Genomic DNA, 72,089 nt, shown 5'->3' with positions numbered 1-72,089 from the left:
AACTCCATTAAAAAGCCAAAATACCTTATTTTCATATGGTACAGGTTTTCCAATGGCCGCTAAATCATAATAAATATTCTTGAATTTACATATATATTTTGAGAATATTGAATTTCCTTTCTTATATAGTTGAAGTTGTTGAGTAAGTTGGAACTCCCTAGCTTGAGAATTACCTACATAAGCATCCTTCAAAACTTTCGATACTTTTGTAGAAGTCTTAAGGCCAACCACAAGACTAAGACACTCTTTTGATAGTGTCCCTGTGATCCAGGCTTTAAGAAACATATTGAACTTTAGCCATAATTTGTAATCTGGGTTTTTTATTTCACTTTTACCACCAGGAGAGGAAATATTTTGACTTGATGTAGGGTAATCACCTGTAATAAATCCAAAAAGTTGCTGACTCTCAATCAATGATAGTATTTGGGTTTCCCATAATAGATAGTTCTTCTGTGTTAATTTAATTGACACCAAATTTCCTATGTTAAGGGTCGAGGGATAGAGATAGTTTGCTATTGAGGATATAGTTTTCTATTGAGGATAGAGTACCCATTCGATCGCTAAGATCAAATACGGATCTCTAGCCTTATGGATTTAGAGAGAGAAAGATAAAGGGTGGCCTTAGAGATTTTATGAGGGGAAGAGATAGTGGGTTTCGATGGATATAAAGAATGTGAGAGTGGTGAGTACTTTTAGATGGATATTGGGGATGTGAAAAAGTAGTGGGGAAACTAAAATAAAATAAAAACAATTGTGAATGGCTTTGACAAATATGAGAAAGATAGAAAACCTAAGATGGACATATGAAGTATTGGACAAGAATAGATGGGTTTCTTTATCTTCAAGTTTTATGAAATGCTATTAACGATCTCTTGTTGTTGCAAAATCCAGTAACGTTGGATATTATGGAGCTCCTTTAATGTTGTAACGCCAACCATCTAGAAATAAAAAAATAAAAAAAATAAAAAATAAAAAAGGAGGAGGTTTCTACCTGCGTCGGATTGAGAGAAACTATTTCAAGATAGAAGACCGAGAAGATCGGTGATGCTTTGATACCATGAAGAATTTTAGAGAGAGAAAAGAATTTTTGAAAAGATAATTGTACCCTACACTAATTTGTGGTGGTTCTTTTCATTGTATATATAATAGTGATACAATGGTATAATCCACACATTCTTATGTTGTTACAAGCAATATACATTTTCTTATCTTGTTTTATTCTCCTCTTAAAATGAAAGAACAACTAGCAATACACTTTTCTATTTTTTTTTAATTTTATTTTTATTAATCCCAACCCAACCCACCCCACCCCCACCCCCTCCCCCTCCCCCTCATGCCCTCATTTAAAGCCCCCTCTCTCTCTTTACCCATGCCCCCTGTCCTTCTCTGATGCTCTTTCTCTCATGCAAACACTACATACCTCTCTCTTAAATTCTCTCCATAACTTATCAGACTTTCTTGCTATATTTTTTTATTCAAAAAAATTGGGAAACTTATCGTTGACTGAGAGTATGACCCTTGTTAAAGTAGAATGATGAAACATAATTTGTGTAGCACACCCAAAATAGTTTAGATAAAACTAGGATGATGATGATATATTCAATTTCTAAAAATCGGAATTTATCTTTTCTAAAAGATGCATTAGATTATGATAACCAGATCCATCCATATAAAGTTTCTAAAATAGCCCTCAATTTCTAGGACATGTACCTTACTTTACCTCTATTTATAGGGTCTGATTTTATTTTGCGACACATGGCCAACCCTAAAGTTCAGCTTGGTAATTTAGTGTGTGTATGTGTGTGCGTCTGTATATGATTTGTTAAGGTACTTTCCTCACCATACTCAACAAATATTGATTTAAAACCCAATTTAAATTTAATCAAATACAATAGATAAAATTGTGATAGGACTTTTTGTCCTTTAAAAAATTAGATTTGAGAAAGGGTTCCCTATCTTGCCTCATATCTGAGTTGTGCAAAAACACAATATCTCCATCACCTAATTTGGTCTTCCACCACTGGAAGATCTCCACACTCCCCCCAAAAGCTTCCAATCTGGTCTGCTACGTACGAGATTTCTCTTTCTCTATTAGTAAATTCTAGATCTCTCTTCTATTGCTTTTCTTTTACCCCATCCATCTCTTTCTCTTACCCTTGGACCTGTTCTTCAAAGTTACCATCCCTTTCTCTCACCCTTGGACCTATTGATTAAAGCTCTTTCTCTGGTTTCAGGACTCAAACAATGATTGATTCGTGATGTTGGTGTTAATCTGTTTGAGTAATAAACTCCATTTGTCATCCTTTGTAGCAATGTGTAGTGGTTGTTTCTTGTACATATATCAATATTCTCTCAACATTTCTCTTGAATTTGTGTGCATTTTTACTATTTCTTCTTTACTTCATCCCAATGGTTTAAAAACCGGATCGGTGACCCGGATCGGACTTTCAAAAAACCAATCCGGATGGACGAATCGGCGATCCGAATCGGGAATCGGGTGAATCGGTCAGAATAAAGCTTCAAAAAAATCCGAAAAAATTATTAAAATTCATTATAAATATTGTTTTTTAGGAATTCAATAAAAAATGAGGGTACTCCATTAAGAATTTTCATGTTTTTGAATGAATATGCGAATATTGATATGTTCTTTCCCTGCATGAACCGCCATTCAACATTTAATTTACATCACACAAAAGGATAAACATAGAATTATTATGGAATAAGTATATCAACATACATGGACTACAATAAAACATAAAATTAGTAACATACGATCTAAAAATAAAATGATAGACGACGTTGTTGTTCTTCTTGGTCACGCTGGTGCCATTGATTGAATTCGTTTGACAATTCATTGATTCGATCTAAAAACGAATCATCGATATTAGCCGGCGTCTGACTATTCCCAAATCCCTGAGTGTTAGTGTTTTGTTGTGTTTCCAATCCAAAATCCCCGAAGCTTGTCCATCCTTCATGCTCACCTGCACTGTCGTGCTCATCCCTACACTGTTACTGTTGGGACTCGATATGTGAATAATATGGCTGGGATAGGGTGGCCTCAGAATCATCATCTCTCTCATTTTCTCTTAGATCCCCTTCCCACTCTCCCTCATTAGGTGCAATATCACCGACATATTGTGGATACATTGGCTGGCTGCTTCCTCTTTCATGCTGCTCATCACTTTCTTCAATATCTTCATCACCGATAGCCTCAAGGAACGCTCTCTTGTGCAACACTGGCTCCTCCTCTTCTACTACCCATTGGTCTGCTGTGTCTGTGACAAATATTGTGTCTAAGTCTATCGGCTCATAGTCTTCAAGCTTCCTTCTTATTTGTCGCTCTCTGAGGTTTAAATTATAATGAACGCAGACTAGTTTATGAAGCTTCTCAAAAGCGAGTCGATTCCTCCTAGTAGTGTGCAACCATTGGAACGTACTCCAGTTGCGCTCACAGCCAGTAGCAGAACATGTCTGGGAGAGCACCTTGATTGCTATCCTCTTTAGGTGAGGTGCATCAGTACCATATATCTCCCACCATTCAGCTGGATTAAAATGTAAAAAGCATTGTAAGGGCAAGAACAATTCATAAGATTACATATATGAATAAACAAAATATTAGCGAGGGGATAACCTGGATCCATCATAGTTCGAGAATTTCTGGCAAGTCTAGTTCCGAAGGATCCTATAGCATCCCTATACATAGCAAGCTAAAACAAATATATTACGTTTTAGTGCATTATTCCTCACAAATATAACAACTCAATGAAGTTCTTACCCAAACAATAAATAATACCTCTTGTATTGCTGCTACTTGGTTTCGATGGCTTCTCTCCAACCTTGCAATAATGTATCTGACCCCTTCCATAATCTTGTGGGGTTGTTCAGGTGTCAAATAGAAAAATTTTGGGTTGAAGTAGTAACCTAAAAAATATATAGGTAGAAAAATATCATTTACAATTTCATAAAAAAATGATTTAAACTGAAACATTGTAATGATGTAAATATATATTTACCAGCATAATGAATTGGACGTCCAAATTTGGTGTTCCACCTCTTTTCTATAATCTCGATCACTTTGCTAGCAAAATTACAGTTCTCCCCAATAGCTGATTTCGCCCTCTCAATACCTTCATAAAGGATACCCATGGTAGCTTTCTTATCAGCATCCACAATTCTTAACACCGTGACCAAAGGGGCATTGACCTCTACAACACTGGAACATCGAGACCGGAACAGCCTATTTGAGATTATGTTATCCACTTTTATACCGGTACTGGACTTCGAGAGGCGGTCATTTAACCACTCTTCACAAGTAAACAATCTCTTTAATGCACCTTCAGATTGTCGAATGGAGTCCACAGCTAAGTAATCGGTCGCAAAGCGGGTTATGGCAGGCCTGATTATCTCTTTTTTCTTAGAGTGTTCTCTAAACAGAAATAATATTTTAGAGTGGTTGTATATAAATCTCGACACCAACCTTGCTTCATCTAGAGTCTCCTTCACAATTTTGATCTCACCGATTTCCTCTAACATAAGATCGATGCTGTGTGCAGCACACGGGGTCCATACTAGATGCTTCCTCTTATCCATCAACTTGCTGCCCGCAGAAACACATGCACGCGCATTGTCCGTAATAAACTGGACTACATGCTTATCTCCCACCTCCTCCACTATCTGATCATATAGTCGTACGTAGAAGTTTGCATCCTTCTTCGTCCCTGATACGTCTTTGCTAGACAAAAAAACTGTACCTTTTGGGGAATAGGCCAAGAAGTTTAAAAACTCCTTTTTGCTAACTTTATTCAACCAACCATCACTCATGAGAGTAATTCCTGTCCTTGGCCAACTCTGTTTATATTCTTCAATCCACTTTTTAACTTCCTCTACCTCTTCATCTAATATTGGCCCACTGAGCTCATATGCCGTTGGGGGTTTTACCCCGGGCCCGGCTCTCTGGATTGCACTAACCATAGGTGGAAAATATGGGCTATTGGCTGCATCAAAGGGAATCCCTTTATCGTAGAACCATTTACTAACATATCTCCCTAACATGTTTCTTGTACCTTTAACCATGCCTTTTAGGGTCATCTGTTGTGACTTAGGCTTTGAGAGAAATGGGTCTTTACGACCATGACCTACAATATTGGCACTCGTACGTAACTTAGAAACAACTTCTTCAACAACTGATTCTCCTTGATACATATTGCCACCAACCCCTCCATACATATTTGAGCTGGGCCCGCCATACATGCTCGAGCTGGACCCGCCATGCATATCTGAACTAGGCCCACCATGCATATCGGAGCTAGACCCACCATGCATGTCTGAGCTAAACCCACCAGGCATTCTAAACCCACATTCCTCTAATATTGTTCATGTAAACTCAATCTTGTGGCTATGTCCAGCTCATTATTATATTGCTCTTCTAGGTCATAATTATATTGCTTTTCTGTATCATTCCTGTTTGATGGTGTATATAAATTAGCTATCTCTTCATTCATCCTATGTTTGACAATTTTTTTACCTTTGCTAGCATTAAGAATTGCCACCATCTGTTTTTTTACATTACTAGGGACACTAGTGCATGCAGAAACTTCTCCCTTAACCCCTGCCAAGTGTTGCTTGAACCTATGTACCCCACTACTTATCACTCTTTGACAGTAATTACAAATAATTTTGTCTTTCTTGTTGGGATCACGTCTGACCCCATGTTGCCATGCAGGGTCTTCCGTAGATCTTGACATGATTCAACTGTTTTAAGATGTAAAAAGTTTAAATTAACCTGATAGTTCAAAAAGAAAAATAATCACCATATGTAGTGATAATATGTTGCGGTAGTTCATGTAGTCATATTCGTTGTTATTTGTTATTGCAAAATACCTTTTTTGACAATAATATTTTCGTACATATCAATTACAAACATTTAGAATAATACAAAATGCAAGCTCCAAACATGGCTACAACTCAATTATCAAGAACATACATTTTTTGCATTAAAAAATTAATAATAAAAACAATTCTTCAAAGAGCCGGCTAACATCAGTCATTCCAACTAAAAAATCCATGAACAATAGATAAAAAAAATACAGTTTTGTATTGAAAATATAATAACATGCATTTTTTTGCATAAATAATCCATCAACATACAATTTTTTCAACAAAAACTTTAACAATAAAAATTTAAAATATGGTCTAATACCTCATGATAATTAAAACCTTGTCACGTTTTTCACATCTTTTCGGAAAATCATCATTTTTCAAAACATTCGATCATGGAAAAAAAAAAAAAAAATCACAGCAAACTCAAACAATAAAAATTAAAAATTGGGTTTAATACATCATGATAATCAAAACTTTATCACGATTTTCACATCTTTTCGAAAAATCATCATTTTTCAAAAAATTCGATCATGAATAAAAAGAAATAAAAAAAAAAAAGTACAGCAAATTTTCAAAAAATTCGATCATGGATTTAAAAAAAAAATTAACAAATTTTCAAAAAGTTCGATCATGGATTAAAAAAAAAAATCACAAATTTTCTAAAAATTCGATCATGGATTACAAAAAATTCGATCATGGATTACAAAAAATTCGATCATGGATTACATAAAATTCGATCATGGATTACATAAAATTCGATCATGGATTACATAAAATTCGATCATGGATTACAAAAAATTCTATCATGGGTTACAAAAATAAAAAATAAAAAATAAAATTCGATCATGGATTACAAGAAAAAAAAACAAACATTTCGATCATGGATTACAAAAAATTCGATCATGGATTACAAAAAATTCTATCATAGGCTACAAAAAAAAAAAAAAAAAAAAATTGTTTTTCACAGAGTCGTTTTACATAAGCGATTTTAACTAAAAAATTCACCTCTAAGTGAATAAATTACATCCAATTGAGTATATTTTCTGATAAACAACAATATAAGGAATCAAAACCCTAAACTTTTAACACATTATTTCTAATATATCATGAAAACAAAATCAAAAGGCGGAAAAAAAAAAAAAAAACAGCGGAATTTGGTTCCGCAGATATCTCACTGTTCATATCAAATTTCTTGCTGTAATTGACCAGATTACGTAAAATTGAAAATTTTAAATCATACTAGACACAATAAAGATTAAAAACCCTAATTATTGAACTCATTATGTTCAAAATATGCCTTGAAATAAATCAAATGGCGGAAAAAAAAAAAAACCCAAAGTTCTTACCTGTTTTTGTGAACCGAAGCCTTCAATCTCCAAAAAACTCTGTTTTTCTCAACGATTATCACAAATTAGTAACAAAAGGTTTTGATTCATAGCTTTAAGATCAAAATGCCTACAAATTTTGAAAGATTCATGCCCTATTTGGCATGAAATTTCAGAAAAGGCGGAAACCCTAAACACCGAATTTTTCGTGATCCAAAAACAACCATTTTTTCCACCATTTAATCCTTGAAAAAACTGAATAAAGCTGTTTACAGCCTGCAAATCAGATCACATGCCAAAAAAAACAAGAAAAATGATCAAAAAATGACAAATTTCAAAGAATCCAGTGAAGAACACTGTGCAACCCGTGTTCTTCACGGACTCGCCGATTCCGCACAGTGAATCGGCAAGTCACTGTGCGGAATCGTCCGGTTCTCTCTAGAACCGGACGATTTCCGATTTTTAAACCGATCCGGTCCCTTTTCTCAAATTCTGAGTCGAACCGGGCGAGTCCGGTTCGACTCGGCGTTTTTTAAAACGCTGCTTCATCCTTTTGGTTACAAGGGGCCTCATTTAGTGTGATGGTAAAAGGCTCGGGTAGCCAGTGCAAGAACATACATTCGAGTCTTGAGAGTGGCCATTTTTGTGTATAAAAAGCCAAAAGTTAGGACCATTTCTAGCCCACCCCTACTAAAACCCTGAGTAGGCGGAACCAACTTTCGGTCATGGTCCTATTTTTTATATTATCATGCTTCTTTTAAAAAAGAACTACCAATACACCTCAATTCAATAGATCAGACTTTCACCCCTTTCTCAAGTTCCTTTTCATGAGAATGCCGGAGAAGTTTCTTCTCCTTCGGCTTGCCACTAAGAAGAAGAGTTCCCCCTGACGAGCAAGGGCCATCGATTTTTTTCTTGGACCCAAAAAATCAGCAAAACAGTGATATGTTAGTGCATGGAGTTTGAGATAACTCTTTGGCAGAGCCTAATCAAGCCCTAGAGGAGGCTACATTGGAGGACATACAAGGTTTACATCTCTTGAGTGTTACTCAGGTAGACATAGTTGATGCCAATACTAATTTGGAAGTGCAGCAAGAGGTGGTGCAGAAGATACTGAAAAGGAATATGAACCCCTAGTTAAAGTCCTAGAGGGTATCAAAGCTAATATTGTCAAGGCCAAAAGTGATGCTCAAGGGTCGAAAAAGAATAAAGCGAAAGGTAAAAAGGAGCAGAGAAGTCATAGCATAAGGGCAAAGAGAAGCTTGTGCAACTTACCACTCGCATCTCATCCAGGGTGGCTGCTTGTGGTCCAATAACGGAGGCAGCATTGTTATCATAAGTGATGACAATAAAGGGATTTTGGGTGAAGAAGACAATAGCTCTACATCTGCAAGTGAGGAGGAGACAACAATATATGGTTTTTTTTCTGATTTTTATGAAAGATCGTTAGTTGTAATGCGCGCAGCTTGGAAGATGTCACAAGAAAAGGTGAAATTTTGATGATTGTGAAGAAAGTAAAACCCAATGTATTAATTTTGCAAGGAACTAAACTCTCAAACCCTATTGGTTAGTTTGCTAGAGCCATTTGGGGTGGTGGCTCTTTGCAATTTTTTGATTCTCTACCATAGAAGGCATTTTTGAATGAAATTTCAGAAGCGGTTAAGTAGTTTAGTTTGTCTTGGTGTGTGGATAGGGATTCAACTTGATTTAATGGCCTAATGTACCATCCACTATTTCATCATTGAACTCTAATATAAGAGAAATTCACATTTTTATTGTTCAACATGAGTTAATACACATACTAATAAGTGAATCACAATTTACTTGGTCCAATAATTGTGTTAGTAATATAATTATGTCAAAATTGGATCGGTTTTAGTGTGTCTTTCTTATCTCCCGTATGTGTTAAAGCATTACCAACACTCTCATGAGACGATACACCCATTTTGTTTCAAATAGAGAAGAAAGTAATAGATCTTGAGCCATTCAGATTTGAGGTGGGATGGTTGGAGGAGAATGAGGTTGTCAAGATGATTAACAAACATGGTTTATACTGTTGTCATTGATTGGTATGGATATCAAATATCTAATTTTTTTTGGAAAATACAAAATCAGATTGATGAAACACTTCAAAGAATCTAGGCCTTGGACTAGGAGGTACAAGAGCATTTGGTCATTAATATAAAATAAGAAGTAGAGAGCAACAATGAATACCTTGCATGAATATTTTAGAATAAAGGAGATTTATTGGAGCCAAAGATCAATGATAAAATGGTTGAAGGAAGGTGACTCTAATACTAAGTTCTTCCAAGCTATTATAAGTGTGAGAAGGAGAATAATGATATTTCGGTGTTGATTTTGAAGGTATTGGAGATGAGGATCAGGATGGGTGGGAGAGTGTGATTATTGAATAGTTTGAATATGTTTTTTTTAGTGACAAGAAATTTAAGGGGGACTTCTCCAATTCTCCTTTCAAATCATTACCAGAGTATCTAGCGACATAGTTGGAAGTTGATGTCTCTAAGGAAGAACTTAGGCTAGTAGTTTTCAGCTCTTTGAAGACAAGACCTTGGGGCCCGATGATTATCCTCATGGTTTTTTCTCAGAGATTCTAGTATTTGGTTAAGTGCAATTTGCTCTTAATGTTGGAAGAATTTTTCAAGAGAGGTATTATCAAATGGTACTTAAATTTTAATATTTTTTGTTTGGAATTTGAGGTGTGTGCACTTCTAATAAACTCATACCAAAATAAAATATAAAAAAAAGTAATTACTAAACATAACAAAAATACCTTTGAAATAAAAAATTGGTATAAATATCTCTTACTTTTCTTTGTTATATCATTTTTTCTATTAAAGGTAGAAAAAAAGCAGTTGGAATATGCGATTCATTGCCGAGAAGACATTTCCTACTCAAATTGTTTGACGATCCGAAATTCTAAAACCCGGTATTTTTAGACCTTGCCCCATATGATCAGAAGCCATGTCACTTGGTGTCCTCGCTTTTTGTTTTGACTTTACTTATGCCAGGAACAAATGAGAGAATATATCCTATGCTCCCTCAAGAGCATAGTCGAGAAGAGGTTGTCTAGAAAGTCATCTTTAAAAGATATTTGTAAGTACTTTCTCTCTCTATCTTTTTAAGGAGTCTCTTTCCCTCTGTCACCTTCCCTCTAAAGTCTCTCTCTCAAATGCCGTTGCCAGTTGCCTGGAGTAAATCCATCCCAGCCATTCCACCAGCTGTAAAGGCATTCATTGACTACACACAACTATGATCAATATAAAGGGGGACCATATTGCATATGCGCGTTCACATCATTTGGACCCACATCAACACCGTCCATGTCATTTATGGAGGCCTAAAACCCAGCCAAGCTTCTTTGTTAACCATTGGATGAGCTTTCACACGGGGGATGTATCTTCTCAGACTATTAAAGGTAGCAAGAGGACATTTGAAGAAGAGGAATCATAGATTTTACACCATCGATCTCAGTTTAAAGCCACAGAGATGGCAAGGTTCTTACAGGATCTGAGCGGCTGCTGCAATGTCTGCTTCAATGGTTTCTTCGGTATTTTCATGGTAGGATTCGCCCTTGCCATGATATCCATCGCTGTTTTTACATGTGCCGATGGTATGGAAAAAGGCGATCAAAACCCCCGTCAGCATGGTGGTGGTTGTGGCGGTGGTGGTTGGGGCGGCGGCGGTGGTGGCTGCGGCGGTGGTGGCGACGGCGGTGGTGGCTGCGGCGGTGGTGGAGGAGGTGGTGGCTGCGGATGAATTTGTTAAAGTTGGAAAATCTCCGTCTGTATTCGTGTGCATGTGTGAGGGAACATGATCAGGGATGGAGAAAATCCGCTCTTCAAGGGCTGAGAAAAAGAAAAACATAAAAAAAGGATCGTGAGCACCGTGAGCAACCATTGTATATCATTCAGTTGGAGGGCATAAACTGCCAAAGATACCTTTGTTTTTTCTTGACAATATGTACCTTCTGGTTTTTATGTGTATCTAATGTTATTTATTTCTGTATATATTGAATTTGATATATTATTTAAGGAGAACCTTTCTATACTTTCCCTAATTTATAGTAGTCATATCCTTCTGCTTATTCAGCCATTATATCTGAATGAACGGCTGAAATGAATCCAATTACAATATCATGTCTCTATGTTTACTTTTAATTTTTTTACAAAACATTTTGACACTTTATTTTGGACGTCTACTCTTTTTTTAAATTCCGATAATATACAAAAAAATATTTTCAATAAAATAAAAATAACCACAATAGCCCTAAAAATTTTAGGGGTATTTTGGTCATTTATTTTATTAGAAATATTTTTTTTAGGTGCACCCCATTGAGATGATGACACGTATCAAATTTCATATTCATATAATTTGTGGAATTTTAAAAATAAAATACTTTGAAACGTCGGATCTAGATCAACGGTCAATAGCTTATTTGATCTAAATTGGACGACTGAATGGGGGAAATATAAAACTTCTATATAGTAGGAAAAGTATAGAAACTTTTCCCATTATTTAAAAGGCCCTTATTGAGAGAAATCGCAAGAAATTTAATAAATCTTCATGAATTACATCTCTCGATATTTTTGTTATTGTTGTGAAATCATAATGTAAACTAAAATTGAAACAAACGAATGAAACCTTCCCACGAAATTGGCTAGGCAATTGAAATGCCTAGAACAAAAATTGAAAGCAGTCCAAGCATGGCAAGAAAATATGTGACACTTAAAGGGGCAAATAAAGTTACTTAATGATTTTGGAAGAAAGGAGCACTAACGTATTGTTTGATATGGTGATATCTAAAATAAGAAAATCCCATATTATGTGGGATTGGGATTCATATTGATAAGTTTTTTTAAAGCTAATAGAAATTTAAAAAGGTTAGGACTCTTAGGTTTATCTCTACGTTCTAGAGATCTATGTAATAAATAAGAAAGAATATGTGTGCTCTATTTGTGTCACCATATGAGAAATGTGGTTTCCTCTAGAGAGAAAGGCAGTGGTGTCCTATGCATGAGAGGCCAGGCTAGGTGGCTTCCTTTAGAGAGAGAGGTAGGGGCATCATGTGCATGAGAAGCAAGACATCTCCTTAAAGAGAAGAAAGCTCATTTAAAGAGAAGAGAGCTTCATGTGGAGAGAAACACTGTGATGGTGCATCCTGTAGCTTGAGAGACTGGTTTCTTGTAAAGATGGTGCTTCCTGTAGGTTGAGAGACTAGTTTCTTGTAAAGAATATGTGTGCCCTATTTGGGTTACCATATGAGAAAGAGGGGCTTCCTCTAGAGATGAGAGATCGGCGGTAGTGTCAATCAAGAGAGCAAGTTTAAAAAGGTTTGCTTGACTGGGTTTTGTCAAGGATTAAAAAAGATAACTCTACGTCCCAAAATCTATAATGTAACTTTCATTGGTATAAGTGGATTTTAGTTTATCGTACCCTTGGATGTAACCCTTTTTGAATGAACCACGTAAATCTTTGTGCTATTTGTGGTGTGTGTGTTTTATGATTTATTTATCGTATTACAGCTCATACTCTTGCTTATTTTATTTCTAACTGGATAAGTATATAATCTTGGTGGAATCCAACTTTTAGGATTCTTGTTTCTGTATCTAAAGGGGCCATTAAATCCTAACAAGTGGTATCAGAGCATATAGTTTACTACAAGGCTAGTGGTTGTATATTTGGTTGAAGAAAAGTACATGACAAAGTATGCTAGTGTTTATTTGAGGTGGAGCAATATGATGGAAATCATTATTTTTTCTACAAGAATGATAAATGAATATATTTAGCAAAATATGAAGAATTTAAAAAGCTATCCAATGGATGTTGGTATGGTGAGCATATGATTTTTATATCAAGGTGGAATTGTTGGATGGTGATATCCAAAATCATACACATAAAGAAATCCTATATTATGTAAGATTGAGATTGATATTGATATTTTCCTAAAGAAAATAGAAACCCTTAATTGTGAACCATGTTTATCTGAAAAAATGAGTAGAAAACCCTTTGGTAAGGTAGCTAGATCTTATGATTAATTGTCTATTATTCATTCTGATATTTGTGAGATCCAAGTGAAACTTATACCTTAATTATCTTAAGTGCAACTAATTAGGATTATCAAGTTCTCACCAAATAGGAGATTATATGTACTGAGCTGAGCTAAACCTGTCACTAGTCCACTAATGACTCACGTGATAGGATGTCATCGAAGCATTCCTATAATTTGATAAAAGATATTTTGAAATTAAATAAACTTTGTATATCTATACTATAGAAAAACAATTCTGACAAGGAATCCAAAACATACCACTGGGTTTTACCTCTAGTGTCACTAGGCTTTCTCTCAACTTCAATATCCTATTAAAGCTTAAAAATGGATCAATGTATATGGCATCGTCTCATGTTAATCACATGTGTTTTATAGGGGCAGAGAAATACGATGCTGAGCAATTCTTCTTCAATAAGGACGACAAAGGGTTTTATTGACAAAAATGAAGAAGTCATAAAGCTACTCGATGGATGTTGGCATGACAAACAAATAATTTAAATATCAAGATGAAGATTGGTGGGGTCCATGTTATACATCATTTTTGATGTACTTGTATCCCCAGGGCGCATATGGAGAGAGCCAGTAGCAAACTGGTCCTGCCGGTGTCATAAAACGCCACTAAAACCGTGGGAGCACTGAAGAAATAAGCATATTTTGGGTAACATCAAAACAAGTGTCAGATCAGACTCAAAATGCATGAGTGGGTAGTTTTGAATTCCCAATGGACACCCGTAAAGTTTTGTCGTGTTCCGACAAGTTTTGAGTCAATCAGGATGAAACTCAGTTTTACAAATCTAGTTCCTATCATGCTGAAAATGGACCATATAACTACATCCATATTTTTAGAGTCTCAGATGAACACCAGACCACCGCCATCAGATCCAAAACGTCGAAAAATCCCCAAATACCAATTTTTGGCCCAATGGGACCCTTTATGACCATTCTTGGCCTAACTACCCAAAAAAAATGGTGTATTGTACACTATTGCAGTGCAGCCTCGATGAACAATGGAGACTGTGTTTTCTCATTTCCGGATGAATTTAAAATGCTCATAACTTGCTTATTTTGAATCCAATTACTCTCAAATTCAGGCACGAGCTAGATCTCGTTAAGACGCTCGTTTTGGCATATGACATGCATCATAGAGTGATCTGAAACGAGAGTATTCTTAGAGAGAAGATGGCTCGAAACTTAAAATTTCAGATTTAAAAAAGTGAAATCATCCTTCTAGAGGCTATAGCTTGACATCCCGATGTCGGATCGTCACAACTATGAGTTTGTTGGGACCGTGCTTCGAAAGGCTTCAGTTTGATATAATTTTTGTGCGTGATCAGAGGCCGAATGACACTGAATTTTGAGGCTAAATAAGGCACATTTTCTGGTTGCCAAAATCTCATTTTTCGGTGACCTCCCTAATTTGGAATGCAGTCAAACGGAAACCAAAATGGATGAATTTTATCACAAAATGATCATGATATAGTTCTCTTTAATTTGTGATAAAAAAGATCTCTCGAAACAGCTTCCCACCACCAAGAGGGATCCACTTACCGACTCCTCTCGCAGTTTGTGCTAAATCGGTGGTTGAAAATTGAAAGTTTATGAATTTGGTCAGATTTTAGGATCAAAACTCCGATTCAGGTTGATTAATGAGTATCAAAACGTGCATAATAATGCAAGCAAGAATTCTACGACGTTTGATCGTCCGAATTGTCATCGAAAGTGTCCGAAAAAGCTCCCGAGACCTAGCAATGGTAAAAGGCCCCTCAATAAAGGATGATTTTGTCATTTCATAAAAAGTGCTTAGGGGCAAATTTGTTATTATTTCTAGAAACGGAATTATTATTTTATTCTATTAAATGTGTAATTTCTAACACTTTTAGTGGTTTTTGAGCATCCACTCATGTTAGGGGATGTTGTATATAAACAAGTTAAGTCATTTGTAATAGGGGCTTCTTGAGAATTTTGGAACGTATTAGAAAAGCTTGAGAATTTAAAGAGATTTTGGGCTTCTTCTCTTGCTTCTAACTCATATTCTAACTCAAGAAAGGACGAGAGAGAAACAATTATTAGAAAAAAACTATCCTTGGTACCCCTCACTTCTTAGAACCCCAAACTTCCCATTTCCTAGAACCTTTAGCTCCCCACTCCCTAGAATACCCTACTCCCTAGAACTTCCTACTCCCATACCATACACCCTAGCCTACCACACCCTAGCCTACCATACTCCTTAGCATACCATACACCCTAGACTACCTAACACCCTACGCCATCCAAACCCACCTAGGTCATCCAATTAGAACCTAGACCTTAACCCCTAGCCTAAAGGCCAAGCCCTCTCTTTAAGGAGCGCTCAAAGGGACCGTTAAAGGCACTAAACCCGAGCCGCTTTGATCCACTCTCTCTCCTCTCCCCTTTCTCTCTCCCACTCAGACCCACAGCAGGTCCGAGCCATCTCCCTTTCTTTCTCTCTCTCTCTCTCTCCCACTCGGACCCATAGCGGGTCCGAGCCCTCCCTCCCTTTCTCTCTCTCTCTCTCTCTCTCTCTCTCTCTCTCTCTTTGCCCCCTCACTCTCCATCATGGACCTGCACCAAGGGGGGATCCGTCTCTCTTTCTCTCTCGTTCTCTCTCTCCCCCTCTCACTCTCTGTCACAGACCCGCACCAAGGGCGGGTTCGTCTCTCTCTTTCTATTTCGCTCTCTCTCTCTCCCCTCTCACTCTACGTCACGGACCCACACCAAGGCGGGTCTCTCTCTCTCTCCAACCCCTCGTCACATACCCGTGCCAGGGCAGGTCCATCTTCTGCTCTTCTCTCTCCCTCTCTCTCTCACCACCATGGACCCTTGCTAAGGGCAGGTTCGTCTCCCTCATTCTCTCTAGCTCTCTCTCTCTTCTGCTCCTCCCCTCTCTCATCTACTCTCACTCCTTATTCCCTCTCTCTCTCTCTCTCTTTCATCTCATTATTTTTTTTCTTATTCTCTCTATTCACTCCCTCTTCTCTTGCACTCAATCATTCGAGCTAGGGTCTTCCTGATATAGTTTCCTTAAAGAGTTTTTACTCTCGGACTACTCCAAACGCCAGTTTACATAGTGATTGGATTGTGAGAGTGTTTGAGTTGTAAGAGAGATTTCTATCTCTCTCATTTTCTCTTCTCTTCTCTTCTCTCTCTCTCTCTCTCTCTCTCTCTCTTTGAGTTACTTTAAGGAGGCTCTTTGGGCTAGTGACATAGTCACAGGCTAAGTCCCGTGACTTCACTTCCCGAACCCTCCGGTTATCAAGGCTATGAGCCTAGTACCTTGCCTTTGTCTCCGGTAATACCTCTTGAGAGAGGTTACATTGGGTGGCTACCTAATTCTTGGGTCATTCTCGTTCTTATTCTATCTCATCTTTTTTTTCTTTTTAAACTAAACTTACATCAATTCATCCTCATTTTTATCTTCTTTCTCTTTATTTTTCTATCTTTTCTTCTTCTCTATCACTCTAACCCTCAAAACTAGCATCCCTATTGCACGTATCAACTAGGAGGAGGTTACCATAAGCGAGAACTCTATAAAGCCATTTTTAGTGAGAGTCTGAGTGAGATATCGATTTCTGAGGGGGCTGAATTCAAATGGCGCTGCTGGACAGCCGGTGGGTTTTCGAAATGATCTAAGAGGGCTAAGGCCCGGACGCGTCCCACGAACTCAACCGGTGAGGTAGGTATTCGAGTCCACCTTTTTACCGCTTTAAAATCCCCGCCTTAATATCCTTTTACTGTTCGAGAGGGGGTTCATTGAACCCGGATCTCCGAGGGAGCCAGAGCGACGATAAATCCAGGCCCGACAATTCATGATAGTAATTATGCGGTCCAAAGAAATCACAATACAAATAAGTTTTGTTAACATAAAATTCAATAAGCAAAATCCAACAAGATTAGTACTCTTAGCCTTATCATTTGTCTCTTAGATTTTGAGGTAGCAAAATCCAACAAGATTAGTACTCTTAGCCTTATCATTTGTCTCTTAGATTTTGAGGTAGATGTGACTTCGATGGGATGTTTTCCTAGAGTGGGGTATGCCCATCGGCTGCAACATAAATAAGAGAAGGGACAGAAACACAATGTATGGTGGTTCACTAAATGGCAAAGGTGGGCTTCCTCTAGAGAGAGGCCGTGGCGAGGCCCCAAAAAAGAGAGAAGTGAGCTTTTAAGGGAGAGAAACAATGCAACAGTGCCTCCTCAAGCAATTACCAAGGAGATTTTAGAAAGCATCCCCTTTTAGAGAAACCCTTGCATTTCTTTATGGGAATGTAGCTATTGCATCTCTATTTCGTTCTGACGAGTAGTGATTACCAGATGGAAAAGAAGGAAGATCAATGGTGATGTAGGCAAGGAGAGGATGGTTGTTAGGGTATCATAGACGGTTAGAGAGGTTGACTCACATCCCAAAATCTATGACTCTCATTAGTATTGTGTATTTTACTTTGTCATGCCCATAGACAATAACTATGAATACTGTGTTCTTATGAGGTGTTGCTCTTTTAGGCTTAGTATATCATGCTTGTATTATGATTTGAATTCTTTTGTTTCAAGTATGGGTGTGGCTTCCAGCAACCTTAAATAATTAAAGTATGTACCTCCAAGCTTTGTCATAAGATGCAATTTTGGCGTAAAAAATTCTTAGGATGGTGAGAGAATCTAGTTTCATCTATGGTTATAAAATTTTAAATTTGAAAAATGGTTCATATCAATCAGATCTACAAACTCATGAAAAATCTTGAAAATCGACAATTTCAGATAATGTATTGCAAGATGTATTATTTTTAGGACTTCATTTCTCATTATCCATGCATCTCGATGTTAAGATGATCAATCACATATATTTCCAACCTTAAAATATCGTTTTTCAAGGGAGTTTTTTAGGTGCACGTTAATTCTACATTTTAAGGTGTTAACTTATATAAACCTTTTCCCCATATATGTGGTTCCTGTATCTTCTTCTTAAGTGGTTGTTGCTCCTCCAAAATTCAAAGCCCATGGCTTTGAACCTGGCTCGAATTGGACATAGCGTTAACTTCTACTACGCATAGTTTCTTATCATTTTTTGAAACAATGACATGAGCATCCAATTTCTTGAAGCATATGACAAAACATCATTAATTTGGCGAGTAAATATGTGATCCCGCAGGAGCAAAATTTACATTTATTGAGGAAGACTCTTTTATTTTCATTGACTGGGGTGAGGTGAGTTGGTTTCGGACAATAAACTATATGTATGTAGGGTGGGTTACTGCAATTCCTTCTTATTTGGGAAAGCAGAGGAACCAACATATCAAGCTATGTCAAATAGTGAGATAAAACCATTAATGTATAAATATTTGTTTTGGGAATAAAGGTTAACTTTTTAATATATATAGAGCGTATATATTATGCTCAATCTGGAGCATATTATGCATTTACTCCCTCGGACAAAACACTAACGTGGGAGTTTTTTTTTTTATTGTTATTTGAAGTTTTAAGATCCATCTAATTACAACTAGATGATTATTTTCAAAGAGAAAAAATGTAGATTTTGAGTTCATAAACATCTACATCATTCCCTTCAGAAATTGGATTATTCCGGTGTGATATATTTTTTTTAGGCACGTCAAGAGAGATTATTTTTTATTTTTTGAGGTTGTTTGCAGGATTCTAGAGATCACGTCTCCACAATTTGAGATTAAAAAAATAGGAAAAATATCTCCATACCCCTTATTTTTAGGTTTTTATCTTCATAGACCCAAGGTCTCATAACATATCTTGGGGCATACATATTCTAGATTTTATATCTTCTAACCCTCTAGATTAAATTTACCCACTTAAATCTTATTTTTTTAATACAAACAAATTATAAATAGACAACTATTTCTAAACCCCATCCACTATTTCTTTTCATGAGAAAGTTATTGGGGAGAGCGTGAGAGATATGGGGAGAGAGAGAGAGAAAGAGAGAGAGAAGGGGTTGGGTTGGGGAAAATATAGTGAACAGAGAAGGGGTTTGGGGAGAGTCACGTGGGTGAGAAAAATTAGGGGAATATCATGTGAAGAGAGTGGATGGGGTTTAGAAATGGCTGTCTTTCTACAATTTGTTTGGGTTAAAAAGTAGAATTAATGTAGGTAAAGTTATTATGGGGTTAGAAGATATAAATCCCATGTTTATGGAGATATTTTCCCTAGGGTAAATTTCGTCTATAGGAGTAAATGAATATATACTCCCACTAAATACTAATAAAAGGGATTATCTCAAAACAAAGTTTGGCATTTTCTAACTTCTGGAAATGTAGTAAAGACCCATGCAAATGCAAAACTATAAAAGGAAGAGAAATAAAATGGCATGAATGTTCTTGAAGAGGCCCAATGCTCAACCAACATGACAGCAAGTGCTGTAATGCAATGGAATCCCTAACGGTAAGTTGTTGGTAACATGACAACACAATGAAGCTCTTCTCTCATGGTAAGTTGTTGATAACATAACACAAGAAAGGCTAAAAAATGATAATAGTTGAATAGAAAGAAAGAACAACGTTATACTTGGCAACTTAAAAGGGAGTGGATTTGGATTCTCTTGTGATCTCTATAATGTAGATTCCCTCATGTAAGTTGTATCTATCCCTAGTACATGTAAAAAAAAAAAAAAAAGAGAGGGAAAGTTTAATAGAAAGATACCTAAGCCAAAAAGATAGTAATAGAATAGTTCCAATAAACTAGGAATTGCATTTGTACAGTTTCAAGAGAAATAGTAATGACAGCGAGGGTGAGGAAAGTGCCCTTATAATTTTCTCAAATATGCTCGATGGCCCAGTGGATGAATTGAAGATATGAAAGGTAGGTGCTACATGTGAGTTGAATTTCATCCATAGAGAGATCACCAATAGGATAGTGGTTCATCAAGCATCATCCATAGAGAGATGGCTGGGCTCTTAGAAGGACTCGACCATTGCTTCTCTGGAGGCTCTTTCAGTATTTTCATGGCGGCAGTAATCCTTTCCATTATGTGCATTGCTATCTTTGCATGTGCAGAAGGCTCGAAAAATGGCAATCGAAAAGAAAATGCCTCAAAAAAGAGCGATGCCAGAAGTAGCGGCGGTAGCTGAGACTATGTTGGTGGTAGTGGTTCTAGCAGCCATGGAATCTATCAGGCTATTCCTATTTATGAAATTGTTGCTAGTGGTGCTGGTGATGGTATTGGAAACAGCGATGGTGGAGGCGGCAGTGGCGGTGGCCATGGAGGAGGCGGAGACGGTGGCGGTGGTGGTGGCCATGGAGGAGGCGGTGGCCATGGAGGATGCGGTGGCTGCGGAGGAGGCGGGAGCTATTAGAGAGAGAGGTGTATTGCTCGGTTTTGTTCATATCTTTTTCCCTTAAAAGTGCCTCTCCATAGACCTTGATGTAGATATAGTTCTATTTGAATGGATGAATGAAAGAAATTAGCAGTTGCCTTTCAAATTTTGACTGTAATTTTCCCTTTCTTTTATAGGTAAAGGTAATGTCTCACCTCAAAACTTGACCAGAAACCACAAAAAATCTCTTGAGGGCAAAAAATCCATTTCTGCACGTTACTGTAGAATATGAAGTTCCAAAACATGATGCTTATATTCAGATATATAAAATTTGAAATGGATGATCCAAAGAACATCTAAAGACCATTTCTTTATTTTTCTTCTGCTTTTTCGCCTTGTACAAGACTCGACCGAGTCCACCCGGGCTTAGCCGAATAACTCGCATCTTGGCCAAGGTGATCTTCTAAACAATGTTTTAACTTTAGGTGTTTTTTCTAGAATGACACCATCCATATGGTGTGTGACCTGCTAATAGAATACCATTATCTTTTTATAAAAAAATATCCATTCTTCCATTCTAAATGATAAAAAATGTTTTTATTTGAAAAATTTTGTATTACAATTCAAGGGTATTTAATTGTCTAAAAATATTGAGTACTTTAAAGGTCTACACCATCAAGTGGTGTAGCCTAACAAAACCCAATATTAAAATATAATATATTGTAAGCCTTCGAGATAAACATTAGACAATCTAAATCAAACAAATAAAAACAATTTGTTTACTTTAAAATGCAAAAAAATTTCAAAAACATTAGGTCCTAAATGAGACCCTAGTGGTGTTTGCTTAAGAAATCATATGTACTGCAGAATTTTTTATTTTTTAATTTTTAAAAAGGGCTTGTTATTAAAGTAAGGGACCTCACCTCGACTTCTTAATAATCCATGAAAACCATGCATTTATCCTTCTAATGGTCTACTTGTCCAAGGGATTAGTTACTTCAAGTTTAAAGTTGTGAGGCAACCATGTAGCCAAGTATATAAAACTTACGATGGTTATACCAATATGGTTTTTATAGAGCCGAGACTATAAACAATAAAAGCAAAGTTCACCTTCAAATAGTGTCGAGAAATGTGGTTTCAATACTAGAAATCTATGTGATAGCTTTAAAATATATTTTTATCATTAATTATAAATTTTAAAGCTTAAAAAATAGTGTAGATCGAGCGAAAACTTGAAAATTGACAATTTAAAAGTACATAACAAAATGCACTATTTTCACAACTTGAAATCCATTTTTTTCTTATGTCCATGCATCTTGAGGTCGAGATATCAATTTGAAGATATTTGGGCATCAAAACAAAACCTCTTCTAGTGAAATTTGTTAGATGCGCTTTAATTTGATTGTTTAAAGCCTTGTACTTATAGAGAAAGAAGCAACTATATTACCATCAAGAAATTACCTTAAAATCATAATTGTTCCATGGACTTAACAAATTATGTATGAAAGTTCTTTAAAATCTTGCAAGTAGTCCAGCTTAGATATCGACAGTGGTTTAAAAAAACGGATCAATGCGTTGGATTAGGCACTCCAAAAACTCATTCGGATCGGTGAATCGACGTTTCGGATCGGGAATCGGTCGAATTTGCCCTTAAAAAAAATTTAAAAAATTAAAAAAAAATTATAAAAAATTATTATAAATATTTTTTTTTAGAAATCCAATAAGAAATGAGAGTACTACATTAATAACTTTTAGTTTTTTGCATTAATATGTGAATATTGAGATGTTCTTTCCCTGTATGAAGATTCTCATCAAACATTTATTAAAACCTAACTAAATACAATATTATACATTGAAATTAGAATTATTGGTTTGTATATTATTATTTTATCATCATTTTACTATACAAATAAGAATAAACTTGAAATTTATCTTATAATATCATTTAATTTAAAAAATCTAATTTATAACTACAATAAACAATAAGACATTTCATAATTTATAATGTAAATAAATTAATAAATAAAATAGAAGACTTGGTTATCATTATAATCAGTATAATTATTAATTACAATATTATAATAAACGTGATCTAAAAAACAAGAGTATGACTCTCACAAATAAATAAATCGAATATATAAGAATTAGTTTGGATAGAAATATAAAATTTAAAAAATATAAATTTACTATCATATTTTAATAAAATTAAAAAATAAATAAATAAATTCATACTTGCTATGTGGAGTAATTGATAAAGTAACTTTAAAATAAATTCTTAAGTGGTATAAGTTAGTGTTATTTTTTTCTCTTAAAATATTGCATAAACTAATAATTTTTTTAACATTCAATAAACTAATATTAGTATTATTGTTTGTTTTTATTAATATCCTATGAACTAGTACTATTTTTTTAAAAAAATTCTAATTAGCTAATAGTCTAATATTAATTATATAATGAAATAATCTTATGAGATAATAGCCTAATAGTATTATCTCTTTATTTTGATTTTTTGGCAAGTAAATTTAAATTTTTTGGTAAAAGATAGAGGTGATGGGCCCTATCACCCAATTATTATTTTTAATAATTTTATTTCTACTTTTTATCATGTAATTTAATACCGGGCACATACCCCTCTTATTGATGGCACAACCATCCCTACCTTATTAATCGATATGCTAATTCAATGCAAGAATTGAGTTATGAGAATTGTTCCACATCGAAGAGATGTGGGACACAAAAGCTATATAAAATGAGCTGCAACAACGTTAATGCCAACTAGCTGTTGGGGAGTGGGGTCAACTAGCTGTTGGGGAGTGGGGTGAAGTGCAAGGTCCATGCAGGCAAACTCTGTGATGTGGGGTGAAATGCAAGGTCCACTCAAACAAATTCTGGGGTGAAGTGCAAGTTTCACTCAAGCAAATTCGCAACGTCCACTCAAGACAATTCTGGGTGAAGTGCAGGGTCCAAATTATGCGACATCAGTATGCGACAATTCTGGGGTGAAGTGCAGGGTCCAAATTATGCGACATCAGTCTCGCGATTTTAAAGGTTTTTTAATAATAAAATGGGAATCCCTTTTTTTTTTGGATTCGGAACGGTTTGAACGATACCCTATCCGAATCATCCGATTCCGGATCAGATAGCCGATTTTTCAAAGGACAAACTTGCCCAGTTGGACATCTTCTCATGAACCTTGTGAATATACAAAACTTAAAATATTGCATGTCCTACAAGGTGGCTTTTTTTTTGGTAGCTTTACAAAAAACCAATGGTTTAAAAATCGGATCGGTGACCCGGATCGGGCTTTCCAAAAATCGATCCGGATCGGCGAATCGGCGATCCGGATCGGTGAATCGGCGATCCGGATCGGTATCGGGTGAATCGGTCAAAATAAAGCTTCAAAAAAATCCGAAAAAATTATTAAAATTCATTATAAATATTGTTTTTTAGGAATTCAATAAAAAATGAGGATACTCCATTAAGAATTTTCATGTTTTTGAATGAATATGCGAATATTGATATGTTCTTCCTCTGCATGTTGCCATGCAGGGTCTTCTGTAGATCTTGACATGATTCAACTGTTTTAAGATGTAAAAAGTTTAAATTAACCTGACAGTTCAAAAAGAAAAATAATCACCATATGTAGTGATAATATGTTGCGGTAGTTCATGTAGTCATATTCGTTGTTATTTGTTATTGCAAAAGGACAATAATATTTTCGTACATATCAATTACAAACATTTAGAATAATACAAAATGCAAGCTCCAAACATGGCTACAACTCAATTATCAAGAACATACATTTTTTGCATTAAAAAATTAATAATAAAAACAATTCTTCAAAGAGCCGGCTAACATCAGTCATTCCAACTAAAAAATCCATGAACAACAGATAAAAAAAATACAGTTTTATATTGAAAATATAATAACATGCATTTTTTTGCATAAATAATCCATCAACATACAATTTTTTCAACAAAAACTTTAACAATAAAAATTTAAAATATGGTTTAATACCTCATGATAATTAAAACCTTGTCACGATTTTCACATCTTTTTGGAAAATCATCATTTTTCAAAAAATTCGATCATGGAAAAAAAAAAAAAAAATTTACAGCAAACTCAAACAATAAAAATTAAAAATTGGATTTAAATGTTTAATACATCATGATAATCAAAACTTTATCACGATTTTCACATCTTTTCGAAAAATCATCATTTTTCAAAAAATTCGATCATGGATAAAAAGAAATAAAAAAAAAAAGTACAGCAAATTTTCAAAAAATTCGATCATGGATTAAAAAAAAAAATTAACAAATTTTCAAAAAGTTCGATCATGGATTAAAAAAAAAAAATCATAAATTTTCTAAAAAATCGATCATGGATTACAAAAAATTCGATCATGGATTACAAAAAATTCGATCATGGATTACAAAAAATTCAATCATGGATTACAAAAAATTCGATCATAGATTACAAAAAATTCAATCATGGATTACATAAAATTCGATCATGGATTACAAAAAAAAAAAAAAAACATAAAAAAACATAAAATTCGATCGTGGATTACAAGAACAGAAAAAAACAATTCGATCATGGATTACAAAAAATTCAATCATGGGTTACAAAACAAAAAAAAACAAAAAATTCGATCATGGATTACAAGTAAAAAAAACAAACATTTCGATCATGGATTACAAAAAAGTCAATCATGGATTACAGAAAATTCTATCATGGATTACAAAAAATTCAATCATGGATTACATAAAATTCGATCATGGATTACAAAAAACAAAAAAAACAAAAAATTCGATCGTGGATTACAAAAAAAGAAAAAAACATTTACATCATGGATAACAAAAAATTCAATCATAGATTACAAAAAACTCTATCATGGGTTACAAAAAAAACAAAAAACAAAAAATTCAATCATGGATTACAAAAAAAAAAAAACATTTCGATCATGGATTACAAAACATTCGATCATGGATTACAAAAAATTCTATCATGGGTTACAAAAATAAAAAATAAAAAATAAAATTCGATCATGGATTACAAGAAAAAAAAACAAACATTTCGATCATGGATTACAAAAAATTCGATCATGGATTACAAAAAATTCTATCATGGGCTACAATAAAAAAAAAATAAAAAAAATAAAAATTGTTCTTCACAGAGTTCGTTTTACATAAGCGATTTTAACTGTAAAATTCACCTCTAAGTGAATAAATTACATCCAATTGAGTATATTTTCTGATAAAAAACAATATAAGGAATCAAAAACCTAAATTTCTAACATATTATTTCTAATATATCATGAAAACAAAATCAAAAGGCGGAAAAAAAAAAAAAAAAAAACAGCGGAATTTGGTTCCGCAGACATCTCACTGTTCATATCAAATTTCTTCCTGTAATTGACTATATTACGTAAAATTGAAAATTTTAAATCATACTAGACACAATAAAGATTAAAAACCCTAATTATTGAACTCATTTTGTTCAAAATATGCCGTGAAATAAATCAAATGGCGGAAAAAAAAAAAAACCCAAAGTTCTTACCTGTTTTTGTGAACCGAAGCCTTCAATCTCCAAAAAACTCAGTTTTTCTCAACGATTATCACAAATTAGTAACAAAAGGTTTTGATTCAGAGCTTTAAGATCGAAATGCCTACAAATTTTGAAAGATTCATGCCCTATTTGGCATGAAATTTCAGAAAAGGCGGAAACCCTAAACTCCGAAATTTTTGTGATAAAAAAACAACCAATTTTTCCACCATTTAATTCTTGAAAAAGCTGAATAAAGCTGTTTACAGCCTGAAAATCAGATCACATGCCAAAAAAAACAAAAAAAATGATCAAAAAATGACAAATTTGAAAGAATCCGTGAAGAACACTGTGCAACCCGTGTTCTTCACGGACTCGCCGATTCCGCACAGTGAATCGGCGAGTCACTGTGCGGAATCGTCCGGTTCTCTCTAGAACCGGACGATTCCCGATTCTTGAAACGATCCGGTCCATTTTCGTGAAATCCGAGTCGAACCGGGCGAGTCCGGTTCGACTCGGCGATTTTTTAAACGCTGCAAAAAACTAAAGAGGTAGGGTAATTGCAGGAAAAAAAAAAAAAAAAAGAAGTAAAGTTGGTAGCTTTACAAAAACTGAAGAGGCAGGGTAATTGCGGGAAAAAACAAAAAAAAGAAGAGAAATTGAAGGAAATTCATGGGTTTTTTTTTTGGGAAAATTACATACATATTCGTTATAGTTTCCGTTATTACGACTCTACCGAATAGTTTATGTTATTACCACTGTGTCCTTTTTTATATCAAAATGAAAATTTAAAAAAAAAACGACTTTACCTTTTTTCTGTTGTTGAACAACCGGATTCAAAGTATTTTCAGTTGTTCAACTACCGAAAATGGGATAATTTCGGTTTTTGAACAACTGAAAATTTAAAATTTTCGGTTCTTTAAGAATCGAAATTTTTTTTCTCTCTTTTGGGTCTACGTATCCTCTCTCTACTTCTGTCTCTACATTACATGGGTAAAAATGGTTTTTTTTAAAAAAAACTCTCTCGCCCCTTCACCCAGTTTTTTTTTTTTGTTTTTTGGGTAAGTTCACGATCCTTGAGATTTTTCTTAAATTTAGGGGCTCAAACTTGTTGTTCCCCCTTGATTTTATCAGATAACCATGGCTTCAAGGAGGTAGAGAGAGAGAATATGCCACAAGATTTCTTCTAATCTTCTAATCTCATAATCCCTAATATTTCTCTTAAATTTAGGGGCTCAAACTAGTTGTTCCTCTTTGACTTTATCCGATAACTATGGCTTCAGAAAGGTAGAGAAAATACGTCACAAGAGAGAGAAAACATTTTTGGGTTCTTGAATAACAGAAAAAGGGTAAAGTCATCTTTTTTTAACATTTTCGTTTTGATATGAAAAAACAGACATGTGGTAATAACGGAAACTATTCGGTAGAGCCGTAATAACGGAAACTATAATGGATATGTATGTAATTTTTCCTTTTTTCTTGGTAGCTTTACAAAAAGTGAAGAGAAGGGAAAATAAGAAAAAAGGAATAAAAGAAGAAAAACGGAAGGAAATTCATGAGTTCGATTCATCGGGGTATTAATATTGAATATATAGAAAGTAGAAAAGAGAGAGAGAGAGAGGGTAGCGACAAACCTAGATTCTCTTTACCTTTAACAACTTATTAGATTACAAGAACTTCATATTTAATTATAATACATTCGTAACCATGACATAATGCTCATATTAAAAGCGTTTGTCAAACTTTTTACAATTTTATTAGTACACAAGAATTTAAATAAAAAATAACGCTATGAATCTCTCTTTGACAATAATTTTTAACAATATATTATCTTTACCTGAAAAAATAATACAACAGCTAAAAATGCATGTTATATTGCTAGTAATTTCCAATTTGTAAAGCCCTAGTATGCATAGCAATTACTTTAAAGACACTTCCTTGCCCCAAATTTTGCAAATTGAGACTCATCTATAGTCCCGCACACATTTTAATCAAATTTTGCAAAATCAAAAACATCATCATTATTATCATCCAAGCCTTATCCTAACTATTTCGGGTCATTTACGGAAATCTTGTTCAGTCATCCGCTCTATCAAAGGCCATATCCTCAATCAGATGATCAGTTACCATATCTCTTCTCAATAATTCCATCTATGTCCTATTAGAGCCTTCTACTACAAATAAATCACTCTTCCTAACCGGTCTTTTAGGTCAACGCTACACATACACATGGTCAGCTCATTTAAGTCTACTTTCTCTCATCTTATTGCCTATTAAAGCTACCCTTAAGTTCTCTTAGATATATTCAGTCCAAATTCTATCCATTAATGTCTAGCTATTCGTCAATCTCAATGTTCTTATCTCAGCTACACTCATTTTATGAATATGTTGTTTCTTGACCACCCAACATTCCGTCTCATAAGCTTGCTAGTCTTATAGCCGTTTTATAAAACTTCCCTTCAATTCCATTGGTGTGCAGCAATCACATAACACTCCAGATACACACATAAAACTCACTTTAATTTACACTCCAGATACACACATAAAACTCACTTTAATTTAACAGTTATTGTTCAGCTCCCTCCCTCCCTCTTTCTCTCTCCGAGTGGTTATTTCAAAAGGACCTCTATGTGTGACCACATTTATATATTGTGGGTAATTAAGAGGTGTTAATCCTAACTCTGATTCTTTTTTCTTTTTCCTTTTTTAAAGTGAGGTTCATATAGGTGCTCACCGTATATATTATACAAGTAAAACATGTTGGGGTGATTACCTTATGGGGTCCAGCCCCATAATAAGTGAAAGAACAAAAAAAAATTCAACAAAAAAAGGTTAGAGAGAAAGATAGGTTTTTAGAGAGAGAACATAGAGGGTGTTTTAAAAGACAAAACAAAATGGGTTTTTTTTTTTTAAGACACCATTTGCAAGCAAAAATAGGGTTCTTTGAAGGCTTTTGGAGAAAAGAAAGTGCATGTTTGTAGCAAGGTTTTCATCACCATTTTAGGCCATTCCATAGGCCAATTTTTCTCTCTCATGCTCAACACTCAGCTAGAAAATCGAAACAGTTGGTGTGCTCTTCGGTTGTATCTCCAAGCCATTGGAAGACCATTTTTTTGGGGCTTTTTGAAGTGGGAAAGAGATAATCTTGTTGGTGCTTGTGAGCTAATTTTGTATCTTCTCCATGTTGTTGTTGTTCTCTCATTTGAGTGTAAGCCTCAAGTTTTTGGCAAAAACTTGGTAAGAAACTATATTGTAACCCTCATTTGATTTTAGTGGATTCTTCTCTCGGATTTGCCCTATGGTTTTTCCTTTCACATTAAAGAGTTTTCCATGCTAAACCTTGTGTTGTAATTGCGCTTGGTGGAACTTTTCTTTTTATGATTTCTATTTTCTTAGCACTTAGCAGATTGCCCATTTTCAGTATTTATAAAACATACACTATGGGATATGTTTTTACTTTTGATTCACACATAGAAGGGAAAGACAGCAATTCCCAACAATAGGTATCAGAGCATTTGCACATCAGATGTTTGTTTTTATTCGTGTGTGAATCAAAGCTGGATGCAAATACCTCTACACAGATGTTTAGTTTGAATGGGGGTAATTGGTCAATTTGGAAGGCCAAGATGGAATACCTTCTCTATTCTAAAGACCTCTATTTGCTAATTGAGGGGACTGAGAAGAAGCCAGAAACCATCATCGATGATGATTGGAAAAAGTTAGACAGGAAAGCAATTGCTAGCAATCAACAATGGTTGGATGATACCGTGTTCCACCGTGTATCAACAGAAACTAGTGCAATTTCCTTGTGGAAGAAATTGCATGATTTGTATGAGAGAAAGACGCTCGGAAATAAGACATTTTTAATTAGAAAACTTGTAAACTTGAAGTTTAAGGAGAACGGGTCGGTTGCAGAGCACTTGAATGAAATGTAAAGCATTGTAAATCAGTTGGCGGCTATGAAGATGGGGCTAGATGATGAGCTGCAAGCATTGTTGTTGTTGAGCTCATTGCTTGACACTTGGAGACCCTTGTTGCATTCCTGAGCAACTCGGCACCCAATGAGATTGTTACCATGACCAAATTACAAGTAGTTTGTTGAATGAAGAAATGAGAAGAAATTTTTCATACTCCTCCTAGTCACACGCATTAGTAACTGAAGAATGGGGGAGACCAAAGAATAGAGAAAATCATAACCGAAGCAAATCAAAAGGGAAATCCAAGTCGAAAAAGGAAGTGACTTGTTAATATTGCAAGAAGTCCGAACATATGAAGAAGGAGTATCGAAAGTTCAAAAGAGATCAATAAGAAGGAAAAGGTGGTGATGGAAACAAAAAACATCAAGAAACCACTACAGTTGCATCCGGTGACATTATAATCTTTTCGACGTATGGTGAATGTTGTGTTAGTGCAGCATGTGATGATTCAAATTGGGTGATTAATTCAGGAGCATCCTTCCATGCTACTCTACACAGAGATTTCTTTACCATGTACAAGTCGAGAGACTTTGGCTCTGTAAGGATGGGAAATAATGGAGTATCTAAAATTGTTGGAATGCGTGATGTTTGCATTACTACCAATATTAGGTACAAGTTGGTTCTCAAGGATGTGAGACATGTTCTAGACCTTAGATTGAATCTCATCTCAACAGGAATACGTGATGATGAAGGGTATGAGTCACAATTTTACAATGGAGTGTAGAAGTTGAAAAATGGCTCTCTTGTTGTGGTAAGAAGCAATAAATGCTACTCTCTCTACAAGACCAAAGCTCTGCTATCCAAAGGTGAGGTGAACACTGCCTTTGAAGAATCTCTATCTGATTTGTGGCATCAGCGACTTGGTCACATGAGTGAGAAAGATTTGGAGATTTTGGTGAACAGAAATTCTATTCCAAGTCTCAGTCCTTAACCCCTTGTGATCATTGTTTAGTAGGAAAATATCATAGAGTTTCCTTTTCACATGCTAAAACTAAACGGGATACTGAAATACTTGATTTAGTTTACTCTGATGTATGTGGCCCTATGACTGTGAAAACTATTGGTGGTGCTTTGTATTTTGTCACTTTCATTAATGACGCATCTATGAAAATTTGAAGTTTTGCCAGAAAGAAAAAAGATCAAGTATTTGAAATTTTTCAAAAGTTCCATGTAATGGTTGAAAGACAAACATCAAAGTCCTTGAAATGCCTTCGCTCAGATAATGGTAGAGAGTACACCTCAAGGAAGTTTGAAGACTATTGGGCCAAGCATGGCATACAACATGAGAAGACTGTTTCCTTCACATCGCAACATAATGTTGTTGCAGAAATAATGAATCGTACCATAATAGAAAGGGTTAGAAGCATGTTTTCCTTAGCTAAGTTACCAAATGAGTTTTAGAGTGAAGCTATGAATACGGCGTGCTAGTTGATAAATCTATCTCATTCAGTTCCATTGGAAGAGGATGTGCCAGAAAGAGTGTGGACCAGCAAGGATGTATTCTACTCACACTTGAGAGTTTTTGGATATAAGACTTTCATACATATACCTAAAGAGCATCGAAGCAAGTTGATGACAAAACAACCTAATGTGTATTTCTGGGTTATGGAGATGATGAATTTGGATATAGGTTGTGGGATCCCAAGGCCTAGAAGTTGCATAGAAGCCGAGATGTGATCTTTCTTGAAAATGAAATGCTTTCTGATTTTGATAAGGATGAAGCACCAAATAGACTTGTAGATGAGCTACCAGAAGCACAATCCCCTTTACCCATACATAATGATGATGGGTAGCAAGTTCAAGATGAAGATGACCAAGTTTGGGGTGGTGAGACTCCTCAAAATGATGATGTACATGGTGATGTTGAGCAGGTAGAGTAGCCTCCTTAAAGAAGAAACACCTATGGTGAGAAGGTCACAAAGGGAACGAAAAGCCTCAACAAAATATTCATCATCAGAGTATGTCACACTCACTGAAAGTGGTGAACCAAAAAGTTTTAAAGAAGCTATGGTATATGAGAAAAATGAACAATGGAAGAAAGTCATGCAAGAAGAACTTGAATCCTTGCAAAAGAATAAAACTTATAAGCTTGTTGAGCTACCAAAAGAATGAAAAGCTTTGAAAATCAAGTTGGTATTTAGGTTGAAAAATGAAGATGACAAGAAGAAAATGAGGTATATGGCAAGACTGATTGTTAAGGGATTCGGGCTGAAAAAATGTGTTGATTTTGATGAAATCTTTTCTCCCGTTATGAAATGACTTTTATTCACACCATCCTAGGTCTAACTATAAGTCAAGACTTGGAGATTGAGCAGTTAGATGTCAAGACAACTTTATTGTATGGAGATCTAAAGGAAGAAATATATATGGAACAACCAACAAGTTTCTTAATGAAGGGCAATGAGCACATGATGTGCAAGTTGAAGAAGAGCTTGTATGGATTGAAGCAAGCTCCACGACAATGGTACAAAAAGTACAACTCTTTTATGATGAGTCATGGTTTTGCTAGAACCACTGTAGACCACTGTGTTTATCTTAGAAAGTATTTTGTGTCTTCCTTTATTATTCTCATGGTAATTGTTGATGATATGTTTATCGTTGGTCAAGATGCTAATTTGATTGACAGGTTGAAGAAAGAACTGAACAAGGTTTTTGACATGAAGGACTTATGGGCTACAAAACAAATTTTGGGCATGACAATCAAGCGTGATAGGAAGAACAAAAAGTGTGGCTATCATAAAAAAGTGCATTGAGAACGTACTTGAAAGATTCAGCATGAAGAATGCTAAGCCAGTCAGTACACCATTAGCTAGACACTTCAAGTTGAGTGCCAAGTTATCTCCAACTAGCAGTGAAGAGAAGAAGAAAATGGAGAAGATCCCCTATGCATCAGCTGTAGGGAGTTTGATGTATGTTATGGTGTGCACAAGGCCTGACATAGTACATGCCACCGGTGTAATTAACAGATACTTGGCAAATCAAAACAAACAACATTGGGAAGCTGTAAAATGGATTTTAAGGTATTTAAGAGGCACATCTAAAGTTTGTCTATATTTTGGAAACTCATCACCTTGGTGGAAGGTTATATAGATGCATATATGGTAGGAGATCTTAATAAAAGAAAGTCTACTTCGAGTTACTTGTTTACTTTTGTAGGAGCCATTTCTTGGCAATCAAAGTTGCAAAAATGTGTCGCACTTTCGCCTACAAAGGCAGAATATATTGCTGCCACAGAAGCCCTTACGGAGGGGCTATAGTTGAATCATTTTCTTATGGAGTTGGATTTGAAGCAAAATGAGTATCTAGTTATATGTGACAGTCAAATCACCATTGATCTAAGCAAGAATGCTACATTCCACTCTAGAACCAAGCACATTGAGGTGCGGTACCATTAGATTCGAGTTGTTTTAGTTAATGGGTTGATGAAGATTTGTAAAATCCATACCGATCAGAATTTGTCAGACATGATGACGAAGACAGTGCCAAAAGAGAAGTATGAGTTATGCAGAGCTTTGGCAGACATAGGTGCCATGTGAGCATCTAATATGGGGGAGCCCTCCTCATGGGTATGGAGGAGGAGTTGGTTTGGGTGATTACCTTGTGGGGTCCAGCCCCATAAGAAGTGAAAGACAAAAAAAAAACCAACAAAAAAAGGGTTAGAGAGGGAGAGAGAGAGGCTTTTAGAGAGAGAACATAGATGGTGTTTTCAAAGACAAAACAAATGGGTTTTTCTTTGGAGACACATTTGCAAGCAAAGATAGGGTTCTTTGAAGGATCTTTGACAGAAGAAATTGCAGGTTTTGTAGCAAAGTTTTTATCACCATTTTAGGCCATTCCATAGGCTATTTTTGCTATCTCTCACGCTCAACACTCAGCTGAAAAACAAGGAACAGTTGGTGTGCTCTCGAGTTGTATCTACAAGGCATTGGAAGACCATTTTTTTGGCGTTTTTTGAGGTAAGAAAGAGATGATTTTTTTTTAGGCTTTTTGAGGTGGGAAAGAGATGATCTTGTTGGTGCTTTTGATGTAACTTTGTATCTTCTCCAAGTTATTGTTGTTCTATCATTTGATTATAAACCTCATTTGATTTTAGTGGATTCCTCTCTTGGATTTGCCCCATGGTTTTTTTCAATGCTAAACCTAATTTTAGTAGATTCCTCTCTTTTTTCCCTTCACAATGAAGGTTTCCACGCTATTCCTTCCTCTCTTTTTTCCCTTCACAATGAAGGTTTTCCACGCTATCCCTTCATGGTCTTCCACGCTATCCCTTCATACCTATTTTCAGTATTTGTAAAACATACAGCAAATTGCCTATTTTTCAGTATTTGTAAAACATACAGCAAATTGCCTATTTTCAGTATTTGTAAAACATACATAGTGGGATATGTTTTTACCTTTGATTCACACATAACTTTGATTCACACATAGAAGGGAATAGAAGGGAAAGGCATTGCTTCCCAACAAAACACACCTATAAATTTTACTAAAAGATGTAGTTCTAGTATCGGATTGTTTGGAAACGATGTTCAACCCTAATTATGAAACTTAAAATTTCAAAAATGAAAACACACCTATAAATTTTGGCAAAAGATGTAGTTCTAGTATTGGATTGTTTGGAAGCGATGTTCAACCCTAATCATGAAACTTAAAATTTAAAAAATGGTGCAAATTGAGCATATTTATAAAAACTTCAAAATCTTAAAATTAGACGGCTAGATAACTTGTTGAACTATTATTAGGATTTAAGATTTTTTCTTTCTTTTTTTCTCTACAGCATTTATCTCGAGATCGAGATAATCAATTAGAACTTTTTCCAACTTGGGACTCACTCTTTTCGACAGGATTTTTCTTACTTATGTAGTATAAGATTGCAAAATTATACCATCCTTTTTCCTTTTCTTGGCAATTGATACGTGTTTTAATGATAGGCTAAACAAAAAAACCGACAAAACCGATGTGAGCAAGAGAGGTGAAATCCCAACTATACATTGCTTGGAGTAATCCCAACTATACATTCCCAAAAACTCCCTTTCCCCCGAAAGGAGAACTTCTCTATTCTGGATTGACACTCACTCTATTCTCTCTCTCTCTCTCTCGAACTTGTACATGATCTTTTAGCAAGTTGTTCTCCTCTTCCAGCTCCTTAGCCCTCTTCTTAAGCGACCTTAGTTCATGTACCATCTTTTTAAACTCCTCTTGCACCATTATTTTCCCTTGTGAAACCTCCCTCTCTTTCTCCACACTTACAAGCTTTGTTGCTAACCTTTGATTTTGCTGCCTTAGGTCTTCCAGGACTTCTTCAGCTCCTTGAAGTTGGCTTGTCTTTCGAGATAATTCAGCTGCCATGGCTTCTTTCTCTTTCCCCAAGCTTCGAAACAGCTTCTCAAGATCGCTGCGGGATTTCGATTTTGCGGAGAGCTCATTCTTGAGCCTTTGGTTTTCACATCTGAGATTATACATGTTTTCTTCTAATCCCATGGCTGTCCTGTGGAACCCAATGAAAATAATCATTTATTGCAATCCTTAAATTTTTCAGTTTTTTTTTTTAATGCGTGTATTTTGTGTGTGAGAGAAAGAGAGCTCCTCAGGAAAACCAAATAATCATTTCTTTTGATAGTATTTCACTCAATGCTTAACTACTCGGCCGAGTCCACTCGTATTCAGCCCTGGCCGAGACGAGTACTTAATATAACTTGGGTATATTAAAAAATAAAAAATAGAAAAAAGTTTATAAATCTGTGGATCAATGTACTAAAAACTTTAACTTTTAAACTTCGCTTATGATATCTTTCAAAATTTTTTATTATTTATGTCATTGCTTTGTTTATTTTGTTCATTATTTTCTCAGTGACTACCTCTTATACAGGATCACAATCTTCAGAAATAATACTTTTTCAATTGAATATCCCTGTTCTTGTGGCAATTAGTGAATTTCTATGTTTTGGTGCCCATTAATTTTGAGATTTGGTGAACTTTTGGGCCAATCCCAGAAAAAAACCCACACAACCCATCAAAAATAGAAAAAAAGAAGAAAAAGGAACAAAAAGAGAGGAATATGAAATGATGAAACTGCACAAACAGCAAAAGAAAAACCACCATGGTATGGAATTTGAAAGATTAGCACCAGAAAATTACACAAGCAATAAGACTAAAAAACCATCCTAAAATGAGAAATAAAAGAAATGATTATTGGAACTCTAGTAAACTATTCATCTAAGAAGAAAAAGAAAGAAATTATCAGATGATGGTAATACCTTAATTGAAAATTCACCAAAAAAAAATGGCTAAGACGAAAGAAGAGCTCTTAAAGATGAGGACCTTGCTTCTTTAATGGAGATAAGGAATGCTGAGATTCCACATTTATATACTCAGCCCGTAAAAGAAAAATAATTCTTAAAGAATGAGATTTAATATACTTTAATCCATGTCATGTTTTTTTGATAACAACGAAATATATTTTTGTTTAATGTTGTAAAGCACACGTGCCATCAAGCAAGGAGTAAGATATAAAAAAACTACATCTTATCTTGGTCGGTGGCATCTGAAGTTTCAATGGGGGTTGAATGAATATTAAAATGCATTTTCATGAGCAACCCAAACGCTCCATGCCACTAACTTCGCCGCCCTCTTCGAATAAAAGTCATACAAGGAGAAGAGGGAGCCAAACATTTGAACCTTTTTTTTTTTTTTTTTTTTTTTTTTTTAACAAAAAAATTACTGACTTTTATTAATCATGTGCCTTTTTTTTCTTCCAGTTGACAATAGATGATCTTAAAATTTATTTTTATATCTAATTATAAAGTTTAAAGCTTGAAAAATTATGTAGATCGTCTATAAACACTTAAAAATATTGAAAATTGAAGGTCTAAAAATGTATTACAAGATGTACGATTTTCAAGAATTAAAATCCATTTTTTTTATGTTCATACATCAAACTTCTTGAGGTAGACATCATACATTTTGAGGTAGCGATGATCAATTTGAGGATTTTTTAGCATTGAAATAAACTTCTTCTAATGAATTTTTGAGTTGTGCCCTGATTGTTTAATAATTAAACAACCCAAATATTTTGACGATGTGTCTTAATCTGATTGTTTAATAATAAAACAACCTAAATATTATGAAAAAATATCTATCTCACTTGAGCTTTCAAGTAAGATCAGATTGTATATTTATAACACCAGATATACATACTTTTCGATATACATGGATTGCTATGTGGGTTGTGTTGTTACCCAAAGTTTTAGATGATTACGAGTTATCCTTTTGCATTTAAGGCATCGCCCGTATATAAACTTTTTCCTTAAAAATTCAAACTTCCATTATTTTACTTTTTGAAAATGCCTGTTGGTGATTCTATAGTACATCTCAAATTTCTAAATTGAAAAAACCATTCTAACTATTACCTTTTGCCCAAGGGAGTATTGTGTGCCCGCGCAAGAGTACGCTTCATTAACTAGATGGTCGGTGTGAGTCGCTTCACCCGCATCTCGATTTAGCAGGATTGTTTCCTTGATATGTTTGCTTTTCTTGTTTTCCCATGAGAATAGGGGAAATTTGTTAAAATCCACAAAATTAGAGCAATGATCCAATGCAACTGTTGTATCTATTTAATAATTTTCCTATCTCTTTTGATTTAATTTCAAAATATCAATAAAAAACATAGGATTTTAAATGGAAATAATAGAAAAGGTAAATTGTTAAAAGATGTGTACTTTGATAAATTTCTCTGAGAAAATAGACGGACTTGTTTAATATTTTTCTAGCCTTTTGAGAATGATAAGATCTGTTCCCATTTCTTTTGATTTAATTTCAAAATACCAATCAAAACATATATGATTTTAAATCGAAATAATAGAAAAAGGGTAAATTGTTAAAATACTTAAAAGCGATGTGCACTTAGATAAATTTCGTTGGGAATGAGACCATTTGTTCAACATTTTTCTAGTCTTTTGAGAATGATAAGATCCGTTTCATTGGACTATCTAATATGGCATCCTTCAAAGTTTAAGAATAATAATGCTACCTGTATTATAATATGCCCTACAAGGACATAATAAATAAGTCCAAGAACCGTCTGATGTCGATGATAAAGAGTCGGGGCATCATTCCTACTTGCCCCAAAAAAAAAGGGGGCATCATTCCTCTACAATCAACATGTTTTAACACATTTTTTGGGTGCACGAAAGACAACTCACTCATGCACACACAGACGCAGTGCACACAGCACGTACCGATGCAGCATGCATGCATGTACACACACATAGGCACACAAAATTAGACTAACAAAAAAATTAAAAGCTATATATATGCTAAGAAAACAAAATTCCTAAAATCCCCTTGATATTTGGGTCTGGATTTAAGGGTACTTTTTAGCAAGTCTAAATTATTGAGAAATACCATTTCAAGCTTTCATTATCATGTTGGTAAGGCCACACATTAGATAAAACAACAAACAAAAATCCCTTTGCTTGGGGGAATCCATCGCAAGACAATGTCAATTCCTCCATAAATAGTTACTTTTGATACTCTCTTACAAATATAGCAACATTTTTCATGATCATTGGTACAAACATTACCCGCAAAGCAGGGGACAACGCTCAAACCTCTGCACAACAAAGAAAAACCAGGTCTCCACTAATCACCAGTATACATTGGAATTGGAATTGATGGTTATCCCATAATTAAACAAATTTATGCCTAGATAAGCTCAAAGAAATTAAGACAAATAAAAATAAGCAATATACAGGAAGACCAAGCTGAGAGAGGTCAATAATAAGCCAATGAAGCTTCTCCAACAATACCCTTTTTGGCATGCTCATATTCTATGTGCTTTTCGGTCATAGTATCAACACTGCAATTTTGCTGCATGGAAAGCCTTCCATATGTATGAATTCTTTGATGTCCAAAAGCGAAGAGACCCTTCCTTTTCCCCTAGAATCTGAACCGAACCACGACACAAGATATGTCATCCTTGCTATCTCTGTTCAGTGCTTCAGCTATCAATTCTTTGGCTGCCATTTGCGGGTCCTTGATCTTTAAAGTGAGATTTACAGCTTCTTGATTATCCATAACCTAGACAGTTCTCAAAGCCATCAGGAGTCCGTCCAACTCTTTCTCTCTCTCTCTGTTGTGGGTGGGGACACTCGTGCGTCACACAAACTTATACAAGATATTCTAACTTAAAATATTATGTTGAGTTGACATAGCCAACCACCAGTTGACAATCCTCAAGATTATCTGAAATGCCCCAGCCCTTCACTCTGCATATGTCCTTTTGATATATGCATATTCAGTCATTTCATAAGGAACGAAATGAAACTCGCACGAAATGACATGGGGATTCCTAGGTGGTAAAACACAGCAACTTCACCTTAGAAATTCTTTTCTCCCACCCATTGTAAAAGTGCCTAGAGAATTCCTGGTTTTATATGATACTCTCAACATCATCTGATAGACCCTTGTCACCAAATGTTTAAGTAAAAAAATCCATTGCCCACCTCTCAAATTATGAAAATTGTGTCCATTAAAACAAGACACCTGCAATGGGATAGGCACTTTTCCTCATTAAGGGAAAGTTGACTTTCTAAATTCAACCAAAATGAATTTTTTAGGTGTTAAATCAGATCCCCATGCTAGTGTGTGTTAGTGTGTGTGTATATGTATTTATATTGAGTTCATGAGGTGATTTGTGTGGCTGGGTTAAGGTGGGTGGGTGTTGAGGTTTTAGATGTTTCTACACCTCACCCTGGCATATAAAGACTTTCATCCGTACTCTTAAGGCCCTGATTGTGAGTCTAAATACATACATATGTGGGCGCGCACAAACCGAGCAGGGGGGACAACCTTCCAAGCACGCGCGCATGTCCACGCGTGCATCCGTGTGAGAGAGAGAGAGAGAGCAGTACAGAAGTAGAGAAACAACCTTCCATAGGCCATCGCTAGCAAGAATGAGGAGCTCAGTGTCAGCATCAATGTCCACTTGTCGAATATCAGGATCTGACCTTAAATGTGACTTAAGGCTCTTGTCTCCAAAAGCCCGGGAAACAGCTAGCTGTCCATTAACTCTAGGAACATCTCCTGATACAACAATAACAGAGACTTCTCAGTTGAATAATACAATTACAATATTAAAAAACATGCACTCATTATCAAAATAAAAAACACCAATAATCATGACAAATGTGTATAGCCAAAAGATGATTCACTTCAAAGTAGTCTGAAGAACCAAAAGAGAAACAAAGCAAACATAAGAAACCAAAAAACTAAATAACAAGAAAATTGGGTTACTTGAGACTGTCGATGAAAGAAAGAATGATGCTCTACCAACAGTGGGGAACCAGCCAATTAACCACGTAGGGGTAAGTACAAAATTACATCTAGGGAAGAACACCTCATGGCAAGTATAAAGAATACATAGTTCTCAAGAAAACTTGTATTCTTTCAATGTTTCAGATATATCGAAAGAAAAAACAAAATTAACTGATTCATTAAAATCTCGTCTATATATATACATTCAGTGTTTTAAAGTGTGGGATGCGGACACGATGTGGTTAGGGGCCGAAGCATCGATGCGGCTCGATGCAGTCCAATGTGGGCGCATCACCTCCGATGCAGTCATTAAATTTAAAAAATTCCAAAAAAATATAATAATGCATAAAAAAGCATAGGATGCAATTTATGTGAGAGTACGTATTTTAACTTATTTATTTCTCTAGTATATTAGTTGTCCAAGACCCTAAGTCCCCTGATAGTCTGATAAAGAGTAATAGAGTTTGTTGCTAATATTTAATACAATTGACATCATAACATGTAAACAAAGCAATATATTCCATCTCAATTAGCATTTCCAAAATTCCAAACTTCACATATACAATTAAAATTCCAAAGTTCAAACTCCAAATATTCATACAACCACCGGCAGTTTATGAAGACATAAGAAAACAAAAGATAATCAACTTAACTCTAGAGTCCCATCTCAAATCTCAATCAGACGAGTCATATGGTAATTCATTTTGTGAATGTGCATATCAAATGTTTATTACCAAATAATCGAAAGAAATTTTGATTTCTAGTTTCTACTCGGCACTTGAAAACCCTCGAATAGTTGGTAAATCTTCGCCCAAACACCTTCAAAACAAAGCCCCAAGATAATCTCAATCGATAACCAAAATAATCTATAAATGTTTCTAGGAATCTTTGGATTCAAGAAAAATCAAAATAGATTTTTTTTTTTTATTTGGCTTTTGATCATCAAAGAACCTACAAAAGTGGTTCTAATGGGGTTCTTTTTTGGGTGGGTGGGGGTGTTATACAAACACCCACCAAACCATTTACCCCCATTTTTGGGGGAGGGGAAATACCGCTATGCCCACGCTTGTAGGCCAAGTTTTCAACCACAAGCATGGGCTGCATATGTGGATGCATAGCCCATTGCGCTATGCGCCAGCATATACAGGTGACATCCTGCATATGCGTGCGCATCATCCCAAAGAGTATATGGGGTTCAATGCAATGCGCCTCAGGCCGCATAGCGCTTGATGCGGCCGCATACTGCATTACGCAGCTGCATTAAAAAACAATACACACACCACAATGAAATGATGTAGCATCATTATATCATGGCGACAATCCAGAAAAAACTTGATGCCTGCTATCCCCATGTTTGACTCCTTATGAATTTAGACTGAAGTAGCCCTGACAGCTGTCCATAAGGCCGGACTCAGCCACCAAAACTTACATGTCGAGGTTGTCCACAATGCCGGACAGTTGTCCATAATGCCCTGACAGTTTACCATCAGTGTCAAAACTTACACGTAGAGGTTACATCCGTTGCCTATTTTATACCTTTCGTGCCAACTAATTATTATGCTTTCTAATATATCCTTGTAACCAAGAACTGTTTTCAATTGCTTATATTCTTGAACCAAGAAAAAGTTTGAAGTGTACTCTGAAAACCTTATTTGTGAGGCTGGGAACTTATGGTCCCATAAAAATCCTTGGGTCCATGGAAAGCCCATAGGCCCCCTCTAGTTTTAAAAAGTCGAACCCTCACTCCATCCCTACCTTTTTTTCTATTTTAATTACGAAATCTTTCTTTTACAAAAAGTCAAATTCATCCAACAACTAAACCAAAGTCCTCCCCACATCCACTCCCCTCCTCCTCATCCAAGGACACCAGTCTCTTTCCAACCCATCGAGTGAAAAGGTCCATTCTCTCTCTACAATTCACTAACTCTCCTCAACCACCACCTCAACCACCACCACCACCATCACCAAGGGGTGGTCAACAAATTAGGGTTTATACGCCCCCACCAAGGCCACTATCACTGCAACTACCTGCTACTTCACTCTGTGAATGGCACGTCAAGAGAATTTGTATTTTAGCCAAAAAAATATTAACTCTGAATTATTTGGGATCTACTCATTAGCTCTTATCATTTTTTCTGGTTTAGATTTGGATTCGGAGGATTCAAGCATGTGAAGCTTTTCCTTTGCTGGAAGTAATCTCATTTGTGTTGAAATTCCAGCTTTTTAAGTTCTCATGTAAAAGGAACTTGAACAATCCCAATCTCGATGAGGAATTTGAGGCATAAGAATGAAGATTCAAAGAAATTTATGATTACATTTTTATTAGAGGCCTCTGCAAAAGAGTTAAAGGGCTTAGTTTGCAAAACTGGGATTATAGTCTATGCCGTTATCACCTCATTCTCAAGGTTATCTTTTAGCATTTTCTGGTTGGTTTCATTCTCACCTTGACTGGTGTTTAATCCATGGGGAACAATAGATTGAAAAAAAAATCTTCGAAATTATTCTATTCCAGCAAGAAAGCCTTTTCATCCCTCATCGGTATCATCAATTATCTTCTTAATCCACTGAAGGACCAAAAATTAGATCAGTTTCTCTTTAATCTCTGAGAATTTCTACCTAATTCCCTAAGCAGAGCAAGGAACCTCTTCATTAAAAATCCTCAAATTTTCCAGTGATCTATGTATTCCGATAACTTTTGCGGTAATCTCCACATTTTCCTGTCATTGAGGTCAAGACCTTCTCCTACCCTGGCTTTTCCTCTATGCTCTGCCATTTCACCTACTCTTCTCTGCAACAATAGGTGTCATCTTACTGATTATCTTGCTATGGACGCAGATCACAAGAAACAAGATCAAATTAGACATGGACACCTTTGTAAAACGGTGTACTATCACAAACTAGGTAAGCCCAGCCATGAAACTATTTTGCATATGGAGTAGTAAACGAGCACCATGGCCATGGCCAAGTTCATGTGCTACAATGAGCAGCAACTCTCGAACCAGAGAGAGAGAGAGAGAGAGAGAGAGAGAGAGAGAGAGGGAGGGAGGGAGGGAGGGAGGGAGGGAGGGAGGGAGGAAAGAGAGATTGGACTTTCTAGCTCAATGGGTTAGATCAAGAGTGGCAGCCCACTGGTGGGCGAGGAGCCAGAGGAGGCCCGTTTAGATGACGCCCAGATTGTGGTATTTCCACAAACTGTTGGTCTATCCCATTGTTTATTTTTTTCAACAAAAAAGTAAGGCGGCCAATCCTCCTACAATTATGTTCCCCGAAGGCATGCCTGACTGAGCACAAAAGTGGTTCATTTTGTGATCCACTTAGAGGACAGGAACTCTGGGATCTCTAAGAGGCACTCAAAACCAAACAATTTGATTGCAGGTCACAGATATCTTTGAATACTCAGGACCTATACTAGAACAAGAAACCAAATCCTTCTTAGCAAAAATATGTAACATCCAGTCGATCAATTGCCTTGAAACAGGAAAAGCAAGCCCAATTGGAATCAAAATGAGTTGTGCAATCTAACGACGGTGATAGAAATGTCAAAAAAAAATATTTTTCTGCAGTATGGGCCTGCATATCCATATAATCCTACACGGTGCTCGAATGTCGCTTCCAAAAGTAGACGTTATAAAACAACTGACCACACAAATTACATTTATAATATCTGGACAATTACTGTGCTTTCCACCCACCAATTTTATATAATGTGTAGGATCAGAAACAAACTGATAACGTGTATGATGAATGTTTCACATTAAACTGAAGGGGGTATACATTTGCCTTGATAGCTTTGAAGGAAATCTTTTTGTATAAGAAGGAATACTAGGAAAGTAAAACTCACATTTGCCATTAAGATTAGGATAGGTTGAGTCTGTTTTTAAATCTAATCATTCTTCTTTCCATATTTTAGGAATTAGTTTCCTATTTTTGTGCTCTTTAGATTCTAGAAGCTTCTTGATTTGATTAGATATGAGCCAGTTTGGATGTACATGCACAAGAAAATACATTCCATTTAAAATTGATCTGGCTATCTGGTCATTTTCCAGGAAGAGTATTTGAGTCGAAATACAGTTATTGGTTTGTTGGATGCCTTTCCATGGTACGAAATGGGCTTTGTGAATAGTATGGTGACAGCGGTGGTAAGGCTGTGGTAGTGGCTGTGGTGGCTGTAATAGCAATAGTAGTGGCAATGGCAGCAGTGAGGCCACAGTGTGATGGTGGAAGCAGTGGAAGTGTGCTCGAGACAGTATGGTAGTGCCATTACAGTGGTGGCCCAGTGTTAATGGTGGTGGTAGTGGCGGTGAGAGTACAGTGGGTGTACAGGTGAGTAGGAAAGGCCCCTGGTTGGGGAAGACGGGGCTTTTGGTGCTTCCAATGGTGAGATCGACAGTGGCGGGGTGATGGTTATAGGGTTGATGATTGTAGTGAAGGTGTGGTGGCAAAAAGGGTATGGTAGTGGTGGTCGAAGTGGTGCAGTCGTGGTGGCAGTGGGAGTAGTGATAAGACATGTGGTAGGGGCAAAATGGGGGTAGGGCGGAGGTCAGTATCATCAGAACAGGCTGGACACTAAACCATTGACAGGTCTGATCTAATCAAACTTAGTCCCATGATCGGTCACACTGATTGGACTTTAGAAAAAATAGAAGACCAATAATAATTTAAAAATATAAAATATATTAAAAAAATTTCCAATTTTATTTAGCCAATTGAATGATTCAAAATCAGCCTAACCAGTCAAACACTGGTTTTGACCAATTTCCAACCAAACCCAATTTCTCTTTAGACCAAGCCGGCCAAAGAATGGATTAGCGGTTTGATTGGTCAGACCAGCAGGTCTAGTCCAATCTCGATAACTATGGTGGCAGTACAGAGATGGCGTCTGTGGTGATTCAGACTATATGAAGGCGTGGTGGTGGTAGTGGGGCTATGGATGCCAACGGGCAGGGCTCGTGCTAGGGCCAGCCTGGGCCCAAAACCATGTAATAAAGGCCTGGAAGTAGCCCGGTCTAAGCCCTAAAGCACAGCATGTGACCCGAGCCTAGCCTGGCCAGGCCCGCAATGGGTCGGGCCCCATTATCATCAAAGCCTTTTCCCAACTATTTAGGATCAGCTTGGGTTTGCTCCATATGAACATAAAACTTTATATAATAAATATATATCAAAATATATATGAACAATATTTCAAGACAGGCCCAGAAATGGCCAGTGCAGGTCCAAAGTCACCTATCATGTTGAGAATGATTGATTTCATATTTGTTTCTTCTTGTATTTAAGTTCTCAAGGACTTATTTGTCTTTTCCCTTACTTAAAGGGGAAGTTTTGTTTATTGAACTGGCATGGGGGGTCTACAAGACACCATTGTGACCCTAGTCTTTTTCCTTCCTCCTCACTTGACACACTCCCTCACTCTCTCTCTCTAAGTTTCTCTGCTGTTCTAAATCATACTCGCTCTCATATTTTTTTATTTTTTTATTTCCTATATATTACTTTATTGCATTTTAACTTGGTATCAGAACGAGGCTTTGGGATATGTTTCTAAAACCCTAATGATGTGATTTAACTGTGTATATGTCTTCAATAGCTATGCAGACAGAAACCCTAAATCTGGAAAATCAGTTATGGAACAAAACAAAAAATCCTAATGATTAGGGTTCCCTTATTTCTGTGAATTTTCTGTGATGCGTGGTTTGAGAAACTAGATCTGAAAATTGATGGTAGCCAAAACCCTAGATCTGGTTTGTGTAAATTGAAAACTCAGATTTGAAAAAGTGGTGTGGGTCATCCCACCCTAATTTTCATGGCTACTTTCTATCTAAATTTAGTTTGTGATGTTGAACTGAGAACCCTAAGACTGGTTGGGATGTTTTGATGCTTCAAAATTGGTTGCTGGACTCTTTTAATATGTCATTCCCCTAGGTCATGGGCTGCAAGACTCATTCTATCGAGATCTCTTATACGGATGGTTTCGCATCTCTGTGTGGAGTGAAATCAAGTAGCTGTTTATGGCAGTCAACGAGAGGTTTTATGGTGTGTATAGGCCATTTAGTGGCCGAGATGTCGAATATCAGTGATTCTGAGCACTCATTACCACTACTTATATTCTAGGTGTGACTTCTCACATGGATACCCATGAAGAAAACCTTGGACTGCAAATTACAACTGTTAAACTTGATGAAACCAACATTCTAGAATGGTCACAATCTGCTAAAATGTTAAATGGTGGAAGAGGGTTGTTGGGAAATATCAATGGAAAATTATTGAACAAGAAGAGACAAATCCTTCACATGAGAAGTGGTAGACTGAAAATTTGACTGTAATGTCTAGGTTATTGCACCCAATGCAACCTTAAATTAGTGGGGGTTTCAGGTTTCCTGTTTACTCAAACTACGAAACAAATATGGGAATCAATACAACAAACTTACTCCCAAAACAAGAATGTGTCTGGGGAATACCAATAGAGGCAGAAGAAATCCTACCTTCGACAGGGGAGCCGATCTGTAGCATCTTATTTAGCATCTTATTTCTCTTTGCTGTGCAATCTATGGGAGGAGTTGGACCATCATTAGGTGTCTAAACCAACCTGTCGAACAAATCCCTAACTTTGATTTTTTGGCAAGATTGAATTCCAAGTTTGAGTTAGCTAGGGTTCAAATCCTCAGTCAGTATAATCTTTCACCTCCCAATCAATTATTTCCCTTTATTCAGAGTGAGGAAAGTTGAAAAAATGTCATGCTAACCGCACAACCAATGGACCGTTCTGCTCTTGTCTCAGTCTCATTACCTCTTAGGAATAATAAAGGAGGTGGATCTTGAAAATTTGGAAAGGGGGTCCCAATCAAGGAGATAAGCTAAGTGTGATAGCACTGGCCATGTTAACGATAACTATTGCGATTTAGTTGGTAACCAACAAAATTTAATCATCGTGGGCAATTCAATGCGCACATTGCTTCATCCACTACTGGTTTAGCAACTATTAATGCAGATCAAACACAACTCAATGCTGTTCCACTCTCGTCTAATATAAGTTCCTAAGAGTAAACTGAGAGCCTTCGCGGATTGTTTACACAATTAGATGACCCATCTACTACCTCCACAAATATCATTTGCCCTCTCAAGTATTCATGCGTTTGCTAATCACATCTTTCTTTATCCTTCTGGACAGTCCCGCATCATTGACTTTGGAGTTTCAGATTTTATGAGTAGGATGTGTCCCTTGCTTTCTTCTTATTTCCTTTGTTCTGGTAGAGATTAAGTTTGAATTGTTAATGGATTTCTTTCTTCCATTGCTAGGAAACAAACTGTAAATACTTTCCCCTGATTATCTCTATCATCAGTTCTTCATGTTCCTAGCTTTGCTACACAAACTTCATGTCTATAAGTAGCATTACCAAGGGCCTAAATTGCACTGTAAACTTCTTTCCTTCCCATTATGTTTTCCAGGACCTGGATACGAGGAAGACAGTGGTCACGAAGGTGATGGTTTTTATATTCTTTACTTGTGTACTATTAGTCCTCAAGCTCTTCAGCCTAGCATTAATATCAATAAAGATCGGATTTAGCAGCGGCATCTCAGACTTGGTCATTTGTCTTTTCAATCACTGAAATTTTATTTCCTAATTTATTTGCTTCTACTAGTGTGTCAGACTTTAATGTGAAGACTATGAACTTTCAAAACAATATAGAAACTCCTTTTTACCCAATAAAAATAAAGGTATTGTTCCTTTTTCTATCGTCTGATCTAATGTGTGGGGTCCATCACCGGTGACTACTATTTTTGGTTATTGGTATTTTGCTCCTTTTGTGGAAAACTATTCAGTATACATGGATCTATCTTACGAAGACCAAATATGAAGTTCTCAAAAGCTTTAAGGTATTTCATAAGATGATCACTTCTCAGTCTAATACCAAAATGATACTTAGGTCTAATCAAGGTGGACAGTATTACAATGGAGATTTGTTGGCCAATCTTAAAGAACATGGTATAGAACATCAGAATTCTTGCTCGTATACTTGACAAAAAAATGGGGTAGCTGAAAGAAAGAATAAGTACCTCTTGAAGTTACTCCTGCTCTTCTCTTGAGTATAAATGTACACAAGAAGTATTGGTCAGAAGATGTGCTTACTGCATTCTATCTCATCAAGCGGATTCATTCTTGTGTTCAACAAATCTCCCTATAAACTTCTGTCTTTATCATCCACATTTTAATGTTCTTCCTAAAGTCTTTGGTTGTGTTTGCTTCACTCATGTTCCTGGTCTGAATCATACAAAGTTGGACACATATCCGTGAAATGTATGTTCTTGGTTACCCGTCCTCTCAAAAGGGTTATACATACTATGATCTAGTGCCGAGGAAGAACTTTGTTTCGACGGATGTAATATTTTTTGAGTCAACTCCTTTTTTCCTTACCTCTCTTCAGGCAAAGCATAGTGTGGAAGAGAGCTCCCATGTTCCCCTCCTTGTTCCCATTTTTACTAGTTCTGGAAAAATGAGAACAAGAAGTTTTAAGGTCTTTCATAAGATGATCATTATTCAAGTCTAATACTAAAATGATGCTTACGTCTAATTAAGATGGAGAATATTGGAATGGAGATTCAATGTCCTATCTTAAAGAACATGGTATAGAACATCAGAATTCTTGCTTGTATACCCTACAAGAAAACGGGGTAGCTGAAAGAAACAATAGATACCTCTTGAAGTTACTCATGCTCTTCTCTTGAGTGTAAATGTACACAAGAAGTATTGGTCAGAAGATGTGCTTATTGCATTCTATCTCTTCAATCAGATGACTTCTTGTGTTCAATAGATCCCCCATTAAACTTATTTGTCCTTATCATCCACATTTCAATGTTCTTCCTAAAGTCTTTGGTTGTGTTTGCTTCTCTCATGTTCTTGGTCCAAAACGTATAAAGTTGGACCCATATCTGTGAAATGTATTTTTCTTAGTTACCCCTCCTCTCAAAAGGGTTTTAAATACTATGATCTAGTGCTAAGGAAGAACTTTGTTTCGACAGATGTAACATTTTATGAGTCAACTCCTTTTTCCCTATCTCTCTTCAAGCGAAGCACAATGTGGAAGAAAGCTACCGTGTTCCCCTTCTTGTTCCCATTTTTCCTAGTTCTGGAAAAATGGGAACAAGAAGCTTTAAGGTCTTTCATAAGAAGCTTTAAGGTCTTTCATAATACAAAATGATACTTAGGTCTAATCAAGGTGGAGAGTACTGCAATGGAGATTTGTTGTCCTATCTTAAAGAACATGGTATAGAACATCAGAATTCTTGCTCATATACCCCACAACAAAATGGGGTAGCTGAAATAAAGAATAGATACCTCTTGAAGTTACTCATGCTCTTCCCTTGAGTGTAAATGTACCCAAGAAGTACTGGTCAGAAGTTGTGCTTACTGCATTCTATCTCATCAATCAGATGCCTTCTTGTGGGCAACAGATCCCCCTATAAACTTCTTAGTCCTTATCGTCTACATTTTAATGTTCTTACTAAAGTCTTTGGTTATGTTTGCTTCGCTCATGTTCTTGGTCCAAATCGTACAAAGTTGGACCCATATCTGTGAAATGTATTTTTGATGGTTATCCGTCCTCTCAAAAGAGTTATAAATACTATGATCTAGTGCCAAGGAAGAACTTTCTTTCAGCGGATGTAACATTTTTTCAGTTAACTCCTTTTTTCCTTACCTCTCTTCAGGCAAAGCACAGTGTGGAAGAGAGGTCCCATGTTCCCCTTCTTGTTCCCATTTTTCCTAGTTCTGGAGCTCAGGAGAACAATGGGGGGCAATCTTATGATGATGAAGTTGGAAAAAAGGAATTAAAAGTCTATACTCAACGGAAAGAAAAAGAAGTGGAGATCACCGTAGCTGACATGCCTCAACCAATTATATGCAAATCCAGGTAATCCGAATTGTACTTCAATCAGTTCTCAATGTGATCAATTGGATTTGCAAATTGCTGTACAGAAAGGTAAATGCAGTTGCATAACTCACCCAATTAGCAATTATGTTTATTATGAGTTGCTATCTACTTCTTGGGAACTGATAGACCCTCCCAAAGGGAAGAAGTTAGTTGGTTGCAAATGGGCCTACAATGTGAAGCACAACGCTAATCGTATTGTTGACAGATACAAGGCTAGATTAGTTGTTATGGGGTTTACTCAGCCCCATAGAATAAACTTCATGAAACATTTTCTCCTGTGGATAAAATGAATACCATTCGAGTACTTCTATCTATGGCAGCTAACTTGGAGTAGCCCTTGCATTGCTTGGATGTCAAGAATGCATTCCTTCATGGGGAATTAGAGGAAGTGCACATGGCAACTCCATTAGTGTTTCACACGCCCGGATGTGAAGGAAAAGTTTGTAGACTAAGAAAAGCCATCTATAGGTTAACACAATCTCCTTGAACTTGGTTTGAGAGGTGCAGTGGTGTTCTTCAAAGAATCAGGTATACTCAAAGTCATGTTAATCATACCTTATTCATCAAACAAACCAAGAGTAGTATATACAATCCTAATTGTATATGTGGATGACATTGTTGTAACTGGTAATTGTCCCAAGGAAATTCAACAACTTAAGGCCACTAAAGTTCTTTCTTGCAATAAAAGTAGCTAGTTGAAAATAGGAATCTTCAACACTTAAAAGGAAGTATATATTGGATCTCCATAAGGAAACTAGAAAACTGGGGGCAAAACCAGCTAACGCACCTATAGAAAAAAAATCACAAGCTTGATGACCAAAGTGGCGAAGCTCCCAAGGATGTGGGTATTTTCAAAGATTAGTGGGTCGACTAATATACCTTTCACTTATATGCCAAACATGTATATGTCGTGAGTGTGATTAGTCAATTTACGCATTCTCCACGAACAATCCACCTTGAGGCAGCCATCATAATACTTAGGTATTTAAAATCATCGTCACAAGAGCACTCATCATCATTTTATCCTTTTCCCAATTAATAGGGGTCGACTACATGAATCCTAGTTCTCCATTCTGCACTATTAAAGGCCATATCCTCAGTGAGGCCATAAGTCCCCATATCTTTTTGGACTACTTCCAACCATGTCCTTTTGGGCCTACCCTTTGCCCTTTCAGTCTTTCCACTTGAACTAACTCGCACCTCCTAACAGGTGTTGTACTTGGTCGGCGCCACACATGGCCAACCCACCTAAATCAACTCTCTCTCATTTATCGTCTATTGATACCATGCCTAAATTCTCTCAAATAGATTCATTGCGAATCCTATTCCTTCTTGTCTTGCCACTCATCCATCTCAACATCCTCATCTCTGCTACACTCATTTTATGGGTATTTTGTTTCTTGTCCACCCAACATTTCGTCCCATAGAGCAAAGTTGGTTTAACCGTTGTTCTATAGAACTTGCCTTCAGCCTAATTGGTATGCAACGATCATAAAATTCCAGTTGCACATCTCCATTTCACCCACCCAACTCTAATTCTGTGTATGACATCCTCCTTGATCTCTCCATTTTCCTAGATTTTCAATCCTAGATATTGAAAGTGCGGTTTTTTTTGTACTTTCTGGCTGTCAATCTTGACAACTTCCTTGTCTCTACTCCTATTATTACTAAACTTGCACTCCATATACTCTGTCAACTAATTTTAAAACCTATGGATTCTAGAGTATCCCTCCAAAGTTCTTTGGGTTGACACCGTTTCGGGTCTCATCAATCTATAGTTGTTGGAGACGAGGGAGAGAGCGGGATCAGTTCCGGATTAGCCAAAACCGCCCTATAGTGGAAGCTCCCTAGGGTTAGGTTCGGTGTCCGTACAATGAACAAGACAAGGAACAAGATTCTTAGGTTTATGGAAGAGAGATCCCATGTCAATGGGTTAGATGTTTTGACTAGCAAGAATCTAAGCTCCACTATACATAAAAATGGTGTTGTCAAGTAGAGTTAGTACAAGTTCCCATAGTTAAAGAATCGAGGTTTAAGTATGTTATATAATGGGGTTCCTCTTGTTTAAATATCAAGGTTCTTAACTATGTTTGGCATATGTTATAAGTCCTAAGTATCACTCTCGGGAATGGTTAACTATGCCAACTCCTAGTGGGGAGAAGAGGCTTAAGTCGCACCACGATAAAGAAGTAACATCATCTTATCTTGATGTGCTTGAAAGGTAGTACCCAGACGAGAATGAGAGGGGCAAAATACAACAATACATCAATGATTTTGTAAGTAACTGTTCTCTTCTTACTCCCGGCATCCATTTCCGATAGAGGAAAAATGTCAACTGTTTCGTGGTGGGATCTATATAGTGGTGGGGTTCCTGAATTATATTCACTACCTGTTAGGGTGTTGTCTCAGAATGTCAACTCGCCATGTGTTGAAACGTGCTGGAGTACGTATAGTTATAGTCACAGTGCTAAGCTGAACATGTTAAATGCTCTACGCTTTGAGTCATTGGTTTATGTTCACTACAATGACAGGTTGTTAAGTAGACTACGATCAGACCATGCAGAGAAGTACAAAGGGTGGGAATTTCATCTTGATGTTGACCACCTCAAGGATGATGTTGGGGCATTAGAAGCAGTAGGCGCTGCCTTGATGCTGATTATAAGGCTCGTCAGGCTGCTCCATTACCGAGGCCCGTCCCTCCCACTACATCGTCAGGCCAAGACAAAAGTTTGACACCCACCATTCTGTTGGAGTCCCCAGCTACCTAGAATCCTACCACTCAAGGGTCATCTTCTTCGAATGTAGTCTCCTTTGCTTCCATTGTTTCTCAAAGGCAGGCTCTCCGAAGGGGCAAGAGGACAAGATGAACTACTCTCTCTCTCTCTCTCTCTCTCTCTCAGATGTAAAAGAAGCTTTTTAAAGCTTGAAATGAAAGCATATATTTTTATCTCACAACTAAGAGGATTCATCATTGTGATTTAAGAATCCAAAACAATAGGGCATCATAAATATAAGATTTTAAATGAAACATATATTCTCACAACTAAAAGGGACAGCTTATACAATATGACTTAATAAAACAATGGATCGCTCTTAGACTATGTCTAGTTCAAATTAAGAACCTAAAATAATGGAACTCCTTGTTATGCGAAAAAGGGACTGGATTTTACCATCATGGAACTCATGATTCCTAAATAATGGGAACTTCGAACAATGACAATCTCTAACCTAGTATCATCCGTGAATGAAAGTAGATACCACAAACATGGAACTCAAGATTTTAATGTACCAAAACCATGGACCATGGTTGATGGGAGCGGGGATCTATTTCGAAATAGAATTGGATATCACTGATGGATAGAACGAGGATCCCTTTTTTGGGAGCGAGATCCCAAAGTCGAAAAACATGGATCCTTACAAGATCCCTTGCAAGAACCATGGTATCGAGGTTCCGAAGAGGGATCGTCACCCTACCCACAAGATTCCCTTAACCATGCATCAATCAAAACTATGTCATCTGCGAACAACATGCACCACAATACATCATCTTGTAGGTGCCTAGTTAAGTCGTCCATAACTAAGACAAAGGGGTACGGGCTCAATGCTGACCCTTGAAGTAGACCTATTGTCACTGAAAACTCACTCATCTCTTCACTAGTTGTTTGTACACTAGTTAACGCTCCACCGTACATATCTCTCACCAAGTCGATGTAGTGTCTAGAGACACCTTTCTTTTCCAACACCCGCCAAATCAAATCTCAAGGTACTCTATCGCTAAAAAGAGGACTATTACTTGCAAATCATGGGTACTTACGAATTGAAGCCTTATACAGACACCTACTAGGCTGGTTCTATCATGGATCGAAGTCAACATCATGGTATTGTACTTTTGTTGGAGGGAACCTTGTAACTTGGAGGTGTAAAAAGCGATTAGTTGTAGTAAGATCAAGTGTTGAAGCTGAGTATAGATCCATGACTCATGAATCATGCGAACCATAAATCCTTTTATTATAACTTTGTTAATCTGTGAAATGGTCAATGTCCTTGTATTGTGATAACAGGGCGACAATCAGCATAGCTCATAAACTAGTTCAATATGATAGAATGAAGCATATAAAAGTAGATCGGTATTATATTCAAGAAAGGGTGGCTACCAAGGAAATTTATCTTCCATATGTTAAAACCAAAACCAATTGGCAGACATTCTTACCAAGTTTGTTGGGAAACCTCGACTACAAACAATTTTAAGCAAGCTAGGCATGAAAGATATCTATGCACCAGCTTGAGGGGGAATGTTAAGAATTACTAAGTTTATATTAATTTATTCTTGTATTCCAGTCCTTGAGGACTTATTTGCCTTTTCTTGTACTTAAAGGGGCAGTTTCGTACTTTGAAATTTTATTATTAAAATGAAGTGTATAAATGGGGTGTGGGGGTCTAAAAGACACCACTATGACCCTCATTTTCTCCCTTCCTCCTCATTGACCCTCTCTCTCATCTATCTCTCTCTACCTCTCTCTCCTTCTAGATCTTGAACTCTCTTATCTTTTTTCTTTTTCAATTTCCAACACAATACTTTGTTGTATTTTAATTTATCACCCTTGGCCCAGGCAGTTGACCCTAATTAGTTGGGAAAGGCTCTAATGATGATGATGATCCTTGGCTTAGGCCTAGGATCGGGCCGATACCAGCTCACGAGCCTTATCATGTGGCCGATGCAGGCCCTCGGCCTGGGCCTGTTAGCAGCCCTGTCTGAGGTTGAGAGAGCGAGAGAGAGGAATGCTCAGCCTCTAGCATGTGAGGCTTGAGGTAAAGAGAGATAGAGAGAGATCCTGGATTGACTTGCCTTTTAGGAGTGAGATGACTTCAAATTTGACCTCATTGCTACTCATTTGTAATATTGAGGTTCTTTTATTAAAGTAATTGTAATACCAAATGACATCCAAATATGCCATTTGATAAATTAATTATTAAAAACATCTGCCGTAACCCCAATATCACTGCTGCGACCATGTTTACCGATACTCCTAGCCTACATGTTAACCACCTCTAGAGTCCTTTCTCGTCCACCCTACGAAGTTTTGGAGAATCTATTCAACCGAAACCCATGTAGCATATATTTCCCAAGTCCACTGAGATTTTACATGCTTGTGTAGTATCCAATTCCAATTTACAATTGGACCTACATCAGTTGTTGCCAACAAGCTTGTGATGAGACCTTGAAAAGAAGGGTGTGAGAAGGATTTCAAGGCTGAAAGAAAGGATGAGAAAGTAGAAGAGAAGCAACAACAGACTAAAAACCATATCAAAGAGGATGTACACTTGAGATCATGTGGCTAAATTTTGTTCTCAATCAGATGTTGAATTCCATAAAGTTTCCTTCATTGCAGCGTCAAAGAATAAGTTTAACTTGATGGACTATGATCCAATGTAACCGTAGGAGGAAATGATATTTGGGTGCAAAGGGAATCCAAATGATATAATTTCATAAAGAGAGAAACATGGTGATGATATATGCATATACAGCCATTGGGAAAATTCCAAGGGGAAATAGATACATCAAGTGACACCAAAAGGGCGTAAACAAAAGCAGAATCTAAGAGATAAAAAGATGTTTAGATTTTGGATAACCACTCCATAGTCTCTGCTTAGATCAGCATACAGTACAAGAAATGTAATTGGATGTTTTAAGTTCAAATATGTCAAGAAAGGAGGAATCAGAACATAGCATAAAAACCCAAAAAGCTCAAAGTAAATTTGATAAGCCCAAAATCTAAATAGATTGAAGAAATGCTAATTAAACATCCACAAAGGGAAATACACTTTAGAGATGACAATAGTACACAATTAATGAGATCAGTGGCAGTCCTGAATGCTTCAGCCTAGAAAGTGCAAGAAGCATACCATGAAATGAGAAAAAATTGTGCCAATGTGTGCGTGTCTGTGGGGAGGGGTGGGGGGGGGGGAGAGAGAAAGAGAGAGAGAGAGAGAGAGAGAGAGAGAGAGAGAGAAACATCAACGAGGAATTCAGCAAAGTCCTAAGTTTCCTGTCATAAAAAATGAAGTGACAGAGAAAATAAAACCAAAAATCACCCTTAACCAGGAATGCAGGCATATGTATATATGTTCTTGAAGCATTCTGACCAAATTCGTATAACATACTTCATATGATACACAAAATACACAAAGCATATGTCATTATAAGGAAAACAAGTATACCCATAGTGGGATATAAGAAATTCTTCTCCCAAAAAAATGAGTATTCCATAACATATGGACAGGAATATATCATCTTTGCTTAGAAAAGACAATAGATTCATCGCACTCAAGTTACACTATATTAAGTACATCAACTGCATCCTTATAACTAATAGAAAAATAGAAAGGCAAAGAAACCCGGTCACCTGTAAATTATGCTTAAACTAGATTTGGAATGTGAAGAAAATTAAATTAGATCAGAAAAGATTGTGGAACCAGTCAGTTTAATATTCCAGTTGAATACAATAAAAGTAATATCCATACAAAAGGAAAAGGGTACAAGAATCACATGTGAAAAATCAATCAGATCAGCACCCTCTATTGAAATGATAGGACGGTGATGGAGTTAAGTAGGACCACCATATCACTCCAAAGGTGGGTTCTCCATCACCACCCATCATTTGAATGGATATTGATAAACCAGAGACATTGGTTCATAGTAGACTTTCAGTATGATTAAACCTGGCACCATATTGATATCAAGAAACATAAATTTCTTTCCAATAGTTCTATGAAAAGAGAACCTAGCATGTTTGAAACAAAACCACCACGCTCCATTACCACCCACCATTTGAATGGATATTGATAAACCAAGGACATTGGTTTATAGTAGACTTTCAGTATAACTAGACCTGGCTCCATATTGATATCAAAAAACAAAAAGTTCTTTCCAATGGTTAAATGAAAAAAGAACCTGGCATGTTTGAAACAAAACCGCCACTTTCTTCAATGATCCCACGCTCAGTGCTAGGTTCATGATCCGTCGTTAGCTGTATAGCGGCTCCACGCCTAGAAAGAACTGCCCTTGAATCACCAACATTGGCAATCCATAGCTTTTGACCATTTACAATAATGGCTGTAACAGCAGTGGAACCACCCCTCCCCAAGTCAGGGTTATGTGAAAGAATAGCCTTGTCTGTCCTCTCATAAGCCTTCACAATCGATCTATCAGGATGGGTCCAAAACTCTTCCTGAAAATATATAATGTATAAAATATAAGCGGGAAAGAACAAAAAAAGGGAGTAAAGTATAAGGATGCAATGGCCTATTTTCTAATTGATTCCTCGTATTCTTTCAAACAGAAAATTCAAAAGCAACCATAAAAAAAATAGTAATGGCCTGACTACTCCTTAGTTAACCATAGTGATTAATATCAACATTGCCCAAGAAGTCATGAAAATATCACACAATGTTTTAAAAGAAAAAGATAATATCCAGAATATATGTCATTTTGTAATTTTTCCTTATTCATTTTCTAAAGTTAAGATTATAAAACTTAAATGAAGAATGAAATGTTAGGTATACTTTTTCATCTTTCACTATTTCCAAAAATTTTGTAATTTTCCTTTTTAAGTGTCACCAACAAAACTCCGTATTCGAAAACATCCCAAAAAACATAACTTTTCTAAAACTGATAAGAAAATTATGTCATTATGTTTATCCCCCAATCAATAGGCTATCTGTCACAGAGTTAGGCTCCCCATATGGCATTGTCCCATTAACGTACCAAAACATTATTTCATTTGACTTTGTAGCTCTACATTAGTTAACTGATCACTAACCTCCTTCAATATATTTGAAAAGAGATGTTTTTGGAGGTAAGCAGGAACACTATCTCCCAAGTGACCATCATAGATTGCGAATAGCCCAAGCTCTTGTCCCCTTATCTGGACAAACTTTGCAACATGATAATCCTCCATAGGATGGCTTGCCTTTCCCTTCACTAAGTTGAATCCATAGTTAATCCTGTTACGACCTTGATGGCTCCTTCCCTTACCAGTATTGCTAGATGAGCGGACTCCTATCAGCTACAAGAGCAAAAGACTCAATTCAAGTTAAAGTAACTTTCCATGGTTCAGATTAAAAACTAAGACACTCAATAACGAGCAAACCTCCATGATCATGCTTTGTATTCTACAAACAACAGATATTTTGCATTTCAAGGGAGACAAACATAATTCAGGAGCAATATCACTCCATCTTCACCAAAGCTAAATAGAGTCACCCAAATCTAGTTAGAGTACAAAATAACGTTAATTCAAATTTTGTAGTAAAACCACTCCATTTCAAGCTAAAATAGTATCACCCGTAATCCAAATGGAGCAAAGATAACCTCAATTCAAATAAGAAAGCACAAACACTCCTCTTTCAAGTCAAATAAAAAAGCCCAAAACGTTATAGAGTAAAAACCAACATAATTTGAATCCACAAATTTGTCAATACAAATTAAGAATGCTTTTGATACATCCAAAGATAAATTATTTAAACCCCTACATCTGTAATATAGTGCTCATCAAAATCAGAATGAAGAGAATCCCTTAATGCCCATAATTTCTCCAATATAAGGATCACAAATAAGAACCCGAACAATCAACAGAAATTGAAATTCCAAAATACAATATAAACCCCATAAACCCAAAAAAGCAAAAAGAACCATAAAATGGTCAATAAGCATAACATTTTGGGGTTTCCAGAATTCAAATCCACTTTTTTAATAAGATAAACCCTAGAAACCGACTTATGAAAACAATTAAAAAAAGTATCAAATATCATATAAGTCAATTGAAGAACATCCCTGACCTGTGAGTAAGCCGAATTAAAGCAGCACAGCCGATCGATACACATCTGAATAAGTGTCTCCTGTCCTTTAAATCCCAAACATTTATTGTATCCTTCAGTTCAAAGAATACATCAAGGGACCCACATCTGAAAGAACCAAAAATAACCTTGAGTTTCAGAAGAAATCATAGGTTAATTTCAAAACGCCTAAATCTGATCGGAAAACCATAAAACCAAATACCCATAAACCGAAAAACCTAATAGAGCAACAGAGAGAGAGGAATTTGTGTGAATTTGACTTACCTGATAAGACGGAGAAAATTTGCAATATGGAAGTCCTGAAACCCAATTTCCTCCACATATCACGCAAATGGACCGATCATTAAAAGTGCAAATCCAATCGAGAAGCAATAAAACCCCAAAGCCCAAGAGAGAGAGGGAGAATTTGTGTGAATATGACTTAGAAGAAGAGAGAGAAAGTTGAAGAAGTTGGGAATTTAGAGAGGGAAAGAATAAAAAGGGCGTTGGTTTTTACAGAACGCAGGAAACATGCCTCGAATTAATCTCTGCGTCCACCCAATAAACGATCTCAATTGTGTCTCTCCCACTTCGTAACCGTTTTCTTTTTGGGTGCTTTTTAAATTCGAAAAGAAAATTTGAACAAGATAAAGAGTAAAAATAGTAAAAGACTGAAGAAAAAGAGCACAAAAGACAGAGAGAGAAACTGGTTAGAGAGAGAAAGAAAGACTAGTTAGAGAGAGAAAGAAATACTAATTAGAGAGAGAAAGAAAGACTAGTTAGAGAGAGAAATGAATACTTACTTAGAGGAACTGCTTAGAGAGAGAAACCAAGACTTAGAGAGGAACTGCTTAGAGAGAGAAACCAAGACTTAGAGAGGAACTGCCTAGAGAGAGAAAGGAAGACTTATAGACGAACTGCTTAGAGAGAGAAAGGAAGACTTAGAGAGAGGAATTGGTTAGAGAGAGAAAGGAGGACTTAGAGAGAAACTGGTTAGAGAGGGAAAAGGCAGGGGGTGTGCATGTTGACTTTATTGCATACGGATGTTTTATCCTCGTAAAAGACACCCAATATTCCCCACCCTCTCCACTGTTTTCGTAAATGACTATACTACCCATGTACTTTATAATTGACTAAATTCACCTTCACTAGGCCTTCATGTTTTGAGGATGCATCATTCATGCGCCATGCTAATCGCAGGGGACCAAGGTTAATCCCTGCCGTACGTAGTGGGAAACTGACGGTGGGACACGTCTCTGGTGTGTCAAGTAGATTTCTTTCTTTTTTTTAAATGGGTAAAACCCCTGCCAAAAAATAAAAAATAGAAAAATTTAGATTAATATCTTATTACATACTTTTGTTTTATAAAAATTTTGAAACAAATTTTTTTTACAAATAAAAATAATAATATAAATTAATATTTGATTAATTGCAAATTTTTTTTTTTGCCTTTTTGTATGGGAGGTAATTCATTATATCCGTTTCTTTGTAACAGTCTCGCAAAATTGAACCGAAACAGTTAATTGAACATGGGGCTGGGAGAGGTTAGATCCAGAACAGGACTAACCAGTCAAGTAGATATTTTTTTTAAATGGGTCATAAAACCCCCAACAAATAAACAAATAGAAAATTTTAGATTAAGTGTATAATATCTTATTACATACTTTTATGTTACAAAAAAATTGAAACAACCTTTTTTTTGACAAATAAATATATATATAAATTAATATTTGAATACTATGGTCATGTACATGACCCAAGTAGGTCACATAAATATTTTTGTTTCCTAAAATGAAATCTTTTACATTACCTTACCTTTCAAGTTTTACAACACTATAAGATACTGATAATCATAATTAAAAACAATGGAAAAGAAATTGATCCACCAAATTTTACATGTCCATATAGAATTTCATCGGTAAAAGACAAGATGTCACAAGATAGAGAGACCGATACATATTGGTTTTGTCATATTAATCAAAACAACATATTTTTATCAAAATAAATAATTTTATCAAAAACATTATTTTATTAATAATTATCAAAATATATGATTTTATTAAGAAAAATAGAAAAACACTTTCCATATTCATCAAAACTTATAAATTTATTAAGCAAAATAATTTTTTTGAAAAATTGATTTATCAAAAACTCCTAAAATCAAGCAACATTTCAAGAAAGAAACGACCATCGAATAATTGAACAAATCAACATATAAGCATTGTAAAGGCTTCGATCACCCTTTCAAATGCACCAAAAATCATAAAAAATAATAATAATTTGGTATATTTATTTAATTGAAAAATCATGGAAAATCCAAATCTATGAAATCGAGCAAGAAAAAAATTCATATAAATATATTTACTCAATAATAAATAAGCATACCTAATTTATATGACAAATGAATCCTTGATGATGAAAATACACAAATCAATTTGATAAAAAAGACCAAAAAATTAATCCGAAATCTGTTTTTTTTCTTTTCGAACACAGGTTCTTCTTGTTACAGTTTTTCGGGCAAAAATCAACCCCCAATCTTTTGTTTTTTAAAAAAAATTGAAGAGGTATATGGTAGATGATTTGATTAGATTAAAAACCCTCAAATTACAACAAAAACCACTGGCTGTTGAAGGTGATATTGATGAAATGGAGGAAATTTTAAAAGGCGTGAAAGTTTGTCATTTCAATCCACAAAATCTCTTGATTTTTCAATCTTGGATTCGAATTTGCTTGTTTTATAGACAATAAATAGTGTTTTATAGTTATAAAAGCATAAAAAAACCAGAAAATGGCAGGAAAAAAAAAAAAACTTGAAAAAGATGGAAAAAAGCGATCTGTGAATTCTTGCATCAAATAATAGCCTCAACTAAAATTAACGGCCGTTATTTTAACTATAATGTTATTAGTCCATAAAACCCATTATATTTGCTAATCGATCCGGTTAGCAGCAAAACCGACTGGTTTGACCAAAACACGACTGGTTCGACTCCTAACCATATAGTTTTGTGCCTAAAATTTTATGGAGTTGTACCCTAGGCTAGGAGATCCCTAAAACCGCCCCTAATTGGACTTGAAACCGTACCAATTTCGCGCTAACCAACTGATTTCGGCTCCGACTGACCAATTTCTCTAAGAATGGTTTATACATGGTCACAGAATCCTATGTAAATTAGGGCGTTGCACAAAAATTTTCATTAAGAGAAATATAAAGATTTATTTTAGCAAAAAACACAAAAGGTTCTTCTCATGTAATATCAGAGCCCTAGCTATTCATGTCCTTGGCTCCTTGGTAAGAAAGGTCTTCTTTTCCACGTTCGAGGGAGCAGAAACGAGGGAGTAAATACCAGTTAGAGAAGAATGTGAAAGCGATTGCTGCTGTCATAAATTGATAAGTGAAAGTATGCAAGGCATCGGTCACATAAGCTACTGGGTTAAGCAAGGTCTACATTATGATGTTTGGTCGACCCAGTGTCCAAAAGATCGAACTGGCATGTTTAACCAGACATGGGGCTGAAAGCTGTCAGATTAGAATCGGGTCGGTTCGATCCAACATAATTTTTTTTAAAATGGGTAAAAAAATCTAAAAACAATGAATAAATATAAAATAAGTGTATATTATCTTATTATCAATATTTATTTTTAAAAAATAATTTTTATATAAACTAATATAATGAAAACTAGGGAGATGTGCAAGACAATTTAGAATTTGACATTAATTCAATCGAGGGAGTTACAAAGTCCAACTAATAACAGCTAGTAGTAATGAGAGTAGCGAGGGGGCCAAGATAATGTTATGTGTCGCTATCAAGGTTCACTAAGTGAATAATCTGAGTAACCACTGGTGGAATTTGTAGTGCTGCACCCGTCAGGAATATTTCTCGTGGTATCCTCTTGGCTAAAGTTTCATAGACTCGTCTAGCCGTCGTGGTCTCCCCCACCTTGCTCCATGTTATGACCCTCAACAACTTCGATATTGTTGTCATCAGAAACAGATTGTGGTATCAGCTATGACTTTGTCTCTCTTTTGCCAAGTAGTTGTTATACCTCGATGTCTGGACTTCTTCCTGAACCAATATCTAGGATCATCTTCATGTACATTGGGCAATGTATCATGTTGTGCCCCTTCACATTCATCCACGACTGGATCTTGCTAATCATTTTCCATTGCCCCATCTATCTCCTCATTATCATGTCAGTCATCTTCGTCCTCTGCGTACTTCTCATAATCGGTGTCTATGTCCTCTGCCATGTCCGCTTCATTGGTGTTGCAACGTTCGCATTATCATTCATATTGGCAACTACTCCCATAAAGAAATCTTGGTCTAATATTGTAGTCCTCTACAATACCTACTCATCGGTGATGTCCTTTCGGAAGATGTAATTGAGGTTGACCAACATGTTCTAACGTCTTTCCCTTTTATTCCTTTTTTGCATCAATTTTCATTACTCTCATTACATGTCATCTAATAATATTAGTCTCATCCCTTCTTTTCTCGTGCTTGTTCTTTTTTATTCACATTTTATATTTATACCTTTTTATCTCTCTAGTAGATATCTCTTTTTCTTTCTTCTTCATGTTCATTACCTTATTTCTATAGTATTATCTCTCTCTTTTTATGTGATGCATGTTTAGTTTATGGCATGTGTTAGATCTCATTTTCTCTAAACTTTTTGTTTTCGTATTCTTCTTGTATTTTATAGTTAGATTATTTACTACTGTATATCTTTATCTCCCTAGTTTGTTAGCTTATTCGTACTTGTCCTCTCTTTTTCTAAACCTATTTTTCTAAAATCACCTTTTTACCTTCAAAATCTGCTTGTTGAGTTCCAATGTTGAAATAGGAGGAAAGCCGGCTTGACCGGCGGTCCGAGAGAGATAAGACCTTAGGACCCGATTCTCCCTTGGAATGTAATTTGATGAGACCCATTCTCTTCCAACTTCTCAATTCGTTTGGACCTGAAACCAAGGCCGGAGCGAGGTCCCTTGCCTGCATTTTTTAGTATAAAAATTAATGTTCCATTATCAAAGCGTGGAGGTAAGCGTGATTGTATACGAATCTTGTAATGATCTTGCATTTTAAAATATAATTTTTAATCCTCTTCAGTTTCCCTATGTCCTTAAGTATCAAATTAATATAGTGAGCGACACAAGGAGTTCAAAAAAGATCAACTCTTCTCTCCATTAGCTACATCCATGCTTTTCTGTAATTTGAAGCATTGTCAATTACTAATTGGGTCACATTTTTAGCTCCAACCTCATCTACAATCTTGTCCATGTGCATGCATAGTAGTTTTGCATTCATTTTTTTATTGTATAGGTCAATGCTAGAGGGGTAAACAATGTCCTTCAAGAAACTTATTAAAAATTTGACAAGATATCTATGGGTTGCCCTTCCAACCATATGTTATGCTGAACATTCTAGTACCTGGCCAACAGACTATGAATTGCCTAATATGCTTATCTATATCCTCGACAATATTTTCTAAACATAACCTTGCAAGGTCCTTTACAGTTGGAGATTTGAAACGCGGACTTGCATCAGCTATAGTAGATACCATCTGCAGGTACTAGTCTGAGTTTGCATAATTAAATAGTAAAGCATTATCATACCAAAACATGCTAATTATCTGTCGCGATATCTTCACCAATTTTACTATTCCTAGAAATTAAATTTTTTCTAATGGTATTGTAGCTTATGAGGGTCAAGTCCAAAAGGTTCGCGAGGCATTGGTGGCACATCTACAGGTTCACGTCGGTGAGTAGAAGATGACCAATTATAAGAGGATGGATGACTAGATAAACTATGTTTAAGTTTATTAGATGTGAACCTAATGTGGACCTAAGGAGTGAGGGCCCGCATCCTCCCATACTCGGCACTACGGGATATTGAGGGGGGTGGGTAGAGGATGCACTATCTTTTTTATCATACGGCTCTTGAATTTATATTTGTCAATAGTTCATCTCTTGGAGAAAGGCAATCGTAGCAGGCTTTATTTGCGCCCCGAACTCTACTTCTTGGTCATCTACCATCTATGGGACTGTCGTACCCCCTCTCTACCTCCTCCATATCCTTTTGTCTCTGTACTTTTTTTTCATTTTCTATCATCAAGTAATTTTAACAGTTGTTCTTTTATTGGTGCTAGCACATTGTTACAGAGCGATATTACACCGTACTCTAGAAAGGTACTCTTTTAGGTGAAAAATTCCGCCGCCTATTTCTTTGTTACATAAATTACATGTAACTCTATCTTTGTCATTCACTTTTATGCCACATTTCCATGGCAAATCTCCCCTCTTAAAATTTCGAATTTCTTTTTGTAGATTTCTTCTCTGTGAGTGGCGGAGGACTCGAACTCCCAAGTTTGTGCTTTCTTCTTGCAGAATTATTCTCGGTTTTTTATTTCTCTCTAAATACGGTTGTAGTTGCTTGTTATTGGCTGCCGGTGATTTTTCAACTATGTCACCTTTCTAGAATTTCAAATTTCTTATTTTAAATTGGCGTTAATTACTTTTTAACAAAATCTTAAAAATTCTGTTGTGATTAGTTTTACAAATAAAAATAAAAAACAAATGAAATTTTTAATAAAGAAACCATTTTAAAGTAAAACATAAATTAGAACACATATTTCAAATATAGAAGGATTAATGTAATAAAATAGACTCGTGCAATTAGCTAGTTCTTATCTATTAACATGCAGCAAAATCCAAGGCATAAATGACTGTTAAGTCTCAAAATCATTTTTGTCGAACATATCTCAACAAAAAATTGAAATAAAAACCGTATTACAATTATTTAGTTAAAAATTAGAAAAATTACCTTCCTAAGAATGAGGGAATTATAAGTAAAAATATATAATGCTTAAATAGAATAAAATTTTGATAAATGTATGTTCCAGATAAGCTAAATGGTGGAAACGTATCTTCCAGATTCAATCTTCGAGCTATCCAAATAACATCCACCTATCTTTCAAGAAATTTATTCTCCATAAAATATCAGTATAATGAAATAATAATTTTCAAGAGATGGATATTCTCATAACTTTCTTCCAAAAATTCAGAATAAAAACTTAATTTTCGCCAAAATTAGTTAGCAATTATGTTTTTCCTGAAACCGCGCGGATAAGCTCCCCTAGGTGCACATGGTATTCTTAGTTTCTTACTCCCTCTGATAAGGTAAGTAGAAATATTTTATCTATCTAATATTTATAGATCCATTTTAAAATCACTTTTTTTTAAAAAAATATGGATTTTGAGTTTTTAAACACCAATTAAGTGGACTCTATAAGTGCAATTTACGAGAAGTTATTTTCTTCACTTAGATACAAAATATATATAAGCTGTCTTTTTTTTTTTTTTTAAGTTGGTCATTAGTCAATGATTAAATTCCGATAAATATGGAGTCCTAAGACATGGGTTTTAGCTATGTCAAAGTAAAATCTATTGAGTTTCCAAATTGGATGGGAGCATAAGGCAATCAGAGATGAATTTGGGTAAATTTAAGAAATGAGTTAAGAGTTAGCCAAATACAAGACGATCTAAGGAACGTGCCTTTAGCCCAAGTGGTCCGGGTGGCGGAGCCACAATGTGACATCAAGATTGACTGTAGACTCGTGTATGTGACGCATGAGGATTAGGGGCATAATGGGCAACTGGAAGTTGAGGATTCCATGGAACTTGGGAGTTATAGTTCTTGGAAGCAATTGATATCTAGAAGTTTAGGTATGTTTGTTTGATGAGAAAGTATAAAGTGATATTATTTATTTTTGATACAAGGTAGTCACATTAATGTTGATCATTGTGAATTTGATGGCGGTTATTATTCTATTGCTCAAGCTCAAACTTCAAAAGAAATTTTTTCGAACTTTGTGACACATTAAGCTATAACTTCACATCAAATGGTTGTAAAAAATTGTGACCATTTTGTATCAAAGATAAATGGTTTCATTGTATACAATCTATGTTTGATAACTTCTTGAAGTTTTCAATTAAAAAAACATTATTAATAATGACCTAAACAATATTTACATATATTGGGTTTCATACAGAAAGATAAGCAGAGGGAGAAGACTTAAAAAAATATAAAAAATCACATTTAGAAAGAGAAATGTGTTAGAGATACTAATACGTCTCTCTTTTTTATTTTAAGATAAGAGAGAGGCAGAAAAAGAACACGGATAGAGGGAGAGAGATTTTAAAGAAAGGACACCGTGAAGGAGAGAATATAGAGAGATAAAAGTAGCTCCGTTAGGGAGAGATAAGAGTTGAAAAGAAAGAGCGCATATAGAGAGAGAGAGGACTTAGAGAAAAAAAAGATTAAAAAAAGAAAGAACATGGTTAGATAGAGAAAAGGGCAAGTTAGAAAGAGAAAGGCGTGATTATAGATAACGGGGAGAGAGAGAGAGAGAGGTGAACTCCCGAACTTTTTGCTAATAAACAAGAAAGTTCTATAGTAAACTGAAACTTCATAATTCTTGGGGTTGGAAATTCTAATTACCAAATATGCCATAAGATTTGAAGATCATTTTGGTTTTGAAAATCATTCTTATGATGACCAGTAGAAGTTTTGAAGTTTGAACAATTTAAGATTATAAAAGTTCCCCTATGCAGGTGTTCTTGCGGAGGATCCAATGTATAATTTGATCTCATGGGACTACTATTCCCTTCTATCAGATAATATAATTTGATTGGCTTATGATCTAACGTCCTGGGTTTGCACTATAACTGTTCATAATTTATTTTGTCAATGCCTTGTTTTCAAACAAATAATAAGTTTTTAGATTTCTTTGATTCTCAAATTCATAAAAATAAGATTTTTCAAATTCCAAATTTTTTTGCGCAAGCCAAAGAAGAGCGAATATTTCATATTAAAAATGGTGACTATTGGGAATTTAATGGTTACTTAACATTTATCATTGAAAAATAAATCGGCCACTAAATTGGCGACAAGGTCTAGTCCACTCAAAATTAAATTGATCACCGGTTGAATACGTTAAATCAAATTCGAAATAAAAAAATAGTTTTAAAATCTAAATTATATTACAGAAAGACGTGCCAAAGTTTGCTTAGCCTAACTAGTCTCAAACATTATATCGAACTAATCAAAACTACTTAAACATCATTTTAATTATTTTTCAACCAAATCTAGTATTCGTTGTAAACTAAACTAACCAAGGACTTTCAAACCACCAAAAAAAAAAAAAACAAAATTAGAGGTTTGAGATAATTTGAAAATCCAACTTTTCAACTTTAAAACACTCTGAATAAAAAAATTAAATAAAATAAAAATTAAGTATTTGATTAGTTTGAAAGTCCAACTTTCGAAACGCTTAATACTTAGTTTTACTTTGTGTTTTGGTGATTCAAATTTCCAATTTTTCCAACATCCCAATCACCTACTTTGTTTTATGTTTTAGGCAATTCGGATTCTTACTTCCAAAGAGTCCAAATATTTAGGCGACCCCAAATAATTGTGAAAATGCTTCGATGATGATAATGATGAAACATCCAAATGCCTTTTTTTTTTCCCTATTTCGGGCCGTTTGAAATTTCTGCTTTCGAATTAGGGTAAAATGAAAATACAAAAAAATAATAAAACCCTAAAGAAATTAAGACTTCCTCTTAAATATTCCAGTGTATGTATCATACTCGATATTATTGTTATGCATGTAAATTTCTCTAAACTGAACAACAACAATTGATGTAATGAAGAACCTGCTCAAAAGGGCACAATATTAATATCTAGTAATTAGTTGGCCCCATTAAATTCGAAATATATACATTAAAGAAGAAAGGACAAGAATTCCCAAATTGTCAACAATTGTTTGCCATAGTCAAGGCGCCTGCTGGTTCACATTTAATAAATGTAGGACCTTGAAGTTATTGTTGAAAAGACTCGGAATGTCGCCATAACCCCCGGAAAAGGACTGATTACCACTAGGTTAAATTTTGAAGGATGAAGTTTTTATAATGCCTAGGCTTATGAAAACAAAACTAGTAATATCCACCTGCATTGAAAATGTTTATCATTCAAAAATATTTTTTATAAAATATAGTCTTAGAGATCAATTTTTTTTATACCATGATCTTAGAGATCATCGAATCTATCCTCACTATTGAATAACTTTATGAAATAATTATGATTTTTTATAAAACTATGCAATAAATAAATAATTCAGGTATACTTTTTATGATAAAATACGATTATAGGGAGACAAATAAAATTTTAAATGCTATTTTAAATAGAGGAATAAAAATTGATATAGCGCAAATGAAAAATAGTGAGAGAAAGCTAGAAGAGATGTGATCAAAATTCGTAATTAAAAAATAAAAAATTACTCAAGTATCTCCCAAAAAAAGAATTAAATTATATATATATTTCATCGCATATTTTTTTGCTAGAAATATAATATTGTAGTTACAAAAGCAATTTAATATTCAAATAGTCATGAAAAAGTTAAAATAAATATAAAGCAAAAAAATGAGAAAATAATAATAATAATAATAATAATAATAATAATAATAATAATAATAATAATAGTAGTAATAATAATAATAATAATAATAATAATAATAATAATAATAATAATAATAATAATAATAATAATAATAATAATAATAATAATAATAATAATAATAATAATAATAATAATAATGCTAACAACAACAACTATAGTTATAAAAAGAGAAAATTTTGGGGTTGGGGTTGGGGTTGGGGTGGGGTGGAGGGTGATTTATTAAGGAGGAGGAAATATGAGACACGTGTCACTAAAAAAGTGGGAGATATTTAAAGATAGGTATAATAAGAAGAGAGAAATTTATTAAAGAAGAGAAAAAACGAGACGCATGATGCAAAAATAAGGGGGTGAGAGAAGACAAAATTTGGTAAGTAAGGAGAGATTTATTAATGAAGAAAAAAAATAGAACACTTTGACACAAAAATAGAAAGGTATTCTTCTCTCTTAATATATAATAGATAGATAGATAAAGCCTCACCTTAAATCCTCATCTGGAAAGTATTTATGGCAATGGAAATCTCAATAATGGATCTAAAATCAATTTCGAATACCGACAATAAAATTTGAAATTAAAAAAAAGTAAAGATCTGCGCAAGATATATTAATACTTATTTTTAAGGTGAAATACTTATTTTTACCATATACACTATTTTTATAGCTTAAATTCCTTTTTTTCTTTTCACTACCATAATGTTCAAACCGAGATGATCTATATAAAGGTTTTCCAATAATTTAATTGTAATTTTCGATAAGTTATGAGGTAAGACGTTACTTAATTTGATAGGGTTGCAGCCCTATCAAACCATTTTCCAATTTTGAATATAATAAATTATTTGTTTCTTCTTAAGGTTCTTATTCAATGTCATGCGTATCAAGAAGCTAGTGCTTCTTTGCGTTTTCCTTTTTTTTTTGGAAAAATATTATTTAGAAGGTCATAACTACATTCAAAATCAAATCTATTGAGGTCCTGATATAAATTTTACATGAAAATTGTTATTTTGTAATCTTCATTCCATTCAAGTACTTCATTAGCATGACATTATAAGAAATGTTTAAATTGATGCTGCTCAGGATTGATGATCATGAATAAGCAGGGACCTTTTAGCGATTTGACAAACCTATAAAGTCCCAAGTACAATTTCTCGTTAAAGGTGGGGTTAAATTATTGAATACCGTTGCTTATTTAGGGTTTTCAATGCTAAACAAGAGCAATTCCAGTGCTTTTGAATATATTGGTGCTTGAGTGAAAAATAATAATGAAAAAGTAAATTCTTTAATGTTAAATAGGATTTTTGGATTTTTTTTTTTTGTTGATGACATTTGAAACTTTTTATTAATCAATCAACAAGTTACAACAATATTATAAAATTCCACTAGTAATGACCAGCTCAGGACGTGAAGCCATCTTCATGGCTACCTCATCTGCCAAAGCATTCACCTCTCGATAGGCATGGAAAAATGAGACTCTTGAGACAACAGTTAAATCCATAATTTGCGGCCTACATTGCCGCAGTTTTTAAGAACTTTTGCTCTTTTTTGCATTATAAAATGGTCTTCATTGAATCCCTTTCTACCATGCATAAAGGTGCCAACATTTTATCCTTAAGAAATATTAAACTTTGTAGCAAAGCAACCATTTTAGCCCTCTCAGCTGACATGATCCTACAAAAGCCCGCATAACTAAAAATAACATTTCCACACCAATTTCTCACTACTCCTCCAGTACTTGCCATCCTAAGATTATCTAAAGAGCTGCCATTACTTGCCATCCTAAGATTATCTAAAGAGCTGTCATTGAAATTCAATTTATAACAGCCATGCATTGGCATGGTCCATATCAATATACACTTGAGCAAGTTAGGAAGATTGACCAGTACATCAATTTCAGAAACCCCTCAACCCTTTATCAAAATAGATAGCCAGTACTCTATGTGCTTAATATTGAATAAAACTCTCCCAAAAGGAAGCATGACACCATGAAAAGTCCTACGATTTTTCTCCTTCCATATTTCCCACATCACGGCTCCTCTAAGAATCATCCATAACTTATTCCTACCCTATGAAGGTTGAACAATAGAAAATTAGGAAATCATACATCTCAAGGAGAAATTGTAATAATTCTAAAATTTTTTTAAAAAAAAGTAAAAATAAAAATAAAAATAAAAAATAAAAATAAAAAAGAAGAAAAGAAACTCTTAATAAGTGATAGTCTATATGAGCATGATGGTCCTTAGGGACCATCACTGTTTTCAAAATCTTTTGGTTAAGTTTCTTTTGTTTGCTCCTGCCTTGCCACTCAAGTGGACGTGGGCTTTAAGCATATAAGGGGTATTGTAACGGTTACACCGCGTTTATGAGGTGTCACTTAATAAAATATTATAATAAGGTGTCGTAAGAGTTAAATACGAGAGGC

At 35.5% G+C, this 72,089-nt stretch overlaps 1 protein-coding gene and 1 long non-coding RNA gene across 5 annotated transcripts; both read right to left on the bottom strand.

Moving 5' to 3' along the window:
• Positions 1–35,058: 35,058 nt before the first annotated feature.
• LOC110007996 (uncharacterized) lies at positions 35,059–36,453 on the bottom strand. The gene is made up of 2 exons (XR_002282394.2): positions 36,346–36,453; positions 35,059–35,576 (listed from the first exon to the last, which is right to left on the bottom strand). It is a non-coding gene; the product is annotated as an uncharacterized LOC110007996 (long non-coding RNA).
• Positions 36,454–38,592: 2,139 nt separating this feature from the next.
• On the bottom strand, positions 38,593–59,674 carry LOC18442895 (putative protein phosphatase 2C 9). Of its 4 annotated transcripts, none has more exons than XM_011628216.3 (6): positions 59,447–59,674; positions 59,165–59,290; positions 58,147–58,392; positions 57,279–57,555; positions 39,901–40,171; positions 38,593–39,166 (listed from the first exon to the last, which is right to left on the bottom strand). In XM_011628216.3, the coding sequence occupies exons 2-6, from the start codon at positions 59,207–59,209 to the stop codon at positions 39,142–39,144; spliced, it is 864 nt and encodes a 287-aa protein (XP_011626518.1). In that variant the 5' UTR covers positions 59,210–59,290; positions 59,447–59,674; the 3' UTR covers positions 38,593–39,141. The 4 variants fall into 4 exon arrangements, with proteins under 4 accessions (XP_011626518.1, XP_011626516.1, XP_088720944.1 ...); XM_011628214.3 differs by having other exon boundaries at positions 40,017–40,171; XM_088864818.1 differs by having other exon boundaries at positions 58,147–58,385.
• Positions 59,675–72,089: the final 12,415 nt, after the last annotated feature.

This window comes from Amborella trichopoda, chromosome 4, assembly GCF_054954075.1.
Source record: "Amborella trichopoda isolate Santa Cruz 75 chromosome 4, AtrichopodaSantaCruz75HAP2 v2.0, whole genome shotgun sequence".
Classification (NCBI taxonomy): Eukaryota; Viridiplantae; Streptophyta; class Magnoliopsida; order Amborellales; family Amborellaceae; genus Amborella; species Amborella trichopoda.
The sequence above is the reverse complement of the archived record's forward strand: the minus strand, read 5'-3'. Positions and strand labels throughout refer to the sequence as shown.

Excerpts from the sequence above, each read along its gene's own strand:
- LOC18442895 (XM_011628216.3), bottom strand. The coding sequence starts at position 59,209 with ATGTGTATCGATCGGCTGTGCTGCTTTAATTCGGCTTACTCACAG. Across the intron at positions 58,393-59,164 it reads TTAATTCGGCTTACTCACAG|CTGATAGGAGTCCGCTCATC; the intron begins GTCAGGGATGTT and ends TTGCTCTTGTAG. Across the intron at positions 39,167-39,900 it reads GTTTGTGCGCGCCCACATAT|GTTATGGATAATCAAGAAGC; the intron begins GTATGTATTTAG and ends AGAACTGTCTAG.